The sequence below is a fragment of the Chionomys nivalis genome, chromosome 7 (genome assembly GCF_950005125.1).
Source record: "Chionomys nivalis chromosome 7, mChiNiv1.1, whole genome shotgun sequence".
Taxonomy (NCBI): domain Eukaryota; kingdom Metazoa; phylum Chordata; class Mammalia; order Rodentia; family Cricetidae; genus Chionomys; species Chionomys nivalis.
Window position 1 is genome coordinate 10,145,740 of NC_080092.1, and position 62,754 is coordinate 10,208,493.

At 45.0% G+C, this 62,754-nt stretch overlaps 2 protein-coding genes and 2 pseudogenes across 4 annotated transcripts; 3 read left to right on the forward strand and 1 right to left on the reverse strand.

Annotated features, from left to right (window-relative positions):
- Positions 1–1,783: 1,783 nt before the first annotated feature.
- LOC130878086 (40S ribosomal protein S6-like) lies at positions 1,784–2,528 on the forward strand (annotated as a pseudogene).
- Positions 2,529–7,516: 4,988 nt separating this feature from the next.
- Positions 7,517–29,320, forward strand: Cdip1 (cell death inducing p53 target 1). 3 transcript variants are annotated; one of them, XM_057774224.1, is made up of 6 exons: positions 7,517–7,648; positions 25,978–26,040; positions 26,538–26,645; positions 26,886–27,041; positions 27,613–27,886; positions 27,986–29,320. In XM_057774224.1, exons 3-6 carry the CDS (start codon positions 26,561–26,563, stop codon positions 28,095–28,097), a joined length of 627 nt encoding a protein of 208 aa, XP_057630207.1. In that variant the 5' UTR covers positions 7,517–7,648; positions 25,978–26,040; positions 26,538–26,560; the 3' UTR covers positions 28,098–29,320. The 3 variants fall into 3 exon arrangements, with proteins under 3 accessions (XP_057630207.1, XP_057630206.1, XP_057630208.1); XM_057774223.1 differs by lacking the exon at positions 7,517–7,648 and adding an exon at positions 7,804–7,957; XM_057774225.1 differs by lacking the exon at positions 7,517–7,648 and adding an exon at positions 8,345–8,500.
- A 1,155-nt stretch (positions 29,321–30,475) lies between these two features.
- On the reverse strand, positions 30,476–57,592 carry Hmox2 (heme oxygenase 2). Its single transcript, XM_057774222.1, has 6 exons — positions 57,496–57,592; positions 34,703–34,827; positions 33,015–33,132; positions 31,573–32,064; positions 30,833–30,959; positions 30,476–30,744 (listed from the first exon to the last, which is right to left on the reverse strand). Exons 2-6 carry the CDS (start codon positions 34,786–34,788, stop codon positions 30,617–30,619), a joined length of 951 nt encoding a protein of 316 aa, XP_057630205.1. The 5' UTR covers positions 34,789–34,827; positions 57,496–57,592; the 3' UTR covers positions 30,476–30,616.
- On the forward strand, positions 49,860–50,307 carry LOC130878745 (40S ribosomal protein S15-like; annotated as a pseudogene).
- Positions 57,593–62,754: the final 5,162 nt, after the last annotated feature.

Consider the following 62,754-nt stretch of genomic DNA (forward strand, 5'->3'; position numbering starts at 1 on the left):
CTGTGAGCAGCATGTTACAAATTGCTGAATGGTGACATAGACTATGATCCTGGAGCCAGGGCAGTGTGCAAGGCTCTCAGAGGCAGTGGACATACCTCTGCCATGTTGAATTGGATGGAGCCAAAAGGCAGGGCCCAGGAGTTGGTCCTAGCCATGCCTACTTAGCATTTAAAAAGAAAAATGCTCCTGGCCAAAAAATAATTACAGATACACAATAAAGACAGATTCAGAAAAAAAAGACCTCTAAATGGGTCACAGTATTGGATAAATGTATGTAGGTTTGAGAGAGAGGAAAAAGAGAATAGACAGATATAAAAGACTACAGACAGTCATAAGTTAAAGGAGTAAAGATGATAAAATAAATATCAAACTTGTAGAAAAAAAATAATAGAGTAAGAAAAATAAGCCAGCCGGGCGGTGGTGGCGCACGCCTTTAATCCTAGCACTCGGGAGGCAGAGGCAGGAAGATCTCTGTGAGTTCGAGGCCAGCCTGGTCTACAAAGGGAGTTCCAGGACAGGTTCCAAAGCTACAGAGAAACCCTGTCTCGAAAAACCAAAAAGAAAAAAAGAAAAAAAAGAAAAAAGAAAAATAAGCCACGTAAAGATGGACTATATACAGAGAGTCTGGATTATGTATACTATTGTGTTTTCTTTGAATTTTTTGCCTGTAAATGAGCTAAGTACAAAGAAACATTTCATTGTATGGGCTGCTAAACTAAAACCAACATATATTTTAAAAGTATCTTGACTTCAAAATTTGGGTCTCAGGAAATGTTGCTTTGGAAAGGAGGTTCTGTTTTTGTTTCCACAGAGGATGGAAATCTGTGGATTCATTTCCGGCTAATACGGTTTGACCAAACAAGACTCCCTGAAGCAATGGCCCAGATGGTCCAATGTCCATGACATCTTCAGGACTGCTAGCTGAGATGGACCTACCATACAGGATACTCCATAAAAGACCTGATTAACAGTGCTCCAATCAGCAGGAAGTAGGAGAACAACGCCTATATTCCCTAAATGTTTGTAAATGTTTGTTTACATTTAAAGGGGGATATGCTATGGAGATGAATTCTTTGCATTGGTATGGATCTTGGTTTACTGATACAAATTTAAGGTCAATTTTGTTATATGTATATTTCTACTCTTGATTATCTTGTGCAGCTCATTTAAAAATGTAATGTAGTTTAAAAAACACAGATTAATAGTCATTTGTAAATTTATAATAGTCAAACTTATAATCATGTTAGTTAGGTTTTCTAGATGTATAGAGATATATTTCAGATGGATAGGTATTCTTCAAACCTTTCAAAGACTTAACAGAATATGGTATTTGAACTGTTTTAAGAATTTAGGACTTTTCATGACAATAAGACACATCTGCTCCTGGCAGCACAATCTACTTTCAAGAGGAAGATGGACATTAAAGAGGCTCCTTAAGGAGTTTGTTAACCATTTGGGCAAAAAAACCTGCTCTTGCCTGGACTGCTTGATTGGTATGCTGTATGAAGTGAACATGCAGGACCCACAGAAAAATGACTGCTGAAGTTGCCTAAAGAAGGTGAGACAGTCCTGCGGGGCTCCTGCTTCATAGAAGAGACTGCCAGTCATTCTGCAGGACACAGAAAAAAGTGACTGCCAAATTACCACTACAGGCAGGACTGTCTTTGAAGTTTCCTGCTTCATGTAAAAGTCTGCCAGCCTGTAGGCTGAAGATAAATGCCCCAACGTTACAGAACTTTGGATGCTTTTTCGTGGTGCCTCCTAGGTGGTCAGCTGTGCAAAGATGAAGCAGAATATCTCCTTCCCTGCTACCGGTTGTCAGAAAGTCATCAAAGTGGATGATGAACGCAAGTGTCAGACGTTCTATGAGAAGAGCATGGCCACAGAAGTGGCTGCCGGTGCTCTGGGTGAAGAGTGGAAGGATTATGTGGTCTGAATCAGTGGTGGCAATGACAAACAAGATTTTCCCATGAAACAAGGTATCTTAACCCATGGCAGAGTGTGCCTGCTGTTGAGTAAGGGGCATTCTTGTTATAGACCAAGAAGAACTGGAGAGAGGAAGCTCAACTCTGTCTGAAGATGTATTGTGGATGCCAATCTGAGTGTTCTCAACTTGGTCATTGTAAAAAATGGAGAGAAGGATATTCCTGGACTGACAGATACTACTGTGTCTCGCTGGTTGGAACCTAAAAGAGCTAGCAGAATCCGAAAGCTTTTTGATCTTTCTAAAGAATGTCCGCCAGTACATTGTCAGAAAGCCTTTAAACAAAGAAGGTAAGAAGCCCAGGACCAAGGCACCCAAGATTCAGGGTTTTATGACTCCACATGTCCTGTAACACAAACACCAGCATATTGCTCTGAAAAAGCAATGAACAAAGAAAAACAAGGAGGAAGCTGCAGAATATGCTAAGCTTTTGGCCAAGAGAATGAAGGAAGCCAAAGAAAAGTGCCAGGAACAGATTGCCAAGAGGCGAAGGCTGTCTGCCCTGAGAGCTTCTACTTCTAAGTCTGAGTCCAGTCAAAAATAAGTCTATAAGGGTAACAAATAAATGATCAGACCTTGAAAAGAAAAACAAACAAACAAAAAAAGAACTTTGGATGAATGTCCAGGCAGCAAGATATCTCTGTCAATTCTAGAGTTTTGGAAGTTGCTCACAATGCACTTCCTGTTAACTTAGGTAACATATCCTTCTGGGGTCTTTGATGGAGTTGAAACACAGATAGTTATAGTTATCCTTTTCCTTAGTTATGATAAAAGATAGTTCCTAGAGCATGCAGAGGATTGAGGGTCACTATTCTGTGAGTTTACCCCCAGATAAATGAACCATTTGTATATTCCACTCTGGGCTAGTGTGGAACTATTTTAAATTGCAGCAGATCTGTGTTCAGTTCTTTGTGGACTATTCCTGGGAGTGGAACTGCAGGGTTCTTGAGTTTATGATCAATTTTTCGTTTGTTTGAGATAGGGTCTCACTATGCAATGTCAGCTGGCCTAGAATATACTAATCATATGACCACCACACCCCTTGTGATTAATCTTTTAAGGAACATTTGCCTTTTGATAGGCACTTCAAAAGTCTTATTTATTCCTTCTTTTTTGTGTGTGGCTTTTTGAGACACGGTTTCTCTGTGTAACAGCCCTGACTGTCCTGCAACTCACTCTGTAGACCAATCTGGCCTCAAACTCCCAGAGATCCGCCTGCCTCCTTCTCGCGAGTGCTGGGATTAAAGGCGTGCGCCACCACTGCCGAGCATCTTTATTTGTTGTTTTTCAGACAGTGTTTTTCTATGTGGCACAAATCAGTCTTAAACTCATGGCAATCCTGCCTCAGCCTCCCGAGTGCTGGGATTATTTGTCACACTTAGCTTTCTCAAAGTACTGTCATTTTCAAAATAATGACATCCCAGTCTTCCTGGCTGGACTGTGTGTACTTTGAGAACAGAGACTGGCCTCACTCCTTTGTGTATTTCCAGGACTATAATGCCTTGCTTGACTGAATGAGTAAATGAATACATGTTCTACATCATGGCTATCCCCTATATTGGCCACAAACCACATGTGGTAGCTCCTGAAAAGTAGCTGGTCTAAATTTAGGTGTGTTGAAAGAATAAAACAAGGCATAGATTTCAAAGGCACTACGAAGAAAAATAAAATGTTTCACTTATATTTTTATATTGATTAAATGTTGAAGCAATAATTTAACCCAGTATACTTAAAACAGTATATGGTATTATCAAAATTAATTTTTATCAAACCCTGTTTAAAAAATCAAAAAAATCTCTTATTATGCTAATTCTTTCAATTAAAAAAATGTTCGTGTGTGTTGCTAGGGATGAGCCTGGGGGCCTAAGGATGATAGGCAAGTGTTCTACCACTAAGCTCCATCCCTAGTCAGAGGTTTCTGGGGCCAGAGTGTGGCTATGTGGCCTCGCCTGGCCTAGAATTAATATATCCCTGCCTCAGACTCTAGTGCTTGGACTACAAGCATGCACCATTGAACCTAGCTTTTTTTTTTAATTGTTTGATACAGGGTTTCTCTGTGTAGGCCTGGATATCTTGTCACTCACTCTATAGACCAGGCTGGCCTCAAACCAGAGATCTACCTGCCTCTGCCTTCCTAGTGCTTGAATTAGAGGCATGCGCCACTGCACCTGGGTGGTGTGCCCATCTCTTTAATGCATGGGAAACTGAAAAAAATTGTATTATTTTTTAAAAGTTTAAATTATTTACTTTTGTGTGGAAGCAGAAGTGCCATGGTCCTCCTGTGGAGGTCAGAGAACATCTCTCCATTGTGTGGGTCCTGAGGATTGAACTCAGGTGTCAGGATACAGAGCAATTATTTCTACCTAGTAATCCATCTCATTCTGCTATATTATTATTATTATTTTTATTTATTTATTTTTTTTTTTTGGTTTTTCGAGACAGGGTTTCTCTGTGGCTTTGGAGCCTGTCTTGGAACTAGCTCTTGTAGACCAGAAGGAATCTGATCCCATTTGAGATGGTTGTGAGCCACCATGTGGTTGTTGGGAATTGAACTCAGAACCTATGAAAGAGCAGTCAGTGCTCTAACTACTGAGCCACCTCTCCAGCCCAATATTGTGCGTCCTAAGAAGTTTTCATTTTTTTTTTTTTTTTGGTTTTTTGAGACAGGGTTTCTCTGTGGCTTTGGAGCCTGTCCTAGAACTAGCTCTTGTAGACCAGGCTAGTCTCGAACTCACAGAGATTCACCTGCCTCTGCCTCCCAAGTGCTGGGATTAAAGGCGTGCGCCACCACCGCCCGGCTCATATTTTTTTTAAGATTTATTTATTACATGTTCTTCCTGCATGTTTCCCTAGGGGCCAGAAGAGGGCACCAGATCTCATTATAGAAGGTTGTGAGCCATCATGTGGGTGCTGGTAATTGAACTCAGGACCTTTGGAAGAGCAGCGATTGCTCTTAACCACTGAGTTATCTCTTCAGCGTTTAATTATTTATTCTTCTTTTATATGTATTGGTGTTTTGTTTGCATCTATGTCTGTATGAGGGCATCAGATCATCCCCTGGAACTGAGTTGTAGATAGTTGTGAACTCACACATGGGTGCTGGGAACTGAACCCCCATCCTCTGGAAGAGCAGCCAGAGCTCTTAACTGCTGAGTCATCTCTTCAGCCCCCTATTTTTATTATTTTTAATTGTGTGTAGGGTATGTGCATGCAAATAAAAGGACCAGTGGAGGCCAGCAGTGTAAGATCCTCTGGAGCTGGAGTTACAAGCAGTTGTATGTAAGCCACCTGATATGGATGCTAGGACTTGAACTTTGGTCCTCTATAAGAGCATTATATTTTCTTAATTGCTGAGCCATCTCTCTATGCCCTATAATGCTAGAATTATCAGAAATTTTTAAATTGCATTACGTGCTTGCCTTCCAGCTTCTGGAATGCCACTCTTGGTCTAAACCATTCTTTCCACATTAGTCAGGAGTCAGTGAAGTCAAATCATATATAGTCAAATACCATTATTTAAGGTAGCTATATTCTATGATGTTGCTACAAATAATTAGTAAGTGCTGAACTATTGCTTCTAGGAGAAATATAGGACTAGGATTCTGTGAGCCTCTGGTTACAATATCTTTTTTTCTTTGTCAACTAATCAGTATACAACTTTGGTTTTTGAGTGTTTATGTTTATTTGTTTTTGCTTTTCAGACAGGGTTTTTCTGTGTAGCCCTGGCTTTTCTGGACCAGGTCTATAGGCCAGGCTGTCCTTGAACTCACAGAGATCCACAGGTATCTGCCTCCTGAATACTGGGATTAAAGGTGTGGGCCATCACCACTCAGCAGAATGTTCATGTTTAAAGATACCTTATTTAACATATATTATTGGTTCTGTTTAATTAAACTTAAAGCCAAGCCTATACAAACTCATCTAATACATTTTCACAAGGCAGCCTCAGGCAGGCACAGATTCAAACTCATACAACAAAGGAGGGCAGACACAGAAAGCATGAAGTGGAGAATTATAACCGGAAGTTGCTCTTGATTAAATGACTCCAAGGGGGAGTGGTTTTACTTTTTCCTTAATGTGACACTGATGCATTACTGGTGACGTAGTTAATCACTAATGAGTATAATCTCCACAAAAGACAGCAACCCCCCCCCCTTTTTTTTTGATTTTCGAGACAGGGTTTCTCCGTAGCTTTTTGGTTCCTGTCCTGGAACTAGCTTTTGTAGACCAGCCTGGCCTCGAACTCCCAGAGATCCACCTGCCTCTGTCTCCCGAGTGCTGGGATTAAAGGCTTGCGCCACCACCGCCTGGCTGCAAATCCCTTTTTACCTCGAAACACTAGACAGCAATTCAGCCCTACCCTTAGGGCCATTTTATTTTATTTTATTTTGTTGTTTTTGTTTTTGTTTTTCGAGACAGGGTTTCTCTGTGGCTTTTGAGCCCTTAGGGCCATTTTAAACAGCAAAATCACTAACTAACACCTGTACACCTAATAAAAGGTATTTGTAACAGGTTGCTCATACTTAACATGGGCTAAAAATGCACAGGATCCATACATCCATGAATAAACGAGAAAGCACAATTATTGGTTTTATAATAGAAATATATGTTACTGAGCAGGTGAAATTTGACAATAAAACCTGTCAGTAATGAAGATCAACTGTAATTCTAACGTTTAAAACTCGTCAACACGTGATGGCTCCCTGCCTGTATTCCCTGCTTTTGGTAGGCTGAGGAAGGAGGACAGTCAGAGGCTATCCTGAACTACACAGTGTGCGCAAGGCTATCCGCGGTTTCAGAGGGAGACCCCGTCTCAAACACACAAAAGGGTTGGTGGGATGGCTCATGGGTGTTGTTAGTCTGCCAAGCCTGGAAACCTGAGTTTGATAGCCAAAATCGACATGCTGGAGGGAGACCTGGGTCCTGAAAGTTGTTCTTGACCTCCGTTAGTACCCAACACACACACAAATACAAGAGGAAAAGAGAGAGCCGGTCAAGGGTTTTAGTTTTTATCTGTAATAAACCCAAACTCCTTCAGTGGCCCTGGTGACTTGGATCCAGCCTGCCTTCCAGAGTCCTCACCTTGCTGGCCAGTGTCTTTCAGTTCTTGACCATCTAAAGCTAGTTCCTTTGTCTCTTCACAACTCCCCCCACCTTCTCCATTCCTAATTTTCCTGCCCACAGGCAACACTATAATTCTGCTGGGACGCTCCGCAGTTTGCCTTCGCAGCGCTGGGCATTTTGTGGTTTATGTGTATGGACATCGTCTATCAGAATGGAAGCTGCGAGGGCAGGGATCGCTGGGGTGGTTCCCAGCTTCAAGCACAGCGCCTGGGCGGCCGAGGGCAAGGGTGGTGCCACTCCCTCTACCCGTGCAGGGCACGGCTGGCCCGGGGAGGGAGGGAGCGCAAGCACCGCCCGCACCGCCGCGCCCACCCTCTCCAGCCTTTCCCCAGCTCAGCGGCTGGGGTCCTCCCACGTGCTTATCTCATGCCTGCAACGCGCCTCCATTGACGTCACCCAAGCTCGTCACGTGTGACGCTCGGCTCCGCCTTTCGCCGCGAGGCCAGCGGCTTGGACCTTTCTCCAAAGCCTATCCGTTTCCTCTTAACGGGAATGGAGGCTGGTGTTCCTGCAGCTGCGCCGTGAGGGGCCCCAACGACGGTGAGTCGCCTCTGAGACTCCGGGGTGGCTTCCGGTGGGACCCCCCTCCCGCACGCGGAGGCGGGGGCTGGGCTCCGAAACCCTCGGCCCGTGTGACCCAGCCCTTCGCCGCGCGGGGGGTACCGGGAGCCGTAGGCCCCCTTCCTCAGGGAATGCTGCGGGTGCATTGAAGGACTACAAGTCCCAGGGTCCTCTAGGTGCGGGGGCAGTGTGCGCTCCGAGCCCGCTGATAGAGGGGCTCCTGGGAGCACTGGGCTGGACGCCCGCCGGCCTCTGTGTTCCTTCGGCCTCGGGTTTCTGGATTCCGAGGTAAACGGGGCTGGGGTAGTGTGGTGCAGTCCATTTCCCCAGAGACGCAGAATCAGGGCGGTCAGTTGATTTCGGTGTGGCTGCCGCCGCTGGGCTGCGAAGGACCGCTTTTCAGGGCCGCGAGGGACTGGGCCTGCAGACACGGTATTATCGGCCGGAGGAGGGCCAGTCAGTCCACTGGCGTGTTCCCTTATCACGCCTTTCTACATTTCTGTAAGGAAGGCTGTGTGTGCTGTTTCTCCTCGGAATATGGAGGGTAGAGGAAGGGGAGTCCTTCGGGGAGGGTCCCCTCGCCAAGCCACCTCAGAGACCCGCGGGTGACCTTGGCGGTCCCGGAGGAGCCTCTCTGGCTCTCCCTTCCCTGCCAGTTTCCAGGTCTGGACGCGGCTCTCCGGCAGAACGTTAGGAAGGCGGTAGGCTGGCGAATCCAGTACGTTGGAGGAGTGGGTCCCCTGGGGCCTCAACAGGTGTGAAAGAAGATGGCGTGAACAGCGTAGGATTCTCTGCATCAGAAAGACCTGGATCTGAATGAGTAGCTAAGGGGTGAGGCCCAGAAATCTGCATTTAGTCAGCTCTCCAGAAATTCTCATGCACGTTTGGGACCGAGAACCTGCGTCTCGGGAGTGAGGACCAAGGGTCTTGGGGGGCGGGGGGGGGGGCGTTGAGTAGCTCTTACGTCAGCTTTGTGGTGTACTCCAAACAGGGCATTGTTTGAGCAGTAGGCCTGCTCTCTCCTTTTCTTCTTCCGTTGGGGGCTGACCTGAGGTGGGTGGGTGCGCTTCTTGCCCTCTGCTCATAAGAAGAAACATATTTTCAGTCATTCGCTGTCTCGAAGACCTCCTCTACCCCAACGTTTAGTTAGGAAAATTTCAAAGCATACAGAAAATGTTGATTTTTTTTTTTACAGCTCATAACCCGTGGACTACCACTTAGAACGTGCAGTTCATATTGTCCTTTATTGTGTATCCATCCAGCAGTTTCGTATTTTCATATTTGCCAAAGTACACTGCAGATAACAGTATGTTTCCATTCCTAGTAGTTAAGCTGGCACGTTATTAACTAGTTTTAGAAATCTTTTTCAAGCTCGGCTATTTAGAAGTCAATCTGCCTCCCAGCCCTGAAGATCCAAAGAGTTTTGGAGGGTTTCTCGCAGGATGTGGTTTTAGAATCAGGAAAGGCCTTTACATAAACTTTTAGAGGACTTAAACACATTTGATTATGGTGCTAGAATCAGAAGAAACAGGGAATGTGGAAAAAATACTTGAGGGAACAAAACTGTTTTGAGAGAAAATGGAATGTGTCCCAGAGGCCTGGTTGTCCCAGCAGGTTATGCTGGCAATAATTAAAGTGAGCTGTCTGCCTTTTCAGCCCTTGGCCTTGTTCTCTTGGCTTGTTTTATGTGTTAGAAGCTTGCCCAGTTTGAACCTGCTGGTGTGGTGGGTGTTTTTGAAGCTCTAGAACAGATTCGAGGTACACAGCCATGATACTGATGGCTTATGGTCACAGCTTTGAGACCCACAGGTCTTTGCTCCACAGCTGTGAACACCAGACTGTTACACACCCTGTTCTTTTGTTAGGAAGAAGAAACAAGCTCTGTAAATTCTCTGCTTTCAGAAACACCACTCAAAAGGCAGAACTGTAAGGAGCACACAGTTTGGGAGATGTGGCAGTAAAAGTTTTGTCATTTATGTTAAAGTGTCCTATAAGTGAAAGATGTTCTAGTAAGAAGTCAAAATGAAGGAATTCTACAGAGGAGTTGGTCTTTACTGGGCTGAGGAGGAGAGTCTGGCTGGCAGTGTTGATGGGAGGTTTTTTGTCTTGTGAGAGAACTTAGAAGTAGATTGTACCAAACAGAAATGGACCCATTTTTTTGGAGTCCACAGAAGGCTCCATCTCCATACAGGATTCCCCTAAACACCATGTCTTGTAGGGTAAGCTTTATGATAGTGTCCCACTACTACCAGAGAGGAGAACAAGCCAGGCCTCAGCCCTTTCTTAGAGTTTCCTACCCTTCTAGAACCACCCACCCACACAGTTCTGAGCCTGCGACCCCCTGGGCCTACCTGGTGCCTCAGAACTCTGGTGATGATGACAGAGTCCTAGACTTGGAGATAGCAGACCACACTGAAGAGCCCTCTTGGTGACGCTGAAGTTTTGTGACAAGCTATTTCCCTCCCAGGAACCTCATGTGTTACATTTAGGCAGAGAACAGCCAGACGAGATGAAAACCGGTGTCTGATAAGTGCTGAAAAAGATTAGAATTCCTTCGTAAATAGACAAAAGAAAGACCACGGAGCTGCATAGCGTAAAGAAGCCTTAACGTAGAGTCTGATGGTACCCCTGAATTCTCAACTACCGTGAAGGCTGAGGTGGAAGAATTGATTGCTTGATCCCAGGACATGAACAGGGGGTGTTGGTTTACAAAAACATGGTTATTCTAACCTTGAAAGTAGCTGTCGTGCATTGTCTTTCTAGGAAATACTCCTCATCACCACGCTTCTGAGTGAGGGCTGAAAATCCCTGATTGTCTGGCCATCGGGTGAGCCAGCTTGTCAGTTCTTAACTACAAGGTGTCAGAGGAGTTCAGCTAAAACTCTGAATGTGCCTTATAAACCACATAGTCAGTAAATGTTAAATTAGTCTGAATTCAGATCCAGTTGCATGCTGTGTCTGGGGTTTCCTTCCAGAAGAAACACAAGTGGAAATAGGTAATAAGGTCAAGAGTTGTTTGAGTGGCGTTTGAGGAGAATTCTGACTTCTTACTCCTTGATGAGTAGTTATTATGCCTGAATGACGTTAAGTACAACAGCATCACAGTTGGGGGAATTGAATGAGATTTCAGTACAGTGTCTTTTGTTTATTTTATTTTATTTTTTTTTGGTTTTTCGAGACAGGGTTTCTCTGTGGTTTTGGAGCCTGTCCTGGAACTAGCTCTGTAGACCAGGCTGGTCTCGAACTCACAGAGATCCGCCTGCCTCTGCCTCCCAAGTGCTGGGATTAAAGGCGTGCGCCACCACCGCCCGGCTGTGTTTTCCTTTTTCGAAACAGGTTTCTCTTGTGTAGTCCTAGCTGTCCTGGAACTCGCTCTGTAGACCAGGCTGGCCTCAAACTTCACACCTGCCTCTGCCTCCTGAGTGCTGGAATTAAAGATGTGCACCACCATGCCCTGCCCTTTGCTGTTTTAACTCTGGCCATAAATAAAGGCCCTTTCAGGAAGCAGACTGTGACGTCCACCTCCACTGTGGCTGTGTTGTGGCTGGAGTGGAGGGCAGTGGGCATTTGGGTTAGGAGTAGCGTAGGATGGCCACTGCGGTGGATCCCAAATCTCATGGACTCATTTGTTCAGCAGGTGTATACAGTGGGTGGGGCTGGAGTAGGTTTGGAACATAGGACTGAACCTAGACCTTTTCTCTCTCATCTTGGTCATCAGATGAGATAGAGCGTTTTGGTTTTATGTTTGTTTTACCACAGAGTTAGAAGTACTGGTCAAGGTTAGAGGAAATGTTTTAAATTGTCAGGGCTGGAGAAATGGCTTTGCAGTTAAGAGCACTCGCTGCTCTCTGAGAGAACCTGGGTTCAGTTCCCAGCACCTATAGTAATTCCAGTTCCATGGGATCCTATACTCTTTTTTTTGTTTGTTTTTCAAGACAAGGTTTCTCTGTAGCTTTGGAACCTGTCTGGGAACTAGCTCTGTAGGCCAGGCTGGCCTCGAACTCATAGAGATCCACCTGCCTCTGCCTCCCGAGTGCTGGGATTAAAAGCGTGCACCACCACCGCCTGGTTCCTACAGGCACTCCTTGAATGCAGTGCACAGACATCTATGCAGGCAAAATCCCATACACATAAAATAAAAATTTTAAAAAGTTGGTAGCTGACAAGATGCTCATCAGGTAAAGGCATTTGACTTTAGAGTTTAATCCCCAGGACACACAAAACAGAAAGAAAACCAACTCTCTTAGGTTGGCCTCTGACTTCCACAGGCATACTGTGGCACAAGAGCCCACATATAAGTAAATTGTAATTTTGAAAAAAAAAATGTTTGGAGCCACTTTCAGCTATCTAGTTTGGTGACTGGGTGTGGCATACAGAAATAGGGCCGTCTGGATGGGGAGCTCCTGCCTAGGAATGTGAGCCAAGCTCTAACACTCCTGTTGTATGAGCTGTGGGACTGACTAGTGCGCTGGGCCTGGAGCTCCCTGTGTGCCATCCTGCAGGGTACCTGAGGACTGGGACAAGGGTACAGTGAATTGTCTGCATTGAGGAGTCAGAAGTCACTTAGAAAAGGAAACTAGAAGCTGGGCGGTGGTGGCGCACGCCTTTAATCCCAGCACCTTGGAGGCAGAGGCAGGCGGATCTCTGGGAGTTCGAGGCCAGCCTGGTCTACAAGAGCTAGTTCCGGGACAGGCACCAAAGCTACAGAGAAACCCTGTCTCGAAAAACCAAAAAAAAAAAAAAGAAAGAAAGAAACGGAAACTAGACCAATGTAGACTCACTGACTAAAACTGGCCTGTGTTAGACCTGAAGAAGACGACCTCACATGATCACTTCGCAGCTCAGATGTCCCAGGCGTTCTGTATCTGTAAGGCTTGGGCCTTAGTCTTTGACCCCTGGTTGTGGTCAAGCTAGGCTTCCACATATGCATGGCTTACCGGTTTGGCCTAGAGATGAGCCACACTGTGACCTGTTTCTCTGTGGCTTCAAACTGGCCAAAAGAACTGTACCTGGAACAGCCAGAGGTACCTCTAGCAGCCACCTGTTTGGTAATGGTGCGCCACACAGTGCAGAGGGAAACTGGGACAAACAAAGGACGCCCTACCGTATTTCCCAGATTATCCAGTGTCTAAAAGATCTTGGCCCAGCTGCTCTCCTGACTGCTTCTCTGCCCTCATTGCGGGAGCTCCCTAGGATCCCCTCTCTCCATTCTGCTCAGGGGGTCCTTGCCTCTCATCTTTGGCCTGGCTCTCCTTCCCACACTGCATGTAGTTGGCATTGCCTGTGCTGGAATGTTTCACGCTCAGTGACGTCTTTCCTATGTAAATTAGGCTCTGTAGCTCTCTAATTGTTCCTCTGTCACTGTACCGCTGTGTTTATATGTCTGTTGGTAGCTCCCTTTCCCAGTCTGTTAAAATAAATGTTTCCCACCTTGATTGCTAGGAAATTGTCTCACACATAGCGGGCACTCAGTATTTATTGGTTGAATAAAATCAAATACTACCTGAATTTCAATTGTGTTGTCTTCCTATGAGCTTTGAAGATTCAGGGTGGTGGTTGTTCACTCTTCCCTTCCCTCAAATAGCAGATGGAGAGTTGAATTCTCAGGTGCCAATCATTGATTAGTTCTAAAGTCAGCTGGTAAAGCAAAGACCTCATGCGGTCAAACTGCCCTTTAAAGTCCTTGAATGAATAGCCTGTGAGCTTTGAGAATGGTGGAGAGACTGCAGCCCAAGGAGACACTGCGTTTTGTTTCCCATTTTCTCTCCAGCCTTGCTTTTGTAGGAAGAACCAGGGGCTAGGCAGTGAGACTTGAGACTTCACCTTTTTGTTTTAGGTGCCAAGAAATCCATGTAAACGTTAGTGCAGAGGATGGAAGCGTAAGGCACCACCCACTTAAATGTTTGGTGTTCTGTTATTCTTTTATTTTTATTTTATGTGCATTGGTGTTTTGCCTGCATGTGTATCTTTGTGAGGGTGTTGGATCTTGGAGTTACAGACAGTTGTGAGTTGCCATGTGGGTGCTGGGAATTGAACCCAGGTCCTCTAGAAGAGCAGACACTGATATTAACCATCTCTTCAACCCCTATTGTTTGTTTTTGAGGCAGGGTCTTATACAGTTCAGGCTGTCCTCAAACATTCTCTATAGCTGAGGCTGGCCTTGAATTGCTGATCCACCTGCCTACACTTTCCAGATACTTAGATTATACACTTCTACCACCATTCTGGGCAATCAGTGTTCTTGGAACGTTTTCGAGAATATGACAAGGGGCTGAGAATGCTGTACCAGCTGTGTTGGCTCGGGGCAGCTGACTCTGCTCTAGCATATTTGTGCAGCCAGAATCGTCCATCACTCCTCAGCCCACTTCCCAATATATTGGCCTTTTCTTCCCTACTGTAGTCTCCAGTAGTTCTCTGCCCTTGGGCGCCTAGTAAGTGCTTGACACCTAAATGAATGTTAGCTGGAACTTCAGATTTAGTTATCTCTGATGCTTTTCTAGCCAGAAAGGTGAGATACCTGAGTCAGAAGGAAATCTGACAATGACAGCTCCAAACATGATACATGTTCTCATTTTCCCAAAGGGAAAATCTGGAGTTATCCCAAGCCACCTGACGTGAAGTATCCCAGGGCCTCATGTCAACTTCCAGTAATAGGCATTTATTTCAACCTCTATGTACTATGTCATATGATGAATGTAAAGTACTAGTTGCCTTCCACTCCTATAGCACTTAGATTCCCATTCTTCCTAGTTGTCTTTGCTGAGATCTGTGTATGGATCCAAAGGGCAAGCTATTGCTATTTTGTGACCCTGGACTAGGCATATTAATTCCTCCCAGCTTCACAGTGTGGCCTGGCTGACCTGGAAAAATGGCCTGGAACTCACAGAGTTTAATCCCTAGTGCTGCTTCTTTTGTTTTTTGTTTTTTTGTTTTTTTTTTTTTGAGACAGGATTTCTCTGTAGCTCTGCCTCCCAAGTGCTGTGATTAAAGGTGTGTGCCGCTGCCTCCTAGCTCAAAAATAAAAATCTTAAAAACAAAAAAACTTCACCTGTTGGGTATGACTGTCATGACTAACTACATGGTTTAACTGCATATCCGTGTCTTATGTGTTTTCCTAGGTCAGAATAGCAATCTTAATCTGACTGAGACATCTGGGTAAAACAGCCCAGAGACTGTCCATTTGTGTCAGTTCAGTGAGGCAGATGTCAGGATTTTTTCCCTAGAGTTCCGTTTTGATGATGGTCTTTTTGGCTTGTGGTGTTTCTAAACTTAGCTTTCAGTCACCATAGCCTGCCTGCCTTGGAGCAGGTGCCGACAACTTGTTTATCTCTGGTTGGGCCTGAAGCTGTAGCTCTTTTTCCGTCCTTGCTCTTCATTTCCTCTGTGTGTACTTCTGCATGTTCCGTATCAACAGCAGAGTAGGCAGCAATGAGCTCCCAGGCACTGCAGCAGCTCAGAGAACAGTGCAAGGGCCTGGGCTCTGCTCTCAGCTCAAAACCAGCCATTGCCTGCCTCAGGCAGGCCTGTGACCTCACCATTCTCTAGTGTATCATGTGTCCCTTAGGGAGTTGCTTGCCTGCCCTCCTCCATCAAGTGACTTGCTGACTCTCTATGTAAGACCTAGCCAACTTGACAGTTTGCCCAAAGCCCTGGATGGGAGTCACTTTATCCAACCTAGGAAGACCCAGTAAAAGATGCTTGTGATATCTGAGAGGGAGCGTTTTCAGAAGCCCGTTTCCCCTGCACACCATGGAGAACTCTGTCATAGTCTGAGGCACCTTTCTGGACTAATTATAACAGATTTAACAGATATTTTTTTTTTCTTTTTCGAGACAGGGTTTCTCTGTGGCTTTGGAGCCTGTCCTGGAACTAGCTCTTGTAGACCAGGCTGGTCTCGAACTCACAGAGATCCGCCTGCCTCTGCCTCCCAAGTGCTGGGATTAAAGGCGTGCGCCACCACCGCCCGGCAGATTTAACAGTTTTTGAGTTTTTTGGTTTCTTCTTATTATTATTTGTTCTTTTGTTTTTGAGATAAGGTTTGTTTTTCCCTTTTTTAACTTCAGCACAGTGGCTGTACCTCAGTTGTTATTACAGCCAGCAATTGTGACTCTGCAGTTACTGGCCTGCTTCTTTGGTAGCTGCCTGGCTGTTCAAGCCTCAGACTGGCGGGAATTCTGTTCTCACAGGCACTGGCCCTGTTGCTGCTGCTAAAGGTAGCTTTAACTATCATTCTAAGTATAAATAAAGCTTGAGATTCAAAGGCTGTCGTGAAAACCTGAAAGCTCAGAGAGGCTGAGTAGCAAATATCTAGCCCCTATCTTTGCTGGTGTCTCCTAAAGACCTGTGCTTCCACACTGCCAAACCCAAACAGCTGCGCCACTCCAGATCCTTCCCTGCTACTTCTCTGTCTCTCCCAAATGCCTCTGATGCTCTGTTATTACCTTCTGTCAACTAACTGCTAACTCAGCCTCCTGACCCAAGCTTAATTTTATCTAACGAACACAAATGCAAACTGTGGGTTCACAGTGTGACTGAACATCTCCCAACAATCCCTGGCTGTCCTGGAATTCACTGTGTAGATCAGGCTGGTTTAAATTCATAGAAATCTGCCTGCCTCTGCCTCCTGAGTGCTGGGATCTAAAGCGTGCGATGCCCACACCACCCAGCAACTGCACTGATCTTAACTGCTTGTACTCAGTTCTTTTCTTTTTGTTTTTTGTTGTTGTTGTTTTGGTTTTTCGAGATAGGGTTTCTTTGAAGCTTTGGAAAAGCCTGTCCTAGAACTAGCTCTTGTAGATCAGGCTGGCCTTGAACTCAAAGAAATTCGCCTGCCTCTGCCTCCCGAGTGCTGGGATTAAAGACATGAGCCACCACTGCCCGGCTTTTGTACTCAGTTCTTAGCTCATACAATTTTTCCATATTGGTTAAAAGTAGATAGGTGTCATTTTCAGATGTGAATGCAGTTACTCTGTAGCTGGGTCAGGTGGAGTTAGCCATCCTTTTGTCTGAACATCAAGACAGTACATGCAGATACCTTAAAATGGAATGAATCAAAAAGAATGTATAGGAAGAACAACTTTGCTCCAGGAAAGTGGGATTAGCTTGCTCTGTTGGGGAGTTGGCTAAGAACAGTGATGAGAAACATGAGGATGGTAGTGCACAGTTATTATGACTTCTAAGTTGGGAGCCACTAGTCCTTTCTTTATATTGCTCTGCTTCTCTTTTTTACTAGTCTGTATTTATTTATTATTTTTACTTCCTCATGTTGGGCTTGCGTCCTCACTTCATAGATACAAGCCAAAGTTGGTCAGGGCCAGCAGTGGAGGCATTGCCCCCCCTAACTTGCCTCCACTGTGGAAGATGGATGACCACAGGCAGAATTTCATAGTCTACCCAGTGCTAATTGAGTAACCAAGGACAACAGTCTCTCAGGTTGGTCATGGAAGCATGCTGGCAGCCTTCCTAGTACAGTCTTAGAAAGGTTCAGCCTTTACCAGGTTCTGAAACTGGATTTCCTGAAGGATCCCCCCTTCCCCTCCATCTCTTTCTTTGAGACAGTCTTTTGTTTGTTCTTTTGTTTTTTGAAACATGGTTTCTCTGTGTAACAATCCTGACTGGCTTTGGACTCAGTAGTGCTGGGTTTGAAGGTGTCTGGCTTTCTCTTTGTCACTTGCCTAGCCATAGTGTCTCTGATGAGCTGCAGGAGTCCTAGCTTGGTTCCGCACTAGTAAATGCCTAACTCAGCTGCAGATTTCTGCAGAGCTGGTCGGGAGAAAATGGTCAGGACCTGAGTGAGACACTAGTGAACTGTCCTTTGGACAGACCCTCGGGGGAGCATCTGTGTCAGTATGGTATGCGCCCCCTCAGGACTCACTGTACAATAGCAGTAGCCTCTCCAGTCAGGTGGCTGTGCTGAAGGGAGTGATGGCCTCATTCCAGGGCTACTAGTTGTCTGTATTGTTTTTCTTTCCCTTTTTTGTATGTAGTGTTTGAGATTGAACCCAGGACCTTGCTCATGTTAGACAAGTGTTCTACATTGAACTACATCCCCTTTCCCTGATTTCTTGAGACAGGGTTTCTCTTTGTAGCCCTGGAACTCACTTTGTAGACCAGCCTGGCCTCAAACTCAGAGATCCTCCTATCTCTGCTTCTCAAATGCTGGGATTAAAGGCGTGTACCACCGTACCCTGCCCCGGTTTTTGTTTTGTTGTTATTCTGGCGCCCTTTTTTTCCCCCCAGAGAGGATCTCTATGTAGAGGCCCATGATTGATAGCCTCTGTTGCTAAAATTCCTTTCCATCGGGAGATATAAATAATGTCTACCGCACCTCTTATGGTCCCAACAATAAACCAAGGTGAGATTCTACCTCAGTTTATTCTGGGTACCCACTGAATATATTAGGCTTATTTACAGAGCTATACATAGTGACCTTAGAGCAGCCATACTGAGAGGTTTGATCCAGCATAGAGGATGACTCTTCCATGGCTATGTGCAGTCAGGAGTCAGGATGGGGTCTGTTTTTAAGCCATGAAAGCATTTGTCCCAACTTGCTAGCCTAACAGACTATATTATGTGATGTGGAGAAAACCATTCAGTTGGAAACTTATTGGAAATGTTTACATGGTTCATCACCTGGAAAGAAGTTATATGCTTTTAGGTCCAAGTAACATTTATTTATTTATTTGTAATGCTAGGGTTTTTCCCCCATAATTGGAAAAGTTTTTTTTCTAATAATTGGAAATTGGCTTACCAATAATTGACTAAAGCAGGTTTATTTCTGTTAGTGGAAGAGTTAGAGGTGGTTGGGGTCTGCATGGCTTTCCTTAATACTGGCTTCCGTTGTTCCATTGCTATGTCCTGTGGCCCAGCCAGCAGGAAGGAGAAAAGGGTCCTGGATTAGACGAACTGATTTCTCTCAGTGCCTTCTCATGGCCCGGGCACTAAGGCCAGCCATGGTCAGAGCTTAGTCAAATGGTCATGGGAACTGTAGTTAGGGCTGGAGTGTCTTAGTTAATCCACTGATTTCATAACAGAAGGAGAACACAGGAAGGATGGCTTTGGGTGCAGCTAGCTGTTTGACCACCTACTTCATGAGGCTGTCATTCTTCACAATCTGTCACTATTGAATGTTACATAATCATAGTCTTGGTTTTACTAGGGATGGAGGATGTTTCTTTGCATAGTAGTTCAATTAAAAGCATCTTCTGATATAAATACTACCTGTTACTTCCATGAAGTCTATTTTGGCCCAGCATTGAGAGTTTTGTTCTCCCTCACAAAAACAAGTCAGACATTAAGGAATTTGTCTAGGGCATCAACCATTATCATGATGCCAGAGTGCCAGAAAGACCTGTGCTCTTAGTGTGTCATTGATGGTCAGGAGAGTAAGGCGGCTCTGCTTCCATTGCTATTTGGATTGTCTTCTTATGTTTTCTTTTTGTTTGTTTGTTTGTTGTTTTTGAGACAGGATCTCACTATGTCACTCTTGCTGTCCTGAATTTTTTTTTTTTTTTTTTTTTTTTTTTTTTTGGTTTTTCGAGACAGGGTTTCTCTGTGGTTTTGGAGCCTGTCCTGGAACTAGCTCTTGTAGACCAGGCTGGTCTCGAACTCACAGAGATCCGCCTGCCTCTGCCTCCCAAGTGCTGGGATTAAAGGCGTGCGCCACCACCGCCCGGCAATTTTTTTCTTTTTAGTACAAGAATTTGAACCCAGGGTCTCATGGTTACAAAGTGTTCTACCATTGAGCTATGTATATCTCACCCTGCTCGTGCCTTCCAAGTGCAAGGTTGGGTGGTGCTGAGGATCTCAGAAGCCTGAGCCTGAGCAGGTCTGGAACTGTTTCTCATTTGCTCTGCCTGGATCTGAGGGTCACAGCTTAGAAGCAGTCACCAACTGGGTCTTCCCACTCCAACAACACAGTCACCTGGTCACTGTCTCCTCCTCTTCTTTGCCTGCTGGACTTTGCTTTGCTGGACTCTGTCTCCTCTCTAAGCCTTCCTCCTGGGCTTTAACCCCAGAACACAGAATCTTCTGGGTTTTTTTTTTTTGGTGGGGGGGGTTGTTTTTAATGGGACCATTGAGAGGTTGTTGGAATGAGTGTTTGTGCAACTGTGATACTAGCCCAGGTGGCTGGTTGTTCCACGAGGAAGCACCAGCCATCTGGATCTCACCCCACATGGCCACCACACCGGCTTAGGCTAAAACCTATCCTTGGGATGTGGGAAAACAGGTTTAGGACAGCTAAGTTGTCCTAACCTAGTTGACCCATCACACTGCATGGCCTTCTAGCCAGCAGATACCTCTCATTCAGGAAATGGGAGACCATGTGAGGCAGAATACCCTGCCACTGGCCAGATGCCCAAGACCCTCTCCAAAAGGCAGAGGGGCCGTCCGAGGCCAGCTGGCGTCTTAGTCCAGAGCAGTCACAGGAGACGACCTCCAGCAGTGGTAGTCAGCTGACCCCGGGAGTACAGCTCAAGCAGCTGCACCCTGCTTCCATGCCACTGCATCTGAGGTAGAATGCTTTCCCAGGGGTGTTACTGACTTGGGGAGCTCCAGGCAAGTCCCTACTTTTCTTAAGATACAGTCCAACAGGAGAGCAATCTAGAGGATGTCTCAGAGGCTGTGACCTCGGCTGTTTGGGGTCGAATGCCACAGGGCTGAGGTGCTCAGACTAGGTCTTGCCAGAATGTCTCTGAATGAGGTTTGTTGCAGGTGATTAGGGAGCAAATGAGTCCCGGATAGAGGCATTAGTCCCTGTTGAGTAATAAAGTAAGTTTCTTTTTGTTCAGTGTTCTTGTGGGCTAACCCTGTCCTCTAGCAGAGGACATTGTGTGACCCTTCTAGTAACCTTCTTCCATTCTGAGAAGAAGGTAAATGAGTAAACCAAGGCTCTGATGTGGCAGCCAGAAATGGAGAGCTGGATTTAGTAAGGTTGATGCAGAGCCCGTGTCCCAACTGCTTGCTTAATTTAAAAAGACTGCATAGCAGCAGGTGCCTCCCTGGAGTGCAGTCCACATTGAACAACAACAAGCTGTTTTCCCTGGAGATACCTAAGACTCTAGGTCTCTTTGACAGTGGAAAATTGACCCTGCCTTTAGGCATTTAGTGTTTATTACATTCAGTCTAGTGATGTCTCTCCACTACAGTGGTGTCTTCTGCAGCCTAGGGGAGGGTTTCCCAAGGTCCCCGGCTGGAGGTCAGACTACCATATTAGTAGAGCAAAGACTTTTTTATTTTTAAAAATATGTTTTTTGTTTGTTTGTTTGTGGAAACAGGGTTTTTCTGTGCAGCCCTGGCTGTCCTGAATGAAACTCAGTCTGTATACCAGGCTGACCTTGAACTCACAAAGATTCATTTGTCTCTTCCTCCTAAGTGTTGAGATTAAAGGCATGTGTCACCACTGGTTAAAGATAGGATTTTATTAGCCAAAAGTTAATGGTTACCACTGGCTGGTTAAAGATGGGTTTTTATTAGTCAAAAGTTAATGATTAGCCAGAGAGATGGCTCTGTGGGTAAAAATGCTTAACATGCAAACCTGACAGCTTGAATTCTACCCCCAGAACCCACATCAAGGTGGATTAAGACAACTAACTCCAGAGAGTTGTCCTCGGATCTCCACACCCATGCCATTAATAGCAACAAGAATTTACTGCGGGCCAGGTGGTGATTCAAGCATTCAACAGATGATACTGTCTTGAAAATGAACAAAGTAATTCCCTACTACAGGAAACAACTTTGGTTTCTATATGTTGCTAGTAACTTTTTTGTATTTATTTTGTATGTTAGGGTGTGTGTGTGCACCACAGCATTTGTATGGCGGTGAGTAGCTTCATGGCTTCCCAGGATCACACTCAGGATCCCAGAATGCATAGCAGACACCTTTACCTATGAGCCATCTTCATGGCCCACTAGTTTGGATTTTTTTTTTTTTTAAGATTTACATATGTGTATGAGTGTTGAGCCTCTGTGTGTGAGAGACAGACAGAGACATACATGTGCCTGGTGCCTGTGGAGGTCAGGGAGCATTCAGAGAGCAGTGGGTTCCCCAGAACTGGGTGGTTGTGAGCTGCCACTGTAAGAGCAACAAGTGCTTTTAATTGCTGAGCCATCTCTTCAGCCCCTGGTTTAGGGTTTTTGAGGCATTTCTCAATCTGTAACTCAGTTTGACTTCAAGCTTACAGCAATCTTCCTGTCTCAACCTCCCAAATGCTGAGTGCCATCATTTCCAGCTAAATTTGTAATGATTTGTTGCCACTGTTAAAATTTGATCTATTGGTGAGTATTGATTGGAATTTTGAAAACTTAAAATTCTGTGAGCTTGATAGTTTCATGACATTGAATCTTTTTGGTGTTGGGGATTGAATCTGGGACCTTACATGCTCAAGGAAATTGCTCTCCCACTGAGCTACATCCTTAGCCTCTTTTTAATTTTTGAGACAGGGTTTCTCTGTAGCTTTGGAGTCTGTCCTGGAACTAGCTCTGTAGACCAGGCTGGCTTCAAACTCATAGAAATCCATCTGCCTCTGCCTCCCAAGTGCTGGGATTAAAGGCATGTGGCACCACTACCTGGCTGAACTACATTTTTAATTCTTCTTTTTTTTTTTTTTTTTTTGGTTTTTCGAGACAGGGTTTCTCTGTGGTATTGGAGCCTGTCCTGGAACAAGCTCTTGTAGACCAGGCTGGTCTCGAACTCACAGAGATCCGCCTGCCTCTGCCTCCCAAGTGCTGGGATTAAAGGCGTGCGCCACCACCACCCGGCAATTCTTCATTTAAGTATTTAAGAGATATTTCTAATATAGTAGATAAGTCTATTTGAAGTTCCCAATAATTGGGTGTAAAGAAGTCCACAGGGGGGTAAAAGTCCACAGAACAAAACATTTGGAGAACATTGGTATGTAGACCTAGAAGAAGTCATGTCAGAAAGTCCCTCTAAGCCTTGTCCTCTCTGTCACCTTTGCCTCATCCCCTCAGGACTTGTCTTCAGTCCTGTGAGAACTTGTACACATTCCCCTTTCCTCTCCCCTGGCCTTTGCTGCATTGGGACTTGGTAGTATGCCTGCTGCCTGGTACTCTGGGGAACAGAAAAGACCATGGGAGCACGCTGGCTACCGTCAGTTGCAGTATGTAGGACAGTTTCACCAGAGAATTAAATTTACTTAACTAAGACCCTACAGCTGCAGCTATGGCCAAGACATATGCATCCTGCTGTCAGTCCCCTCCAAGGGGTCCTGTATCAAAGGCAGGCTGCCAGGCTTTGCCTTGGCCTTAGATCAGTTGCACTGTATAATGAATAGTTGAGAGCTAAGTAGAATACCAGGGCCAATTATCAGGGCCCTGTGGCCTTGTGCTTGGAACTCCCTCCAGGAATCTAGTGACCCAAAGAGCAACTGTACTTAGATACCAGGAGGAATCCAGTCCCCATTTCTCCCTTTCCGTCCCGTGTCTTAGTGTACTTCCTGTTGTTGTGATAAAACAGCATTACCAAAAGCAACTTGGAGAGGGAGGGGTTTTAGCTTTCAGCTCCCAGGTTACATACAATCTATCACACCAAGGGAAACCAGGATAGGAGTTCAAGGAGAAACCTAAAGAAAACACTACCTGCTGGCTTGCTGCTGCCATACTCATAGCTACTTTCCTTAGATGGTCCAGTACTTAAGGTTAGTACTGCCCACAATGAACTGGACACTCAATTAGCAATCAAAAAAATGCCCCAGCCGGGCGGTGGTGGCACATGTCTTTAATCCCAGCATTTGGGAGGCAGAGGCAGGTGGATCTCTGGGAGTTCGAGGCCAGCCTGGTCTAGAAGAGCTAGTTCCAGGATAGGAACCAAAAAGCTACGGAGAAACCCTGTCTCGAAAATCAAAAAAAAAAAGAAAAAAGCCCCACAGACATACCCATACCCATATAGGTCAGTCTTACAGAGGCAATTTTTATTTATTTATTTATTTATTAGAGATTTCTGCTTCCCCGCCACTGCCTCCCATTTTCCTCCCGCTCCCCCAATCAAGTCCCCCCAAGTCCCCCTCCCTCATCAGCCTGAAGAGCAGTCAGGGTTCCCTGCCCTGTGAGAAGTCCAAGGACCATCCACCTCCATCCAGGTCTAGTAAGGTGAGCATCCAAACTGCCTAGGCTCCCACAAAGCCAGTACGTGCAGTAGGATCAAAACCCATTGCCATTGTTCTTGACTTCTCAGCAGTCCTCATTGTCCGCTATGTTCAGCGAGTCCGGTTTTATCCCATGCTTTTTCAGACCCAGTCCAGCTGGCCTTGGTGAGTTCCCGATAGATCATCCCCATTGTCTCAGTATGTGGGTGCACCCCTCGCGGTCCTGAGTTCCTTGCTCGTGCTCTCTCTCCTTCTGCTCCTGATTTGGACAGAGGCAATTTTTTAATTGAGGTTCTTGCTTCCCATGTGTGCCAGGTTGACAAAATTAGCATACCACGCAATACTGTCTCCCAGGGGCCTGTTTTAGAATCATATTCTTTCAAAGTACAGCCATGTGCTACATAACAATGTTCTGATGAAGGTTGGATTGCATATACAAGCATCTCATAAGATTAAGTGCTGTCATAGCTGTTTTAGTTTCTATAATCTGTAACGTTTGTACTACCTGAAATTGCCTAACAATTTATTTGTAAGAGTAATTTCCCAGGGTCGGGCGGTGGTGGCACATGCCTTTATTCTCAGCACTCAGTAGGCAGAGGCAGCCTGGTCTACAGAGCGAGTTCCGGGACAGGCTCCAAAGCTACTGAGAAACCCTGTCTCCAAAAACAAAAACTAATAATAATTTCCCATTATTAATTATGTTTGGTACTTTTGATGTCTTAATAGCTGTACAACTATCACTGTGATGTAACTACAGAACACTTTCAACCCCTCAGCAGGTCCCCTCCCCCATGGGATGTACTAGAGATTAGGTTCTGTATGGGCCTGGGGCAGGCGTTTTCTCATACAGGAAGGTGGAGAGACTTTTTGACATGCCAAGGTTGACTTGAGGCCAGGTTTATCTGATTCCAGATCTCCTTCCTGTCCATTCTGTTTGCCTGCTACAAGCGAACCCTTTCTTTTCTGAATGGGAGAGGAAATAGAGTTGTGGTGCTCTGCTGACCCCATGCTACAAGACTGTCGATGTTTATCCTTCGAGCTGAGTCACATTCCATGTGGCCTGGGATGGGGGTCGGAAGTAAAGCAGTTTGCTTTATTTCATGACTCTTGAGTTAGTGTCTCCTCAGTTTTGGTAGGCATCTCAGAATGGCAGTTCCATCCTTGCTTCCGTAAAAAAATCCCATCTGGAAGTTCTTCAGAGAAGCAAGATCTCAGTCTGGTGGGTGAGTGTGGCCAAGAAAAGGAGAGTTTGCAGCTCCCTGGTTAGCTTCATGCAGGGTGAGGGGAACCCATCAGGTTTCCAGTCCATGATTGCTACTTTGAACAAGCAGCCCCCAGAGCAACTGAATGAAATGTGCATCGCATTTCAGACTCAAACATAATCTCTAGGTTGGGACTGTGAAATGTGAGGGTGGCTTTTCAGAAGAGTGAGTGGCTCTATATAACCTGTAAGTGGATGGAAGCTTCAGCCACTGGTCTGTGGAAAGGTGGGATGCAGGCAAAGTTTGCCTAAGTAACTTCCTGCAGAAGGAATGGGGGGGGGGCTGGTTTAGGCTGTACTGGTCATGAGTGGAGTTTCTCAAACTTGTCATATTAAAATTGAACCCAAAGCTTGAATCTCATTTCTCTGCCCCTGTCACTGATTTGTTAAATTTAGGAAGCAAGGTGTCCTGGTGCATGCCTATAATCGTAGCATTTGGGAGGCTAAGGCAGGGGATGGAGCGTTAGAGGCCAAACTGGACTATTTCAAAGGGGAAAATGTGAAGTTGGAGAGTAGGGACAAAGTGAGTCACGAACCCCAGGATCTCTCACCCTTGGCAAACTTGGCACCTGTCTATGTGCCTGGATTTACTGTAAGGGCATCTGCTTCTCCACCAGTGCCTTGCAGCAAGTACTCAGGACATTTGATGAACTAAAAGTGTTTTGTTTTTTTTTTGTTTTTTTTGTTTTTTGGCTGACTCTTAACTTTTCATACCTCCCAAGCAAAACAGAAGGGGACAAGTCAGTGCCAGACAGCAACCCACAGCTGACTCCTTTTGCATTCCTTCAAGCATGGGCATTGGGTCTGTAGGGATTGAGGCACCCAGAGGATGTAGCAGTTTTGCCACTTGGGGAAATAAAGGGGTGGGAGTGAAGGGGTTATGCTGTGATAACTCACCTGGAAGCCTGCGGTTAAAGGTGTTATTTCTTTCTCTGAAATAGCCTCCTGGATCCACGTTTCAGCCGGTAGCTGAATACTCTCACCTGCTTTCATTCTCACCTCAGGTAAGAATCCAGATCTCTTTCCAAACCTTGCTACAGCAGCCTGCGGTAGAAGTCTGCCCCTCTGTGGCCCAGTCAAGAGTTGGAAGAATGGGTGCCAAGTTTCCCTGGGTAGAGGTAGGGGTTAGGTTCCCAGAGAGGATTTCTGAGCCTTGTCCTCCTCAGAGGTCTATTCCCCCCACCTCCCCAGCTTCCAAAGAGTTATGGGTGACCATGGAGCACTGTATAGGATGGTAGCTCTGGTGGGTTGTCCCTGGCAGACATAGAGTGTCCCAAGTGTCAGAGGGAGCCCAGTCATCACTGATGCTCCGAAGGTACTAGACCTAGCCACCAGCCCTGATCCTCCACACACTTAGATACCTGAGCTTGAACCAGAGACTCTCTGAAAGGAGCCAGAGAAAACACTTAGGTGCTTGGGCTTGGTGGACATCTGAAGATGGTCACAACCTAGTGTGTTGGCCCTGCGTAGAAACAAGGATCTCGGTTTGTTTTCCCTTCAGGTCCAGGAGCATCAGCAGCAGAGATGTCTAATGAGCCCCCCCCTCCTTATCCTGGAGGCCCTACAGCCCCACTACTAGAGGAAAAAAGTGGAGCCCCACCTACCCCAGGTAAGGATAGCAAATTGCTCTGGGTAAGCGTTCCTAGATGGGATTGCTGTGTCAGTACCTCATATCATTGGCTCTTGAAGGTCTTTCCTGATCTCAGCCTTTTGGGGTCTCTGTTGTAACTCCCTCTCCATTCTAAGTGTGATTGAGGCTTTTCACAGTGAACTAACCCTGCTTCAGGGTCACCCTGTGCCCAGTCTGTGCAGAGAGACCAGCTTAGCCACCTTCTTTCTGCCTGTTCAGGCCGCACCTCCCCAGCGGTGATGCAGCCGCCACCAGGCATGCCACTACCCTCTGCTGACATTGCTCCTCCACCTTATGAACCACCTGGTCATCCAATGCCTCAGCCTGGCTTTGTGCCCCCTCACATGAATGCAGATGGCACCTACATGCCTGCAGGTGAGTTGGGAAGAGACCTGAAGGAAACAGGCAGCTTCCACCCTGAATTGACTGTGGCAAGGCATCAATCATGCCATATGAAATGAAAATGGTGACAGAGGAGGAGCTTGTCACTCACTGAGGGAAGGTTACAGTGGTTCATGTTGAGGACTGTGGTGTGGTGAGGCTTTTCCCTGTCAGGGACATAAGCCCCGTTAGAGGCCTGGGCCTTTCTCACCAGTAGCTCTCAGGCCCAAAGTTTGTGGTTCCTATAGTTTCTGGGGTTGGGTGATCTTTGATATATCACATTGACATGCAAAAGCTTTGTATGCAGGAGAGGTATGCTTCCCTCTTGTTGCTGACACCCTCATCCTTGCAGGCATGGAAACACAGTCTTGGCATGCCAGAGCAAGAAAGTTAAGTAGATCTGGGATATGTTCCCAGCTATCTGCCACATCTGTCTTGGTCTTAGTATGAAGAGATCAAAAGACCTGGGCCATTGTAAGAGGCTATGTGGGCCGTGCCCTAAGTGCTGGGGATCCTAGGTTTTGTGTTCTCAGCCAGCCAGTGATCTCTCTGTGTGTTGTTTCAGGTTTCTACCCTCCTCCAGGCCCTCACCCACCTATGGGCTATTACCCACCAGGACCCTACCCACCAGGGCCCTATCCTGGCCCTGGGGGCCACACAGCCACAGTCTTGGTCCCATCAGGGGCAGCCACCACGGTGACAGTGCTACAGGGAGAGGTCTTTGAAGGTGCACCTGTGCAGACAGTGTGCCCCCACTGCCAGCAGGCAATCACCACCAAGATCTCCTACGAGATTGGTCTGATGAACTTTGTGCTGGGTTTCTTCTGCTGCTTCATGGGGTAGGTGTGGGGTGCTGACAAGTGGTGGTGCTGCTGGGGCTCTGTAAGCTGCCTGACCATTTCTTCAGGCCTCAGCCTATCTGTCTGTCTTCAATTCAGGTGTGACCTGGGCTGCTGCTTGATCCCCTGTCTCATCAATGACTTCAAGGATGTGACGCACACGTGTCCCAGCTGCAAAGCCTACATCTACACATACAAGCGCTTGTGCTAACGGAGCTAGACTTGGACTCCCCCACCTATTACTCTGGCCCCGTGTGCTTTGCTCCCCATGCTCAGTGGTCACCATCCCTCAGCCCCCACTTAGGGTTGGAAGTTTTGCCACTGTACCCTGGAAATCCTGTCCTCACCTTGTCCTTCCCTGAGCATCCGACTCTTCTAGCAAAAACTGCGTTGGATTTAAGGCCAAGGGCCAGTGGGTGGCATGGGGGTAGCACAGATCTTGTGTGTTGCTTGGGCATTTGCAATCCAGAAGATAAGCTGGAGGGTCTCTTACTGGGGTCCTCATTCCTCCTTTCTGTATAAGGTCCACGCTTGGTCCTTACTCTTCCAGGGACCAAAAGCACCCAAAGCATCAACAGGTCCCAGACTAGGGCCTACAGTGAGGGTTATGCCTGGAACCATAGTTGTTTCTGACCTGAAATGAGGTCAGGGCATCATCTAGAGTTAAGTGGACCCAAGCAATACAGGGTCTTAAGGCCTGGGCTTATATGGAGTATGTTGTCTGGGGTGCCAAAGCTGGAATAAGAAAGAAGTAATGACTGCCAACTCTGGGCCTCAGAACTCTCAGGTATGGAAACCCAGGACTTCTACCCACTGTCCAGGAGGTACCTAGGAGCTGCCTGGCATAAAGCGAAGAGGACACTGGGCTAGTTAAAGCCCTGGTAGCCAAGAACACTTGCCCCTGTTCTTACTTAGCTTCCTTTGAGTCAGTCAGTGTGCAGAGATCAGAGATGGTCTTTCTGGCCACACCTCTGTGAACCCCTATATTTTCTGGGGCCAGAAAGAATGACTGCCCATGAGCCTGTCTTGTCTACTTTTGTGTCTGTGCTGTGTGTGAATACTTCTGCCTGGTGGCTTGCTGACAGATGGCCGATCAGAAGAGCCTCCTTATAGGTTCATTGGTCTCTGGAGTAAGTGCCAGTCTTTTTTGCCATAGATGGGACAACTGTGGCACTGAGCTGGGGACCAGGAAGAAGTCACAAGTGGTGGGGGTGTCCTAGGACATGAGTCTTGCCCAGGATGTAAACCCAAACTTGTCTATTTCCTAAATGGTCTGTGAAGATGCTCACGTGGGCGCTGTGCCCTGCTGCTGCCCCTCTCCTGGTCTCACTACCACTGCATGGCCTCCTATCACTGTGAACTGTGGCCTGGTTCCAGTTTGTAGTTTCATTAAACTGGCCCTTTCACTCTCCTGCCCTGGGCCTCTGCTGTCTTGCCTGGCTTCCTTCTTTTCTGAGGGTCAGGGTGGGACTACAAGTAGTCTTACTAGCAGGCAAGAGATTGAGCCTGGAAAAAACAGGTTTAAAAACCCAATTACGCCAAACCAGAATTATATATAGACTTGTCCTGGGGGAACCCAGCTGTTCTGAGCCAAGGAGGCTTTGGTTTCAGCATTGGTTTCCACTACTTACATAATTAGGTGTCCAGGCTGCAGAGCCTGAGAACTGGAGCCTTGTCCTAGCTTAGTGACCTCCTAACCTGAAGGTGTTGCTCTTTGGTCCTTAAACAAGACAGCACTGTTGGACTGAGACCTTGTATTCTGAAGATAAACACTCAAGTCTGGCACTCAGGCACTCACTCAACCAGGTTGGCCTTGGTAAAACCAACCATCTGAACTGTGAAGGTGGTGGACTCATGTTTCAAGAGTTTCCCTGCTGTTTTACTATTTTTTTTTTCCACACAAGACTTTTACAGAAATAGATTCCTACTAATAAAAATATTTAACTTCACATTTCTATTTTAGACTATGAATTGTTTAAGTATCTGTTTTAAAAGTAAGAAACAAAGTATTTCTAAGAAAAATTACAAGTTCAAGTAGACATTAAGAATCTTTATAATGCTTAACATGAATACATGGAAAAATAAGGTACAGGGAATTGTCCAGAAGTGTTGGGAGGTAGGCAAGGGCTGTCAAGGAGGATGTACACAACATGCTACTGTTTCTGGGAACCAGGAGGTAGTCTCACCTACCTTATCCCAGGGTGGAGACAGCCCAGGGTAACAGCCTGCTTAAGGGGTAAGCTCTGGGGGGGGTGGGGGGGAAGGGCTTTGAGAACAGGAAAGCATAGTTTTCACCCCCAAAAGGCTCCCTGAGGCCTAGAAAATTGAACATTATCAGTTGGTATGACCCTTTCCCACCAAGCCTGGGTGTATGGGCAGCCAACTCCCAAGCAAAGGCAATGACTACTCCAAGTATTATTAAGAAAGAAGAAAATGTACCCAGGCCTCCAAAGTGGCAGAAATCCTGGGGCACTGCCAGATGAAGAGGTCCAGAGGCTGATTTGCAGTGGAGTACTGGCTGTCCTTAGAGTGACAGCCTATGCTTGGTGTGCACCTGGCTGGCAGAGAAGATGCTGTTTACGCAGAGGCTCTAGTGTCTGGCTTTTATTGGTTGCTTGTTTTCTCAAACCCAGCATTAAAAAAGTTGCCTGAGGTGGTAGTTTAGTCAGAGGTGGAGATAGGGATGGAACAGGTCACTTGGGGTAGGATGCAAATAACATGACACGTCCTTCACATGTTGTACCAGGCCAGGAGTCCAGCAGCCAGGGCCACACTGGCAGCTAGAATGAACTGGAGGCTAGGCTTCCTCAGCAGAGCCATGGCTGTCCGGAAGGGGCAGCTGCTCCCTTCCAGGGTACCTGTAGGCGCACAACAGGAGACAGGGCATCAGTGGAGAGCAATGACATAACCTGCTCCAGAAATGTTAGCTTACGACCCGCAACCTACCTTTGTCTGGCTGAGCAGCATAAAAGGGGCATTTACGTATATCTCCCTTCCCATCATGCATGGGGAGTCCATCCTCCTGAGTTTCTCTTGCCAGTATGGAGCCAGCCTGGTCCAGTTCATTGAATATCTGAGGAGCAAAAAGTAACTGAGCCATCCCTAAAGTAGGCAGACTTAGAATTTGCACCCTACTCACCACCCATAGAGGAACTACAGCCCAGATACATCTGATCAAGACTAGGTGAACAAGTCAAAAAAGTGAACACTTCCCTGCACCTCTTAGTGGGAGTTCAAGTGACTGCTGTTCTAACACTTAAGGCTGACACGGGGTTCTGGATCAGAAATGGCTTCAGCATGATCAGCTTGTAAAACCTACTCCCCAATGAATCTGGCTCCATACTAAATATTTTTCCTGTCTTTGCTACAAAATGAAGAAACTGCTCACTCATCAATCCTAGCTAGCATCCTATAGTGACAGACCTTTCAAATGCTGGAGCTCTGCCCTTCCATAACTATCCACAGGCCTTAAACCAGGCCTTCATCTGGGAGCCACACACTAACCCCATGCTCTCCAAAGGCTAACTGGTCCCCTCACCTTCCTCTAGGGCATGCAGGAGCTCATTTATCATGCTACCAATGGCCTCTCGAGACAGCTCTGGCTTTGACTCTACTGCTAAAGGATCAAAGTCAGGCACCCATGGTCATAACTCCATGAAGTAGGCTCCATGGTCAGTGCCCAGTACCTGCATATTATATTCAAAGGCTTTGTTGGCCTCCTCCACGATCCTCTCTTTGGTATTTAAATTCAGGTCCAGGGCATTCATTCTGGCTCGGTAGAACTGCTTGAATTGCTGGGCATTGTCCACATGCTCAAACAGGTAGAACTGGGTCCCTTCCCCAGTGCTGGGGAGTTTCAGTGCCCGCTGGGCCACCTTCTTCAGCACCTGGCCTCCTGAAAGGTCCCCCATGTAACGAGTATAAGCATGGGCCACCAGCAGCTCTGGCTCATTCTGCCCGACATAGTGGATCCGGTCCACATACTTCTGGGCAGCCTCAGAGCACTTCACCTGCTCCTCCCAGTTTTCACCAAAGAAATACTCCATGTCCTTGATCAGTGCTTCCTTCCGGTGTAGCTCCGTGGGGAAATACAAGGGGGCGAAGGCTGGGTGGTCTTTGTTTCGGTCCATTTCCTCCTCAAGGGCTGAGTACGTGAAATAAAGTGCAGTAGTGGCCAGCTGTGAGGGTGATTAAGATCGTGGGAGAAGATTATAAGCCAAACCAGCAGCTTTAGAACTATGTTTCGTTTTGGTTTTTCAAAGACAGGTTTTGTGTGTGTGTAGCCTTGGCTGTCCTAGAACTCATAGCTAGACCAAGCTGGCCCCAAATTCACAGAGACCCACCTGCCTCTGCCTCCCCAATGCTGAGACTAAAGGTGTGTGATGCCACAACTATCCAGCTTTTTTAAAAATATCTTTAAATATTTATTATGTGTACAATATTCTGTTTGTGTGTATGCCTGCAGGCCAGAAGAGGGCACTAGACCTCATTACAGATGGTTGTGAGCCACCATGTGGTTGCTGGGAATTGAACTCAGGACCTTTGGAAGAGCAGGCAATGCTCTTAACTTCTGAGCCATCTCTCCAGCCCCCTCCAGCTTTTTTTTTTTTTTTTTTGGGAACCCACCATGTTTCAAGACTAGGTCAAGACAAAAGCCACTCTGTCCCGTCCCAAAAATCAAGCCGTGACTCCTTTTTTATACAGTGAACTACTTAACACACCTAGGAAGCTTCTGTAACTTCTTAAAAACAAAACAAAACAAAAAACGGCGAATATTTGCAAACATTTCTGTTAATCCATTTAGGCTAGGACAGTCACAGTTTAACACAAGGAAAAAAATATATATGTATTTTATAAATGTATTATATATATGTATATATGTGTGTGTGTGTGTGTGTGTGTGTGTGTGTGTGTGTATGGCTGGGCATGGAGGCACATACCTTTCATCCCCAGTATTTAGGAAGCTAAGGCTGGAGGACCCAGGGGTAGAGTCCATGGACTATGCAGCCAGACAGTCTCCAAGAAAAAGACCCAGCAGCTTCTCCCTTTGAGGGCTGAGCTCCCACCCCCCACCTCCCACCCATTAATAAAGTTTAGAATCCAACCCCATCTGACTGAGGGCACAAACCTTAAATAGCTCCTTCCTAATGTTTCCTTTCAAGAAGTCTTTGACAAACTGGGTATTTTCTGCCCGGTCATGTGCTTCCTTGGTCCCTTCCTTCAGGAGCTCAGAGAGGTCTGCCATTCTGTGGAATGAGTTTTGTGTGTAAGACAGTAGCCCTTTCCAGTTCTCCAGAAAGGACTAAAGGGCCAAAGACAGTCTAGACCCCAGATATAGACTGAAGCTGGAGCTGCTCAGACTAGTCCAGCATGAACAGGTGAGTCTTATATGTGAGCACAGGGCGAGCACATGTGACAATCTGCCATAAAATTCAGGGCACATAAAGATTACTACTGTCTCCACACGACTGTCTGGATCCATGTATACATGTTAGTAAGCACCCAAATGAATGATTTGGCTTCTGTGGCCACCTAGTGGCTGAAGAAACAAAACTTAATCCAGCCCAGAAAGTTGCCTTCTTCCCAATGAGGAACCAGTTCCTAGGGTGTTACCTGGATGGGCCCAGATGTGGGAAGAAGAGACAGTTGAGAGATGAGGACCAAGATCTTGGTTTTGTATTCTTTCTTCTTCTCCTTTTATTCCCCCCCCCCTTCTCTTTTCTTCTCCTTTTTTGTTTTTCAAGGCAGAGTTTGTTTGTGTAGTCCTGGCTGTCCTGAAACTCGATCTGTAGCATTCGAACTCAATAGAACTTCCTGCCTCTGCCTCTCCGTTTTCTATTTCTTAACAGAATCAGAATCACACAGGATAGTTACACCAATAAATGGACAGGGAGAAAAGTACGATCCTAAGGACAATGGAACCTAGGGAGAACTCCGGTATATCCATAGAGTCCGTCTGTTAGAATGAGAAAATGTTGGTTCTCAGTTCAGGGCCAGCCTGGTCTACAAAGCAAGTTCCAGGACAGCCAGGACTGTTATAAAAAGAAACCCCGTCTAAAAAAACAAACAACAAAACAAAAACAGTCTAGCCTCTGCAGTTTCATTTGTTTTTGTTTTTTAGATTAATTTATATCACTCACGTCCTGAGAATTTGTTTATTAACAATTATTTTAAGATATAATAACTTAGCCAACAACGGGACTTTAATGAAAGGCTAGGAAAAATGCAGAGCAAAGCCCAGTAATTTAAATTTTCTGGAGAGATTTACAAGTAAAGGCCTGGCCTAGAACAGAGTTCAGATTCCACATTGGTAGAAAGATAACCCTGTAAAGGGAATCAGCTTTGCCTCATCATTCCTCATGTGAGTTCATGTGAAAACTCACTTAGGTTTGGGGGTTTGTTTGTTTGATTGTTTTTAGAGACAAGGTTCCTCTGTGTAGCTCTGTCTGTCTTGGAACTCGCTCTGTAGACCAGGCTAGCCAGAAATCTGCCTGCTTCTTGCTGGGAACAAAGGTGCACACCGCCCTGCTGGCACCACTTGGTTTTTAAAAAGAGAATAATGACTACCACGAAACCCTGACTCAGCACTCCCAGCATCTGGCCTGTCTCCATTGGTAACAAAACAGAAAACCAGAGAATGGAACAGCCCAGACTAGACAGGGGCCTGCACTGCCAATCAAACATCCCAGGGTCTACACAACTCAGGACTGATGAGCATTCCTAAGTGCCACCAACAGATTGAACCAGGCATGATGGCAGGTGAGAGGACAGGTGTTGGACCCTCTCAATGAGAAGCAGTCAGCTGCTGTCACTCACTTGGTATGGTTTTCCTTCCCTGGGGTGACGGAGTTCTTTTTCTCTGATTCATCTACACCCTCTGAGGTCTCCACTTCTGAAGACATTGTTGCTGAGTAGCTGGTGATGCCCTCCTCACTCTGGTCCTGTAAAGACACAAGAAATTGGTGACTGAATAATGTCTTTTGGCTTTAAGCCAACAATAACCGAGGAGACACCCCTGCACCTCAAGACTGTTTTTCACAACAAAGCTCTGTCATTACTAGGACCATTTCAGGATGTGGACAGATCTGAAGTTGGACAATAAGTTAGGTATAATTATAACGTTGCTGAATTTGTTTTTAGGCAATACACACTGGCATTCAGAAGTAAACAGCATGCTGTCCGCACCTACTCTCAGCACTTGAGAAGAATGTAAGAAGTGTGCATCCCTGTGAAGAAAGCACATGAGGCAAATGCTGACAGTCTGGGTAAAAGGTATACAAAAGCTCTTTTTAATTTTTTTTTTTCAGACAAGGTTTCTCTATGTAACTTGCTGTCCTGGAACTTGCTTTGTAGACAAGGCTGGCCTCAAACTCAGAGATCTGCCTACCTCTGCTTCCCGAGTGCTGGAATTAACAGTGTGCACTACTACTGGGCTACAAAAGTTCTCTGTACTAGTCTTATCATTTCTCCCCTGCATGTTTGAAATTATACACAAATAAAAAGCTACTAAACACGTAAAAGAAAGATACATAAAAAAAAAAAAAGGCTGCAGGGGATCTCACCTTATTAAGCAATGCAAGGCTTTCCGTTCTACCTGTGGACTGCCAAGTAAAAAAGGATGAACAGGGTGTTGTTAAGAGTTTAATTAAGCCAGGCTGTGCCCAACAGCTCCACAAGCCTGAGACACCTTCAAGTGAGTCACCTAGCAAACTATCCCGAGCCTATTCTGTACTCTGCTGGGCTGCATGAAATAAAGAGCTACGCTGGTCAACGCCCACTGCCTACTCAAGGCTGACCTTTCATCAACAAGGGAAGCACAACCCATAATGCGGCAATTTTATCCTCCATCTCAGGAGACGTCTACTCTAGCAGCACAGCAAGGGCAACTTTTTAGACGACCACTGTGACACATCCTCATCAATAAGTCAACTCATAAAGGCAGAAATTCCAACTCTGGAGCTGTATCTGGCCAAGCTGGGCCAAGGAAAAAGAAAACTTAATTTTCTGCCTCAATTAGTACTTCTTTACTGAGCATTTTCTACACTTGAGACAATCAGGTGTAAGAATAGCCCTTGAGGTAAAGCTGCAGCTCGGGATGAGATGCATCGTCACCGCCCTGCTTAAGTATGCATTTTTTTTAAAACAATAATATTAATAACCTGTTGTTTATCACTTCAATAGTTTTCTAAACTCCAAGTACAATTTACTTATTTCCCTTTGAAGAATACTGAGTCTTCAAGGATATCTGAAAGCTCCCTTTCCAGGAAGGCTCAGTTACCATATTCAACCAACATAGGCTCCTGCCGGGGGACAAATGTGTTCATTCATGTTGCCAATTTACCACTCCTTGGCCGAATGGCCACACAGGTAATACTAAGAGGTTACCTTGCCCTACTGGAAAAATTATCTCAGTCTTTGAAAAGTTACATTTCCAAATCCTCTGTTGAGCTGTACACTCTAGGACATACTCCTTAACAATAGAAAACTGGGCCAGGCAGTGGTGCACACCTTTAATCCCAGCACTCGGGAGGCAAAGGCAGGTGGATCTCAGTGAGTTCGAGGCCAGTTTGGTTTCCAAAGAAAGTTCCAGGACAGCAGGACTGTTAACACAGAGAAACCTTGTCTCGAAAAAACAAACACACAAACAAACAAAACCCAGTAATCTATACCCTAATAATAGTCATACTATAAAGTAAGAAAATAAATCACACAGCCTAACAGCCAAGGCGTGAGCTACTCAAAGGACAATAACAATGCTAGCACCACCCTGACAAGCTGACAAACTGTGATCACGTACAGAATAGTCTACATTAAAAATATATATATATATATATATGACAGGAGGTGGTGGTGCACGCCCTTAATCCCAGCACTTGGGAGGCAGAGGCAGGAGGACCTCTGTGAGTTCGAGGTCAAACTGGTCTACAAAGCAAGTTCCAGGACAGCCAGAACTGTGACCTAGAGAAACCTTGTCTCAAAAAACCAAAACCAAAACCAAAAAAATCCAAACCATGACTACAACTATGTATAAGCAGCACAGCACTGTACAGGGCTGGGAATGTTGCTCAGAGGTAGAGTGCTTGCCCAGCAAGGATTATGTCGCCATATAAGTACATTAACAACAGGGAGGGAATCTGGAAAACTCTTCATTTATGGTTTTTGTTGGCCAACTTAGCCAACTGGCTGTTTCTTTTATGTAAAGTAGCATTATCCTATTGGAAAGAAAAAAGAGAGAAATGCAGGAAAGGAAATAAAAAGGAAACACAAATAGAAATTGGTTGGTATAAGAAAACTAGCAAAATTCTGCCCTGAACTAGTCAACAGGAAGTCAGTCCTTGGCCCTTCTGCTACCACAAGTTGCAGCAGAAAGGGCATTCTGTGCCCCGCCCCACCCAGCTTTTAAAAAAAAACAACAAAACCTGACTGCTACTCCCTAATTCCTGTCCTGCCAGCTGTTTTCCCAATGGGCTGCTGGTTTTCATTCTAATACCTGTTTTGAGTGAAGCAGCACGTTCCTACCACAGAGATTTCCAGCAAGAGGTACCCACAGAGCAGATCTAAAACATCTACCTCAGAGCTGTTGTTCCTGGTAAAGCACTGTGAAGGCATTAGGACTTTCTGAAATAACAGACGTTATTCAAAGAAACTCTCCTTTGTGGAGACTAACTCCAGCAAATTTCACAAGGCCAGGTAATTCAGAGCACTGCTGCCAGGCAGAAATGTAACCTAAGGTCCATATCACGGTCACTTCCTATCCGATGAGCTAAAGAATAATAAAGACTTCTGGTATTCATTCTGCACTGAAGGAAAGGAACAGGTAACAGAAAAGCAATGGCAGGGTGACCTGTTCCCTGGCATTAGAACAATGCTGTGAGCCTGACTCACTGGGTAGTGACATTCAGCAACAATCCGTTTACGCCCACATGAGTCACTGTTATTATCCCATACGCACAGGGAGGTTAAGTGGCTGCTCCTAGCATTCTTTACCAAGACTTGATCATGATTCCCTCTTTGAACAGATTTCTGCTGGGCATTAGGCTTCTTGCCATCACTGTCAGTCCCCTGCCTGCTTCCTAGAAGGCTGTCTATGGTTCAAGATTTCACTCCTGTAGATAACTGACACCATACTACCCTATATGTGACTGCCCCGATTAAACCGGAAGCTTCCTACAGGGCTGATCAGGATTCCCGACATTCACTATCAGGGTCCAACCCATCAGAGCAGAGCATCCTCTGGAGCCTCCAATCTGAGTTATAACTGTCACAGTGTGCACACAGAATGCACTGGACATACAAGCTAAACGAAAGCTGTATATTGAGTCCGGTATTATCCCATGCTTTTTCAGACCCAGTCCAGCTGGCCTTGGTGAGTTCCCGAAAGAACATCCCCATTGTCTCAGTATGTGGGTGCACCCCTCATGGCCCTGAGTTCCTTGCTCGTGCTCTCTCTCCTTCTGCTCCTGGTTTGGACCTTGGGGTTGTAGTCTGGTGCTCCAATGTGGGACTCTGTCTCCTTTCATCGCCTGATGAAGGTTAATATCCAGGAGAATGTCTATATGTTTTTTTTTGGGTTCACCTTCTTATTTAGCTTCTCTAGGATCACGAATTATAGGCTCAATGTCGGACATTGAGGACTGCTAAGAAGTCAAAAACAATGGCACTGGGTTTTGATCCTACTGCACGTACTGGCTTTGTGGGAGCCTAGCCTGTTTGGATGTTCACCTTACTAGACCTGGATGGAGGTGGGAGGTCCTTGGACTCCCCACAGGGCAGGGAACCCTGACTGCTCTTAGGGCTGATGAGAGAGGGGGAGTTGATTAGGGGACGGGGAGGGATATGGGAGGCGGTGGCGGGGAAGAGACAGAAATCTTTAATAAATAAATAAATTAATAAAAAAAATTAACTTGAGGTGATGGAGAGATGGCCCTCTGGTCAAGAATACCACTTGCTGCTTTTTGCAGAGGAACAGGTTCAGTTCCCACTATGCACATGGTACCTAACAACTGTCTGTAACTCCAGTTCCAGGGAATCTGATACCTTCTTCTGCTCTCTCAGGGCACCAGACACATACATACATTCAGGAAAAATGTTCATCCACATAAAATAAAATAAATCATAAAAATTAAAAAAAAAAAAAAGAAAGCTGTATATTGAGTGTATAACTGGGTGCCCTGGCACTAAATGAACCATTATGAGACCTGATTTTAACTTTAGATCTAGTTCTTTTTTTCTCTTTATTTTCCAAATTTTAATTGACAAATAATTCTTTTTTTGAGACAGGCATACATTGTGGAAAGATCACACGAGCAACCTTAGGAAATGAAACAGTATTAGGCATCCCTGGGTGAGCTTATCAGACCATGCCAGGACAAATAGGAAGAATCAACATAATAAACCCAGTTCCCGAAGGCAAACTGAAGAGTAACTTGGTCTCTTTAGCACCACTAAACTCTAGCATTCATGCATGCCGGTTATCACAACACTTGAGGAGTGGAGACAGGAGGACTGTCATAAATGCCAAGGCCCTATCTCAAGACAATACAAAACTGCTAGGGGAGGTGGGGAGAGTAAAATTTAGCATTCATAAGAATTAACTACACATAAATGGTATGATGGCTCAGAGTAAAAATGCGTGAGCATGAGCCTGAAAACCTAGAACTCACAGTGGCAGGCGACCCAATTCTCAAAAGGCCCTCTCAGCCCAAAACAAGCCTACACTCACCCACACAACTCCTCTCCAAGTAATTAGAAAAAATTTTTTTTTTTTTTTTTTTTTGGTTTTTCGAGACAGGGTTTCTCTGTGGTTTTTTGGAGCCTGTCCTGGAACTAGCTCTTGTAGACCAGGCTGGTCTCGAAGAGAATTAAAATACCAAAAGCCAGTTTTACATTCCATTTAGCAAATGGATGGACAGAGAAGATGTGACCTGTTTTTCTAGGTCAGCCACCACCTGGTATTGGAGGAGGGACATGCTGAGTGGATTTGCCAGCATGTTGAAGCTACTTCTAACTCCTACCTACTGCTAATTATTACTAGAAACCCAGCTTATCTTCAAGCGTGGAAGGGGTAGCTTGACCCCACAGGGCCTGGTCTTTAGGTTTGGGAGATAAGGTCTCCATACTAATTAGCTCTTGGCAGTATGTGAGTCATAATTTCCGGAAGTTGAGTTTCCTCATCTATTAAACAGGCCAACAAAATTTGCTTTACTTTCTCAAATATGCTGTGAAAACTAAAATGAGATACTCGCATGAAAATGTTGTTGAGATGTAACGCTGCCTCAAATGCTGGCCTCTTACTGAGAAAGCTGGAAGAATGAACAACTGGGAGAGCCCAGGGCTTCAATCCCCAACTGGGCTTAGTAAAGTGAGCATGACAACACAAGCCAGCACTTGGGAGGTGGAGGCAGAAAGAAGATCAGGAGTCATCCCTGGATACAAATGAGTTCAAGGTCAGCCTGAGATACGTGAGACCCTGTCACTAACAACTCAAAACTAAGGAAGAGCAGTTGGGTGATTGTAGAACAATCAGGAAGGAAATATGCGAAGTCCAGCCAATTCAGGTGATTCTGGACACATCACATACCAGAACACTCAGCCCTCCTGCAGCAGTGTGAGGAAATGGCAGTACCTGTTCTCTTCAGGGTAAGACCTGTGACCAAGGCCGGAAAGAATGCTCACACTCCTCAATGCTGGCTCAGCTCAGTGTTAGCTGTGTGCTGGATGTTGGGGACAACAGAGAGCTGGGTCAGCTCTAACCTAAGGAGACACTTGATAACAGGGGCCTTTCAACACCAAGGAAACATTTTCTAGGTAAAATGTTTCTAGAATAAATGGCCCCAGGTCTCTGAACTTTGTAACTGCAGTTCCTCTGGGAATCTGGTATGTAAGTATCATGTTTTCTTCATTTTGATTTGTGGAAGTTCAACCCCACAGTTCACTGAATAGATGACTATTAACCTCTTGATAAAGAGCAAGACCAGACGGGAAATCCTGGAAAAGTAAGGACTCCAATGACAAAAACTTTAGCCTGATTTATGAAACACACCCTCGCAACTCTGGGTAAATAGCAAGAAAGCTAAATGCATAGGTAGGTTTGTTCTGTGGCAGCACATTTCCCTAGTGTTCTTCAAGTCCTATATTCTACCCCAGCACCGAAAAAAAAACCAGGGTGTAGTGGTGTATCTATCTTTGCAGTCTTAACACTGGGGGAAGGCAGGGCGTGAGGCAGTTCAAAGCAAACCTAAGCTACATAGTGAGACCTGGTCTCAAAAACAGTAACAAAAACCTAAAAGTACCATCCTTTTGCTTTAGAATCTTCAATAAGTGACATCTCAAGATGTCTTAGGTTCCTTCCACAAGCATTTTTTTTTTTAAGTTGAGGAAGATGGGTGTCCTCAACTCTATCATGACCAAATACCAGCATTCAAAGCAGACACCAGCAAAGGAGCCTGGAACTGATGATTGCGATAATCAGAAGTCTTGGTAAACAGCTTTCCTGTTTGTCTAACATATGTGAGACACTAAGTTCACTTCTCACAGCCCCACAGCAGGAAAGGGGAGGGAGTGAGCCTTCCTCCAATAAATGAAATCACAGTAGACTCCCTCCTGCTCCCTGTCTACCATCTACCATTGTCTGGAATGAACAAACCCCCAGAACAAGAAGGCAGCAACTCCAGTACCATGAGAAGAATGACAGGCACAGTGACGGAGCCCAGACTAAAATCTAAAATTACTTGAGCAGGATTTTTTTTTAAACCGTGGAGGGTGGGATTGCAAGTGTATCATTGCGCCATGTGTGCTGGTGCCCCAGGAGGCCAGAAGAGGCTGTCAGATCCCTTGGGATTGGAGTTAGATAGTTGTGAGCTGCTGCTGTGTAAATGCTGGGAAAAGAACCCAGGTCCTCTGAGAGAGCAGCCAGCACACTTAACCCTTGAGCCATCTCTCTAGCTCCCTTGAGTAGAAATATTTTTTAAAGGGCAAAACATATGTACCAATTTCCATAAAGAAATTCTGGAGGTGGGAGTCAACTCTAGAAAGGCATTAAGAAAAAGTTCTGTGCCAGGCGGTGGTGGCACACGCCTTTAATAAGCTTTAAAAGCTACAGAAAAACCCTGTCTCAAAAAAAAAAAAAAAAAAAGAGAGAGAGAAAGAAAGAAAAGAAGAAGAAAGAGAAAGAAAAAGCTCTGAGTAAGACGATGAGCAGGTTGACACACACCTTTAATCCCAGCACTCGGAAGGCAGGGGCAGGCGGATCTCCAGAGTGAGTTCCAGGCCAGCCAGGGCTACCAGAGAAACCCCATCTTAAATATAAATAAATGAATGAATGAATGAATGAATAAATAAATAAAATCTGACAATTTTGAGCAAGCTTAAAACTATGTACCCTGTGGCTAGCTGATGTGGAATTCCCCTCTATCACTTTTATAGCAGTTTCAGCTTCTCTAAAAATAAGAACTGTAAATCATGGGATCAAAATACACTGTCATACATGTACGAATTTTCAAGAAACAAAAGATATTAAAAAAAAAAACAGAATCACATTAGGGGTTGGAGGGAGTCAGTAATCAAGATGGCTCTGAATTGTCATTCTGCAAACCCAGCTCCCAGGTACTTTCCTCTTTGATAACACCAAATGCCTTAAAACTACCCCTGCAGGGCAATAAGTAGAGGACAGAGCAGCAGGTCACAATTTGACAGACCTGGACACTCCACTCAGTCTAAGTCACTTTTGAGCAGTGTTCCACTAATTATAAAATTAAAGCAGGGGCTGGAGAGACGGGTCACCAACCAATTAAGAGCACTGGGTACTCTTCCAGAGGACCTGGATTCAATCCCCAGCACCCGCATGGCAGCTCACAACTGTCTGTAACTCCAGTTCCAGGAGACCTGGTGCCCTCACACAGACAGAAAAGCAGGCAAACTACAAATGCACATAAAAGCAAACAAATATTTTTTTAAAAAAAGAAGAATCAAATAACCAAAATTAAACAATTTCAGAGGCCTGGTGTTGCCTCCTTAGTCTAATTTAGAGAGAGACAGAGAGAGACAGAGAAATTAGGCTGGGTCTATAGCTCAGTTGGTATAGTGTTTGTTCAGCATGGACAATGCCCTGGGTTAAATGGCCAGCACTGCATGAACTGAGCATATTGGTGCAGCCCCATAACCTGAGCATTCCAGATGTAGAGGCAGGAAGATAAAAAAATTCAAGGCCATTCTTGGCTACAAAGTGACTATGAAGCCAGCACTGGCTACAAGGCCAGCATTGCCTATGTGAGATACTGTCTTACCAAATCAAACAACAAAACCCAAGGGGGTGCTAAAATGAAGAGAATTAACCTGCCTAAGGGCACAGGAAGTTAACAGTCAAGTTGGAACTATACCCGAGTCATTCAGAATGTAAGAGATTCTTCCTAATCCCCAACTAGTTTTCACTGGTTCATGCATATGAGAGTTAGTAGGGTACTATCATGGACTACAGGTTACACTGAAGCTGAAGGTGGAGGCTGCTGAATCACACTGCATTTATTCATACCATGGAGGTATTAAACCACTCTTGTTTCAGGATGAAAACATGACCCCATGAGTTCTGAGACATAAACGCTTTAAGCTTCCATTTAAAGAGCTGGGAGCTGAGGAGACAGTTGAGTGTTAACGATAAAATCACCGAAAACCTCCATTCTCACTCATATGACTCACATAAAATAATGGAACTCTGTAACCTCAATTCTGAGTGAGGAGAAAGGCAGATCCCTGGAGCTTACTGACCAGTCAGTCTAGCCAAATCAATGAGCAACAAGTTTAGTCAGAAACCCGGCTTCAAAGACTAGGGAGGAGCCGGATGGTGGTGGTGCACACCTTTAATCCCAGCACTCAGGAGGCAGAGGCAGGCAGATCTGTGAGTCTGAAATGAGCCTGATCTACAGAGTGTGTTCCAGGACAGCCAGGCTATACACAGAGAAACCCTGACCACGTCTTGGGGTGAGGGACAACACAACTAAGGTGGAGAAGGCATAAGCAAAATACTCAATGTCGACCTCTGGCCTCCACATGCACACACAGAGATTGAGAGCTGCTGCTTCCTACCCCTCAAACACTTGCCTTGGCTCATTTAGTTATGCAATCCAAGATGACCGTTCTTTGGTAAAGCCTGCTTTTATAAGATGGCAACCTAAGGTGGTTCCAGATGGGGAGGTGGCACACCCCAACACTTGGTGCCTGGAGAGCCAGACCTATATGGCCTTAGTGGACAATCAAGTAAGAGGCTCTGGTGGCATTCCTACACTAGAGGTCACAATAGGGTCTCTACATCTCTATAGCACTAGTTACCATGGCAATTGAGAGAAACAGAAGATCTAGTTTTAAGAATCTGTATGCCAGTCTGGTAGTATTGGTACAAGCCTTTAATCTCAGCACTGGAGGCTGAGGGAGGCAGATCTCTGTGGGTTCAAGGCCAGCCTGGTCTAAAGAGCCCAGCCATGGCTACACAAAGAAATCCTGTCTCAAAAAACAAACAAGAATCTGTGTGTCAATTGTGTACTGATTATTTTAAAATCTAAGCAGTCCTAACTACTTCTAGAAATGTATGCTGATGGGGCTAGAGAGATGCCTGGAGAGTGATTAAGAGCATTGCTCCCCCTTCCAGAGGACAGGGGTTCAATTCCCAATACCCACACAGTCGGTCACAACCACCTCTAACTCCAGTTCCAGGGGATCCAATGCTTTCTTCTGACCCCTTCAGGCATCAGGAATGTAAGTGGCACATATACATGCACAGAAAACACACATTACAATTTAAAAATGAATATCTATTAAATAAAAAAATGAAAGAAAGCGTATGCCGCTTGGAAAGTGTAAGGGCAGAGGAATGAAGGAGAAGAACAGTACAGTAAGATCAGCAGCTCTAGAGCACAAGGCTTTCACCAGCTGCTGCCCTCTCTATTTCACCTTGTTTCTGTCCCTGCTTTCCCAGGGACTACAGACTTTCAAACAATGACATCCTAAAAGAAGACGAAGTAACTGCAATGGCTGCTTTATGTTTTATACAGCTTTGAGTCTGTGGTGGAAGAGAATAAAATAAAGCTGATGCATTGAGAAGAAAAGGGTAGAATTTCTCAGCACAGCCTACATTTGAACTGTCAGAGGAATTGTACTTCCATCTTGTGTTTTTACTTCCTACCTTAATAAGCAAGGCACCCGGAGTCACTAGGAGTGGGGTCCTCAACTGTGTTCTCTCATCAAAAAGGGCTGATTTACATACGGACAACTATGTCCCATAAATAGAGACATATACCAGAGCATAGACTCATGAAGCTTTTTCTTTTTTTTTTTTTAAAGATTTATTTGTTTCTTATGTATACAACATTCTGCCTCCATGCATGCCCACATGCCAGAAGAGGATGCCAGATCTCATTACAGATGGTTGTGAGCCACCATGTGGTTGCTGGGAATTGAACTCAGGACCTCTGGAAGAACAGCCAGTGCTCTTAACCACTGAGCCATCTCTCCAACACTCATGAAGCTTTTTCTATGCTAAAAAGCCTTCCAGGGGCTGGAGAGCCGGCACAGCTACTAAGAGCATATGTTGCTCTTGGTAAAGAGCAGAATTCAGATCCATGTTGGGCGACTCACAACTGCCAGTAACTCTAGCTCCTGGGGATCTGATACCCTCTTCTGGCCTCTGCAGGCACTCTACAAACACACTCAAACACACATATACAAATTAAAAATAAAAAAGTATTTTTAAAAAGATTCTTAGATACAGGCCAATATATAGGGATGAACTTTAATCCAATCAAACTTTTAATTTTGCTGAGAATTGAATACAGAACCTCATCCATATAAGGCAAGCACTCTACCAAATGATCTTACCTGGATTGAGCTCCCAGAGTGCAATCGAAGACAGGGAGGAGTGCTAATATGAATAAAGGGGTCAAGACCATGATGGGGGAACCCACAGAATCAGCTGACCTGAGCTAGTGGGAGCTTACTGACTCCAGAGAGACAACTGGGGAACTTGCATAGGACCGAACTAGACCCCCAGAATACAGGTGACAATGTTGTGTGTGGCTGGGGCAGTATGTGGAATCACTGGCAGTGGGACCAGGATTAACCCTAATGTATGAACTGACTTTGTGGAGCCCATTCTCTATGGAGAGACACCTTGCTCAACATGAACACAGGAGGACCTTGGTCCAGCCTCAACGAGTTGATGGGACAGACTTAAATGACTTCCCAGAGGAGGCCTTACCCTCTCTGAGCACCAGACGGGGGAAGCAGGAGGAGAGGAGGAAAAGAAAAGAGGGACTAGCACGTATAAAAAATAAAGGGGAAAAAAAGGAGAAAATTACTTGTACCATACCTCATATTCATATTTACTTAACAGAAGAACTTTCAACTAGAATTTCTAGGAAAGTTTTCTAGACACTTCAGCTCCTCAATGATACCCTCCAGGACTGAGGGAAAGCGGGAACAGACTGCTGTGTTGAATTACTTGATCTACACCAGAGTTGAGTTATTTTCCTGACTAGTAGATTCCCCAGAACATAAGTCTGTCCAACCCAACAGTCATTTGCTGTTTGCACAAATGCAGCATATGACTACTAATTTAGAGACCCATTTCAGTATTTGTATCATACATTATCCTATGATCTAAAGATGGAACCCCTGCCTCTGAAAGTTCCTAGAAAATGAGTCCACCAAGTCTAATAGCAGGTATATGCCCACACATCCTCCCTGCACAGCAGTTCAGCAATGCTGCTGTCACACACACGAGAAGCTGAGATGGTGTACTGAACTAAGTGGTGATCTCGGGAGCCTCGCCACTAGTAAGCATTCTATAAAAGCTAACTAAAACCAACCAGCCCACTGGGAAGTCCACTGGCTACACAGAGGACAAGAGGCAGCACATAGGCATGGCAGTGGTTAAAGCACAGGCTTTCAATGCTCACAACCAGGAGCAAACACTGGTTCTGCCACACACCAGCTGGATTACTCAGGAACAGCAACTCAATTTCCCTGAGTTTCTACTCTTTGTAGTAACAATTCTGCAAGATAGTTATAAGAAATTAAATGAGTTCTAAAACTGTCAAGCTGCAAGACATGATTACACACACCTGTAATTCCAAAACTCACAGTGCTGAAACCGAAAGATAGGAGTTTGATGCCAGCCTGACTGCCTCAAAACAAGCTATATGTAGTAGTGCACAGCTATAATCCTAGCAGTCATGAGGCTAAGGCAAGAGAACTGTCACAAATTTGAGGCCAGCCTGGTCTACATAGTGTTCTAGGCCACACAGGGCTACATAGTAAAACCCTATCTCAAAAACAACAAACAAAAAGTGGGGAAAGCCGGGTGGTGCCTTTAATCCCAGCACTCAGGAGGCAGAGGCAGATGGATCTCTGTGAGTTCGAGGCCAGCCTGGTCTACAAGAGCTACCCTGTTTTGAAAACACAAACAAATAAAAATCGGGGATATGCTGAGGTAATGGAAGTAGGTATGATGAAAAGTACATGTGGTCACATATAAAAGTGATATGACAGCGGTTCAGGTATGTAATCCTAGCTAATCAGGAGGTGAAGGCAGAAAGATGGCAGGTTCAAAACTTGCCTGGGTCAGAAAGTAAGTTCAAGATCCTGTCTCAACATTTAAAAAGGACTAGTCTACAAAGGGAGTTCCAAGACAGGCTCCAAAGCTACACAGAAACCCTGTCTCGAAAAACCAAAAAAAAAAAAAAGGACTAGAGATGCACCTCAGCAGTGAAGTGCTTCCCTAGTTAGTGTAAGGCTAAATATGATCTTGTATAAGTGCTTGTACCCTGCAACAGCATTTACCTGTTCACACATTTTCTAGATTATGACTCTCTTTTTCTGTCTCCTGAGAAATCACTGTGCACATTTAAAGATACCGAGAGCCTGGCTTTGCTAATGCCCAAAGAGGAGCCAGCCTAAAATAGAAGATTTTACTAATTTAGATATACCTTAGGCTTATGCATTCCACATACTTTGTCATCCTTAAATCTCTTTTAGTCCCAGTTCCAAGTTATACTTTGAACAATTTCTTCTGTGTGTGTTTTCTATGCAGTTTTATTAATCACATCAATTTCACAGAACAAAGAAGGTCAAAGTGACACATGCTTAAGCTGTTTGTTAACATCATTTCCACGTGAGTAGATCCTGCTTAGTATCACAGAAACTGGAGCTGTCCATGTCTATGAGAGCTCCAGATCCTGCACTGGCATGTGTAGTTTTGGTCTGGGTTGTTTTGTCAAAAAACGGGGATAGCCAGGCAGCCTTTAATCCTAGCACTCAGGAAGCAGAAACAGAAGGATTTCTGTGAGTTCGAGGCCAGTCTGTTCTACAAAGGGAGTTCCAGGACAGGCTCCAAAGCTACAGAGAAACCCTGTCTCAAAAAAACAAAATAACAAAAAACAACAAAAGGGGGGGGAGGGGACAAGATGGTTTGGAGGAACAAGAATATCAGATGAGCCAATACTCCTGAAGTCTATAATTGAGGCTCCAACTAAGAAAGACACATGAGAGGAATGGGTAAGTTTGTGTGAGCCAAGGGTTGGTTGGTGGGACACTGTTGTGTGCTGGAATATCTGCCTAACAGAACTTCTTTTACTGAAGGTGACTCACCTCTTGTATGATTGACTCCCTGCCTGGTCAACATACTTTGAACAATTTAAACAAAGACAGGAGACTGCAAGTCTGGCCACTTGGACAGATGGAAGATTTACACAGCAAAGATACTACCAGAATTAACTCTTAATATTGCCAGAATTATTTAAGTACACCAGTGTTTGCAAGATAGAAAGATAGAGGAGGGGATAAAAAAAAGTATGCCAGTTTTTGGAATTGTTACCGGGTTTTTCTTGCCCACTTGACAGAATTATACTTTTCCTGGTAAGAGCTCGGGAGACTTAATGGCAGACCAGGACTTGATGGCTGTGGCCTGTGCTGCCCCCTTGAGCTACCCCTGAACATATTCTTTGATGTGAGCATGACTGGTTTTAAGTTGGTAACTCTAATCTTCAATTATGGCACACAATTTTCTAATAGTCTCTAACAAGCCTGCTCAGTACACTACCTACCTTCCAGGAGGCAATGCTCCTTTAACTTAATTATCTGTGTAATTAATATTTCCTAAGCAAGTTTATTAGTAAGTCCTTCATAATATCAGTCTTACTACTTCAAGTTTTTCCTGCACATGTTATGATGCATACACATAATCAAGAATTTGTTGAAGAAATTACCTCCAGAATTAGAGATATTCTCAAAATCGAGGCACGTTCAAACATCTAATAGAGGACAATAAATAAATAGCAAGATGAATCCCAGAGAGAGAGGTTAAAGAGATGATGGCTCAACAGCTAAGAGAAGAGTGCTTGCTGCTCTTCCAGGGAACTCAAGAAAAGGTCCCTAGGACTCACGTAAGGCTTCTGTGGGCACCTGCACAGACATCACATACATGTACACAGACTCACATACATACAAATAAAATCTAATTACAGAAATAAAGAAAATAGCTAGTTAGGGAGTAAGCCTGTTAGTTCATGAATAAAATTTAAAAAAAAATTAGGGGGGGGAGAGGGTTTCTCTGTGTGTAGCCTTGGCTGTCTAGGAACTCTCACTCGATAGCCTAGGCTTAGATTTGATTTTTATGTAATGTGTAGTGAATGTTTTGCTTGCATGTATTTATATACCATGTGTATGTCTGGTGACCTCTGAGGTCAGAAGAGGGCATCAGATCTGGAACTAGAGTTAAAAATGGTTGTGAACCATTATATGGGTACTGGAATTGAACCCAACTCCTCTGCAAGAGCATTTCTTGTTCTTAACCACTGAGCCAACTCTCCAGTCACCAGGAGCAAATTTTTAGCAATCATAGTAACAAATGCTTCTCAGTCCCCATCAGACACTCCCTCCTTAGATCAGTTTTAAAAAACAAGTCCTTCTTTTTCGATCAGCTGCCAAGATGGCTGAAGTGGAGATGAAAAAGCAGAACTTCCTCAAGTTCACCTACCATGGACCTGGACCAGCTGCTGGACATGTGCTATGAGCAGATGATACATTGTACAGTGCCCGGCAGAGGCAGCACCTGACACCTGAACCATGGCCTGCAGCAAATGCAGCACCCACTACTCAAGCTCACTACTCAAGCGCCTGAGAAAGACCAAGAAGGAGGTGCCTACCGTGGAGAAGCCCAAGGTGTTAAAGACAGGATCATCCCGCCTGAAATGGCAGGAAGCATGGTGGGCATGTATAACAGTGAGACCTTCAGCCAGGTGGAAGTCAAACCAGAGATGACTGGCCACTGCCTGGAGGAGTTCTCCATCACATAGAAGCCCGCTAAGCATGGCCAGCCTGGTACTGGTGCCACCCACTCCTCCGGCTTTATCCCCCTCCAGAAACTATGCCAATAAAGACCCTGGGGGACAGACAGACCCAAATTCTTTTTTTTTTTTAATATTTATTTATTTATTATGTATACAATATTCTGTGTGTATGCCTGCAGGCCAGAAGAGGGCACCAGACCTCATTACAGACGGTTGTGAGCCACCATGTGGTTGCTGTGTGGTTGCTGGGAATTGAACTCAGGACCTTTGGAAGAGGAGGCAATGCTCTTAACCACTGAACCATCTCTCCAGCCCCCCAGACCCAAATTCTTGTGTCCTCTCAGCTGTCCTTAGAATTAGGACTTCACAGCAGCAGGGTCTTTTCTCATTTGTTCCTCCAAGAAAGGAGCCAACCACAAGAAGGTAAAACCAATACAACAGCATAACAAAGTCAGATCCTGTGTCTATTCACATTCTAAAACACTATGCCAAGGCTTTAGGTTATTATCACAAAGGAAAAAAAAAAATCAATGACCATAATTTGCTGAGAAGCAGAAACAAAAGCCTCAGTGTGGATGTAACAGAAAGATACAATTGTCCATTTCTGAGGAAGGCCATTTGCCCTTTTTCTTTGTGCTGAGCATCAGATGAAGGCTCCAGGTCAAATCAAACTTTTTCACAGAAAAAGAAGTTCCCTATTCTATCTGTGAGCAACTATAGGTCCTCAAAAAGTTAATCTAACACCCAGAATTTCGGGTTAAGAACACCTACTTCAGGAGTTTACTCTCTGCGAGCACGAGGCTTCCACTCCAGTCTGAGAGCTCTTCTGTAGATCTCCTTGCTTTAGTCTTTCTCTGACCTGACCTGTTGGGGTTGGCTCCTAGTTCTCAGCTCTTTAACTTGTCTGACACCTCAAAACATGGAGCAGCAGCAGAGCAATCATAAATCTTACAGCAACTGTACTGTTCTGGGTTTCCCAAGATGACCTAGTTCCTGGTACTATGCCAGGTTTTTGTTGTCTTTTGTACGACTTCTCAGGGCTGCCACTTACAGTACAGCTTAGATTCTTGAACACACTTCTACGAAAGGGGCACACATTTCTGTTCCTCCATCCTTCTACTGCTAGACATATGCATTTAACATGTCAATTCCTTTAAAATTTGGGAATGTATACTATCGTGATACTGAGGGGTTTTTCTTGTTTTTATTTTTGTGTTTGTTTTATTGAGACAGGTTTTTCTGTAGCATTGGAGCCTGTCCTGGAACTAGCTCTTGTAGACCAGACTGTCCTCGAACTCAGAGATCCGTCGGCTTCTGCCTCCCAAGTGCTGGGATTAAAGGTGTGTGCCACCACTGCCCAGCATGATACTGAGATTTTTAAGATACACATAGCTCCTAGAATCCTTACAGAGGATGACATAGAGGCTGGAGAGATGGCTCAATGATTAAGAGCACTGACTGCTCTTCTGGAAGACTCAGGTTCAAATACCAGCACCCACATGGCAGCTCACACTGTCTGCAACTCCAGGGTCTAACACCCTCACACAAAATATACATTCCGGCAAAACACTGATACGAATAATCAATCATTTTAAAAAAAGAAAAAAAAAATTCAGCACAGAGGATGACATAATAGAAAACAAACAAAAGGCATCAGAGCAAAGAAAATAATAACATTTTGAACATTTGAGAATTTTACTGAAGATAATAAATATTTAAGTATGCAACAGAAGAATGGAGGGGTTTTGGGGTAATTTGCTTAGAAATGGGATACTTGCTATTTTAGGCAAAGAAAAGACTGGCTCAACCCTGACCTTCCAATGGAAAAAGCAGAGAAGGCTGGGAATGTAACTCAGGGGTGAGTGCTTGCCTAACATACATAAGGCCCTGGACTCAACCCCTACAATCACTATTCCTTCAGTTCCCCTGTATGTTTAGATTATAATCTCCATGATTAGTAGAAAAATATGACCATAATAGCTACTTAAGAGACAAGCCAGCCAACTAAACTAACTAAAAATTATATGGTAGATAAAGAGTATTAATAAGTCAAGCATTGGGCACACGCCTGTAACCCCACATGTAAATGCTCAAGAGGAGGGTCAACATGAATTCACAGTGAGCCTGGACCTACGTAGTGAGTACTTATCTGTCTTAAAAATACAAAAACAGGGCTGGAGAGATGGCTCAAAGGATAAGAGAACTGACTGCTCTTCCGGAGGTCCTGAGTTCAATTCCCAGCAACTACATGATGGCTCACACCCATCTATAATGAGATATGGTGGCCAGAACACTATATACATAATAAATAAATTAAAAAAAAAAAAAAAAAACAGAAAGAAGTGGTTTGGGAATCTCAGGTAAATGTGGAAATGAATATAAGCTACCATAGTACAACCAGTGTCTTAAAACTAAAACAATCCCAGGAAGAAAAGCAGAAACTGGGAGTATTCAGGCAAGTTAGGGACAAGGCAGCAGTCTCATTATGCTGTTCCTCCCTAAGGCCCTTTTAAAATTACTGAGAACTATGGTAATAATTAGGCTCATGGTACTCCTGGGAAGGAAACAAATCCCTTCATGTGACAAAAAATTAATTTTCCCCCTGGGCAGAAAGAAGGTAACATCTGTTTGGTTGGCCTCTTGCACACAAACAGACAACACAATTGATCCCACCCAACAATCACTCTTTCGTTCCTCCCCTGCTGTTACTGCTCATGTAGCCCATTAACCACCTCTATACACCTTCCAGTTCATCCTTCTCTGCTCAGCTGTGCTTTATTCCAGAGGACTAATCTAGAATCACATCCCAAAACCACTGATTCCCAGTCCCAATCTCAGATTTACCGAAACAGATTTTAGTAGCCTCCATCTTAGATCAATAAGCAGTATTTAAAGGCTCCACAGTCTGTAAGACTCATCATATACTAAAATCCCCTTTTTTGATATAATATGGTAGTACACACATTAATTCCAACACTGGAAAGGCAGAAGAAGCAGATCTCTTTGAGTCCACGCTAACCAGGAATACACAGTGAGGGACCCTGTCTCAAAAAAATAAAAAAAAAAAAAAAAGAAAGATTTATCCCAATACTTAAGAGGCAAAATATGGAGTTCCAGGGCAGCCAGGTCACACTGTCTTAAAAACAAATAGACAGATAAACAGACAGACAGACAGAAAGAAAGAAGAGTAACCACTGAGAGAGATAGCTTAGTGGTTAAAGCACTTGCTGCTCTCGAAGAAGACCCAGGATTATTTCCCAGCACCACATGGTGGCTTACAGCCATCTATAATTCTAGATCAAAGGGACCTGAAGGCGCTAGGCACATATGTGGTGCACATATATGCATTCAGGCAAAACACTAAAAGTAAAAATAATCTTTTTTTTTTCAAGAATAAAAAAGCAGCACATATTTTAGCTGGGTATTATGGCACACACCTGGAATCCCAGCACTCAGAGGGGTAAAGTAGGAGGATCTCCAGCTCAAGTCCAGCCTGGACTACAGAGACCCTTGTTTCCAAAAAAACAAAATAGGGCCACTCAGAGTGCAGTGGGTAAAAGTACTTGCCACCAAGTATGACAACCTGAGTTTGATCCCTGGGAACCACCAATTCCCACAGGGTGTCCTTTGATCTCCACAACTCTCCTCCTCCTCCTCCCTCCCTCTCAGTTTTTAAACTGAGACAAACAAAACAACCAATTAAAAAAAAATCTTTCAGGAGCTGGAGAGACGGCTGGCACAGTGGGTAAGAGCACTGGCTGCATTTCCAGAGGTCCTGAGTTCAATTCCCAGCACCCACATGGTGGCTCACAGCCATCTACAGTAGGATCTGATGTCCTCTTCTGGCATAAAGGCATGTGTGTGGATAGTGCACTCACATATATAAAATAAATAAGTCTTTTAAAAAAATCTCTTTCGGGGGCTGGAGAGATGGCCCAGTGGTTGAGAGCATTGCCTGCTCTTCCAAAGGCCCTGAGTTCAATTCCTGGCAACCACATGGTGGCTCACAACCATCTGTAATATGGTCTGGTGCCCTTTTCTGGCCTGCAGACATACACACAGACAGAATACTGTATACATAATAAATAAATAAATATTTTTAAAAAAAATCTCTTTCTTTGGCAGTAAGATGGCTCATCTGGTATAAGTGCAAGTTTAACTACCTGAGCTTGACCACTAGAACTCACAGTGGAAGGAGAATCAACTTCCACAAGCCAAAAAGCATGCAAACCTCTATGCACACATATAATTTTTAATAAAAAAGAAAATCTCTTGCGCACCTTTAATCCCAGTACTCAGGAGGCGGAGGTAAGAGGATCTCTGTGAATTCAAGGCCAGCCCGGCCTACAGAGTGAGTTCCAGGACAGACTCCAAAGCTACACAGAGGGGAGCAGGTGGAAATATTAATTAAAAAAGAATTTAAGCCGGGTGGTGGTGGCGCACGCCTTTAATCCCAGCACTTGGGAGGCAGAGGTAGGCGGATCTCTGTGAGTTCGAGACCAGCCTGGTCTACAAGAGCTAGTTCCAGGACAGGCTCCAAAGCCACAGAGAAACCCTATCTCGAAAAACCAAAAAAAAAAAAAAAAAAAAAAAAAAAAAAAAAAGAATTTAAAAAAGAAAAAAACAAAGCTACACAGAGAAAACCTGTCTCAAAAATAAAAAAAAAAAAGAGAGACAAAAAAAATCTCTATATATTGTCAAGCATTGATAATATGGGGGTTGGAGAGATGGCTTAGTGGTTAAGAATGCTGGCTGCTCTTCCAGAAGACATGGATTCAATTCCCAGCAACACATGACAGCTCACAATGTAACTCCAGTTCCAGGGGATCTGACAGCCTCACAGAGACATACATGTAGGCAAAAATAAACACACATAAAATAAAAATGAGAAATTATTCAGATTACAACAAAATTTTAAAACCTTTATCCTGTTTTTGCTATTTTTTATGGGTCTCAAGTAGCTCAGGCTGGCCTCAAACCCACCAGGTAGCCAAGGAGGACCTTGAACTCCAAATACTGAATTACAGCACTGTATCTTGTACTAGCCTCAAAATTCCCAATGGCTGCTCCCCAACCCTCCAAAACAGGAATACATTTAAGTAACTTTTTACTTAACTATAGACAGTAAGATACAGAGAGAAACATTTGGGGGTTTTATTTCTCTAAGAAGTGGCAAGCTGAATTACGAATTTTACTCTGAATTATACAACTCCAGTTGCTAAAAGATTTACTTCTGGAGGGTGATATTCCAGTTTTTGGTGGAATCCCTAAGCAAAGCCCAGTTGTCCTGTAAAGAGTCAGCTGTTGCCAGGCAGGAGGCAGAGACAGGTGGATCTCTGAGTTCAAAGTCAGCCTGGTCTACAAGAGCGAGTTCCAGGACAGGCACCAAAGCTACACAAAAAAAACCCTGTCTCGAAAAACAAAACGAATCAGCTGTTTTTAAAAATCAAGGTAGGCCATGAGCCTGCAAGTTTCAACAGATTTGTGTTAAAGAAATTAACATTTGACCTTCTGTAGCTCACCGGCCTTGCCACCCCTGGAGTACTAATAGTTCTGACTCAGCAGCTCAATGGACTGCCGAGTGAAGAAAAAAGCAGAACTCAAGCCTCAGTCTGGAGGAATCACAGGATTTCCTGTACACGTCCTCAGCACTATCAGGTCGCTCACAAGAAGGCTACTTTCCAAGCTCACAGATTCTCACACTCTAATCAGGTTTGGCTGCGGCACTGTATTAGCCAATGTTTAACAATTTTATCACATGAAGTGATAACTGTGCCACTGAACTGAGCGAGCCTAGCAAACAAGACTACAATCTCATGACATTTCTGGGGGAAGCAATTCTGAATTAACACTTTTCACTCCTCAAAGAAACTAAAAGCATTAATAAATGCCATAATCAAAACATACAGTTAGCTCCCAGCATGATGGCACACGCCTTTAATCCCAGCGCTGGGGAGGCAGAGGCAGGCGGATGGATCTCTGTGAGTTGAAGTCTGTCTAAACAGCCAGTTCGAGGACAGTCAGAGCTAGATAATTTTAAGAGAGACCCTGTCCCAAAGGGGGGAAAAGATGGTTTTAGGCTAGGGCACTCAGGAGACTGAGGCAGAAGAATCTCAAATTCAGCCAGCACGGACATGCCAAGAATCCCTTTCTCAAAATACAAAACATTGTATTTTGTTCAGTGGTAAAATATGTGTTCGTCCTGTTCAACCTCCACCACCAAAAATATCAAATTATTATACATTATATATGATAACATTTATAATAATTATTACAAACAGCACCACAGCAGAAACAGAGAAGCACAAAACCAGTAACAGGCTTATTTCCTTCTACATGACTGGCCTGCTTAAGGCCAGTATAACCACTTAAACAACACAGCCATTTCTAATCTCCAGTCCAGTTCTGAAAGATCACAGGACGTCCAGGCAGGGCACTGGATTTAAGCTCATCTGTGCCATCACCTTGCCTGTGGGAGATCGCTCGATTTACTTCACGAGTCTCTAAAAAAGGTGGGGAAACAGAAGGCTTGGGAAAGGGCTGAAGAGCAAGCGGTCTCTCCCCGTTGTTGAGTTAGTGGTGCCAGCGACACAACACAGTAAGGATGAACAGCCACAGGCCACAGCAACTGGTCCTTCAGAACCAATTTAAATGGCAGGGCACAGACAGCCCTTGTGCAAACACTGTGTAAGGCGGTCTTGGCAGTTCTTACAGGGCAATTAAGTCACCTAGAGCCCTGTGCTTTGGAGGTGACAAGGGACCTCCCTGTCCAGACCGTAGAGTCCTCCCAGTCTTGCAGTCTGCATCAGAGGTCACGCATAAAGTCCCCAGAGGTTCTAAGGGCTCTTCCCAGCGAGGGGAGTCACTGCAGGGCGGACTAAGAAGGCCGTCACGCCCCGGGCTCCTCCGGGACCTCAGGGGGGCTCAAGGGCTGGGCTGCACTAACTTCGACCCCGGAGTCATCCTCCGGGACGCTGGGAGGGGCTGTGCCCTACGGGGACAGCAGAGGACGCTTGGGTCGGAGTTCAGAGGTCTTCTAGAGGGCGGCGTCTGCGATTTCGGGCTCACCTGATGCTCGAGGCCCGCTCGGTGCCCCCTCCCCGACCCCCGTCTCCCGCTCCCCGGCCTCAGCCCGCTTCCGGCCGTCCCCCGCCCGGATGCCCCCTCGGGCTGGCGGCCGAGTGGCGGCGGACCAACCGAGCAGAGCTCTGGAGGAAGACTTCGGCCCAGCGAGGACCCGGGCGGGCAAGGCCGGAGACGGCGTGGGCCACTCACCCTCAGCCGCTACGCTCGCACGTCCGTCGGTCTCCGTGTCAGTGACTCCACCAGCGTCGCGGTAGCGGAGCAGGGCGAGCGCGAGGACGGCGCGACGTGCGCACGCAGAAAGGGGCGGGGGCTGACGGGCCACGCCCCGAAGCGCCGGGGCAGCTAGCGGGAGGCGAGTGGCAGTGCTGACACCGCCTTGCACGCCCGTCCGGGAGCGGTAGTATTCGGGAGAGGGAGCGTGTCAACAAAGCCAACTGTTTGTTGGTTGAGAGTGGTGACTCAAGCCTAGAATCCCAGCTTTCGGCGGAGGGAGGGGGAGGGTGAGAGAGGAGGATTGCCCTAAATTTAAGGGCAACCTGAGCTACATTGTGAGAGTTTGTCAAAACAAAACAAACGAAAACCAAGACTGGGGGATTGGGGATGTAACTTGTTACTTGTTAAGAAAGGATTATTACATTCTAACACAACAAAACAACTCCCCCCCACCCAAAAAAAAAAAAAAAAACGAGAGAGAGAGAAAGAAAAAGAAAGAACGTTTTACAGTGACAAAATTTTCTTGTTTAATCTTCCTATCTCTGCTCAGGGATATAGGAGCCTAGCCGTCAGTCTCAACATCTACACCTTGACAATTTGGCACTTAACACGCATGAGCCAGCCCTGGGCAGTTCCAGGGCAAATGCCAGTCTTGATTCTTGGTCTGCCTCTGCTAACAGTCCTGTATCTGTTTTTGTGCACCTTGGCTGTGGGGACCAGAGAGATGGCTCAGAGCATGGAAAGCTCTTGCTGAGGGGTCAGCTCTATTCCCAGCACCCATTTAGCTCATCCATCAGCTGCTTGTAACTCCAACCTCAGGGGATCTGACGCCCTCTTCTGGCCTCGACTAGCACACGCACATACCCACACCCAAATGCACGTAATCAGAACAATTTTTTTTTAATTTTGATTATGTAGCCCAGGTACTCGAGGTCCTTTTTCCTCACAACAGAACTTGAGCTAGGACCATATACTTGAGCCATCAAACCCAACTAACAACTCCACTTCCGGGAAGCTATTCCTATATACTTGTATATTTTATATACTTTCAAGACCCAGAAGAGGCATAAATAGAAAGACCACTGCATGACATTAAAAGACACTCCTCATAAATAAAAATTAAGGGAGAATGTTATGTTGGAATGAGCTTCTTTACTAGGTCTCATCAGATCAGGCTAAAAATAAGAATGATTGACAGCTGGGCAATGGTGGCGCACGCCTTTAATCCCAGAACTGGGGTGGCAGAGGCAGGCGGATCTCTGAGTTCGAGGCCAGCCCCAGTTAGTCTCCACCACTGATTAGCATGCTGCCCTTTGTTCTTAAGCCCCATTCAAGTGATCGGAACTTTTTTTTAAAGCTGTCTTCGGCCCCATGTGAATTTATATGCCCCACATTGGGTGCCGTAAGTAGACAGATTTTTCTTTTGACTACGATCTCACAAATAATGACAAAGAGACTCGTTTGAATTATGAAGGTTAGGTCTTAGCTCAGGCTTGCTCTGAACTGGCTCCTATAACAAACTGATCCATTTATATTTGTTTGCATTCCATCGCGGAGCTCAGTTACCTTTCTCTTAGTACAGCACATCCAACTTGCTCTGAGTCTGCTGGCGACAATCTGTGCGCCTAGATTCCTCCTCTTCTTCTAGTCCTCTCTTTCCCTGGAAGTCCCGCCTATCTCTCCTGCCTAGCTGTTGGCCATTTAGCTCTTTATTAAGCGAGTCAGAAGGCATCTTAGTCAGAGGCATAATATAAACATTTTCACAACATGAACAAATATTTTACAACATTTCTCCCTTTTGTCTAATTAAATAGGCAAGGTTTTAACTCTAACATAGTAAAATTGTATACAATGAGAACACACACATGCACACAAAACATATAAATATTTTTTTTTAAAAAAAAAAAAAGATGGGGCTGAGGGCTGGAGAGGTGGCTCAGAGGTTAAGAGCATTGGCTGCACTTCCAGAGGTCCTGAGTTCAATTCCCAGCAACCACATTTTGGCTCACAACCATCTGTAATGAAATTTAGTGCCTCTTTTGGCCTGCAGGCATACACACAGGCAGAACATTGTATACATAATAAATAAATCTTTCTTAAAAAACAAAAAAGATGGTCCTGAGATAAATAACCTGTTGGGAGCTTGCATTGCTCTTGCAGAGAACTGGAGTTGATTTCCAGCTCCTGCCTCATAAAGTTCACAACTACCTTAACTCCAGTTCCGGGGGGGGGGATTTAATTCCTCCTTGGGGGCTGGAGAGATGGCTCAGAGGTTAAGAGCACTGACTGCTCTTCCAGAGGTCCTGAGTTCAATTCTCAGCAACCACATGGTGGCTCACAACCCTCTGTAATGAGATCTGGTGCCCTCTTCTGGCCTGCAGGTGTACATGCAGACAGAACACTGTACATAATAGATAAAGATTTTAAAAAAGGAAAAATAAAAAAATAATCAATCCTCCTTGGATCTTTGAGAGCACCTGCACTCATTTGAACATACATACACATACACATAATTAAAAATAATAAAAATAAATCTTATAAGATAAAAAGGTAGCTAGGTAGAATGGATAGAAAGACAATTGTTCCAATAAGGAGAATGTAAATGTTGAGAACTGCAGAATGCAGGTACGTATGGCTGCTTGTTCTACAGTTACTCAAGCTTTTCTGTGTCTTTACAGATTCTCATAGTAAAGATTTGAATGAAGTGTAGCTCAATGATACAGTACTTGCCAACCATAATAAATTTTGGGGAAAATTATTTCCCCTTTGTTTTCTTTCTTTCCTTTCTGAGATAGGGTTTCTCTGTGTAGCCCTGCCTGTCCTGGAATTCTCTTTGTAGACCAGGCTGCCTCTGCCTCTCAAGTGCTGGGCCTAAAGGCATGTGCCACTTCTGCCCAGCTACTTTGTTGGTTGGTTGGTTGGTTGGTTGGTTGGTTGGTTGGTTGGTTGGTTCTTCGAGACAGGGTTTCTCTGTGTAACAGCCCTGCCTGTCCTGGAACTAGCTCTTGTAGACCAGGCTGGCCTCGAACTCACAGAGATCTGCCTGCCTCTGCCTCCTGAGTGCTGGAATTAAAGGCATGCACCAACACCACCCGGCCCCCCAGCCACTTTTTTAACATTTTTGTTTGTTTTTGTAGTAGAGATAGAATTCCAGATTTTGAACAAGCTCTTTCACTGAGGTATGTCCACCCAGCCCTCTAATGTTCTGTTTCTGCTTTTCTATGTTCAGGTGCACAGTGTACCCACAGGCTAGGAATATTTCCACACTAACATTGCTAACCAATTTTTCAGGATCTTTCTCTATGCAATACCATCCACAAATAATCAAGCAGTTCTGGAAGCAGCCCAGATGGTTTGTCTGATGAGGCCCCTTCTCCCTCAGCACTGCGGTGCAGACTTGTTAGGGTTATGTTACAAGGGGTGGTGTGTGCAATCTCACCTCAGAGCTTTCTTTTCTGTCATTTTATTATGGGGAGAGGATACACTACTGGGGATTGAGCCCAGGATCTCCATCATGCTAGATAAAAATTCTACCACTGTGTTACATCATGAACACTTTTCATGGAGAAAGTTTCCAAGAATCAGGGTAGCACCTCCCCCCCCCCAATTTATTTATTCCTGGATCTGTACTGGCACCTATAGGTGTGCTATTAACATAATGAGTTCAAGGTCCTTGGAGCTTTAGTATGGCTTTTGAACAAGGTAGGGCCAGTCCTGTGTTCTGCTGGGGAGTGGAGCTGATCATAGGGCACCTAATGACTGCCAGTTAGAAGCAAGACAGATGAGAGAAACCCAGCTCTTCTTGGGACACTAGACAAGTGTGGGCCCTGGGGACACAAGTCAGCATCTGTGAAAACCATTTTTTTTTCTAATCTTATTTATTTATATTTTATGCATGAGTGCTCTGCATTCCCACATGCCGGAAGAGGGCATCAGATCCTGAGACAAGCAGGACACAAAACCAGGCTGAACCCCAATATCTGACGCTGAGATTCTATTAATTGAGCTTTATTTGGCACCTAACATTTTGGGGTACGAATTCATGAAGATGCCGTTTGCCCGAGGTTTTTTTAGCCAGCAACCCAGGTTAGAGTTGGGATTGGAATTCCAGCTTTAGGAGTTGGACCCAAACCTAGCCACCTGGGTTCTGGAGAAAAACTAGCACTCCTAACTCCCATCTGCTCTGGCTTAGCTTCCATGTAAAGATGGAAAATGCACAGAGAATCTGGATGCTATATGTTATTGTGTTGTCTTTGAATTGTTTGGCTGCTGAGGAAGGAGTAACAGGTGCTAAAAGACATTTGATTATAAATGCTGCTGGATTAATCCAACATGTATATTTTGAAAATGCCTTGACTTCAAAATTTACGTCAAAATGTATCTTACTTTGGAGAAGAGATTTTGCTTTTGTTTCCACAGGAAATGAGAGTCTGTGGATTCATTCTTAAGAAATATAAGGTTTAGCCAGGCGGTGGTGGCGCACACCTTTAATCCCAGCACTCGGGAGGCAGAGGCAGGCGGATCTCTGTGGGTTCGAGACCAGCCTGGTCTACAAGAGCTAGTTCCAGGACAGGCTCCAAAACCACAGAGAAACCCTGTCTCAAAAACCAAAAAAAAAAAAAAAAGAAAAGAAATATAAGGTTTGATCAAGGAAGACCACCTGAAAAAAATCTCCAGTAAGTACAAATGACTCAGATGACCTAACATTTGAGAGTGCATTTGCTGCAGTTTCCTCTGAGTTCTACATCCAGAACAGCTTCAAGACTGCTGGCTGAGCCAAGCAGTGGTGGTGCTGGCCTTTAATCCCAGCACTCAGGAGGGGAGGCAGAGGCAGGTGGATCTCTGTGAATTTGAGTCCAGCCTAGTCTACATGAGCTAGTTCCAGGACAACAGGCTCCAAAGTCATGGAGAAACCCTGTCTCAAAAAAACGAAAAAAAAAAAAACAAAGCAAAAAAAAAAAAAAAAAAAAAGGCTGGCTGAAATGATAAAGCTTCACAGAATATTCCAGTAAGGAATCAGCATGAAACAGCCTAGAAAACTACACCCACATTCTCAAAAAATGGAATATGGATGTTTGTTTTTGTTTAATGTATTGGTTACAAGTTGTTATGGATAATGGTCAGGAAGAAAGCTAAACAAAAAAAATTAGATTCAAGATTTTTGTTTTGAAAAAAACAACCATAACTCTGTCGAGAGAGAGAGAGAGAGAGAGAGAGAGACAGACAGACAGACAG

What these genes read in the sequence shown, in the direction of transcription:
- Cdip1 (XM_057774224.1), top strand. Translation starts at nt 26,561, where the DNA reads ATGTCTAATGAGCCCCCCCCTCCTTATCCTGGAGGCCCTACAGCCCCA. An exon ending in TGGAGCCCCACCTACCCCAG is followed by an intron (nt 26,646 to 26,885) that starts GTAAGGATAGCA and finishes CTGCCTGTTCAG; the next exon opens with GCCGCACCTCCCCAGCGGTG. An exon ending in TGGCACCTACATGCCTGCAG is followed by an intron (nt 27,042 to 27,612) that starts GTGAGTTGGGAA and finishes GTGTTGTTTCAG; the next exon opens with GTTTCTACCCTCCTCCAGGC.
- Hmox2 (XM_057774222.1), bottom strand. Translation starts at nt 34,788, where the DNA reads ATGTCTTCAGAAGTGGAGACCTCAGAGGGTGTAGATGAATCAGAGAAA. An exon ending in TTAGGAAGGAGCTATTTAAG is followed by an intron (nt 32,065 to 33,014) that starts GTTTGTGCCCTC and finishes TCACCCTCACAG; the next exon opens with CTGGCCACTACTGCACTTTA. An exon ending in TGCTGCTCAGCCAGACAAAG is followed by an intron (nt 30,745 to 30,832) that starts GTAGGTTGCGGG and finishes GTGCGCCTACAG; the next exon opens with GTACCCTGGAAGGGAGCAGC.